A 72,089-nucleotide genomic window follows, 5' to 3' on the forward strand; every position below is an offset into this window, starting at 1 on the left:
TAGCTTTTCATGGTTTCATTTTATAAATCATGTGTTGCAATATAATTTTAAAAGTGATGATGTGTTTTCCATCACTTATTAAAGAAATGATGATGTTTTGGCCTTTTATTAATTGATGGGGTATAGTTTTCTATTATGATGTAAACTTGACCAGAAAGTGTGTGTTATAAACTCTTGGAAAGTATGGGGATGCTTGGGTCATGATTGGTCATGTAATTGAGCATGTAGTTTGCAAATATTGTACTACATGTTTGCAAAGGATGTAGGTGTTAGTTCATCACTTATGGCTTTGAAGAACAAGGGTTAAGGAGAAGGAAGTGTGATCTGTCAGGACACTTAATGTTGTGAAGACAATGTAACATGTCAGTTGTAGAAAAATAAAAGTCCTCGAATCGAAGTGAAACTAGGGCCAGATCGTAGTGCTTGTTGTTCTGATTCCAACGATGTGAATGACACATGAATATGAGTTCGTATGCTCAAGATATTCACATTCAAAGTTATAGTCAAATTAGGCCAAGTGGTAGTCACTAATGAGGCGACAATTTGGCAAAGTACCGATGCACAAAATCTAGCCGCCGGAATGGGTAAATTTGTCGTCTCATTAATTTTGTCAATGGCCCCCAAAAATCGGTTGAATTTTTTTTGGCTAAGGTCTTAAAAAAATATTAAAAATGTGGTGGCAGGTTTCCATCCCCGCCAATGGTCGGTGATATATATTATTAATAAATTGGCGAGGGCCTGTGGCTAACCCAGGACCCCGCCCACAACCCATGGTCGTTACAACAATGGCCACCAAAAATGGAGCCGGTAGGGCTCAAACCCGCATCGGCCAGTTGGTTGGCTTGCCCATTGTGGAAGCTCAACATAACACAAATAAAAACCACCAACAAAAAGAACATCAATGCCATCCCCCAATACTCAACAATCACCACAATTAATGGTGATGATACATACCAACCACACTGTTCAAAATCGTGTCAATTTAAAAAAACAAAACACGTCGAAAAATTAATTAAATGCAAAAACAATTATAATTGGGGAGGCCTGTGGGTTTTACCCCAAGACCTCTGCCCTCCAAGTTTACCCTCTGACAATTACACCAAGTGGCACGGCTTGGTAAAGTTTTCCCAAAATTTTATTTATAAACTCTCATTTCGCCATTCGATAGGGGAAGAAGGAGAGCACCCATGGAACTAGGAGCCAAGGAGGAACTGCGCCTAGGTCGGGCACATTTTTCAAGATGAGAATATTTTGGGGGAATATTCCCTAGAATATTCAATGCAAAATCAGTGAGGAATCTAAGAGATTCCCTAGAGGGAAAAAATTCGTAGTGACTGAATCATTTCAAGTTTATACTCAAATAAACCAGAATTTCACAGGGAACGTGATGACATGGTCTGTTTGCTCATCTAAGTAGCATAATTTTAGAAGTCAGCACTGGGGAATCTTTATAGAAGCTTAAGGAATCTAAAAGATTCCCTTAGAGGTCTATTTTTGACAGAGGCATAATGATGCTGACTTTATAGTGATTTTTCTCATAATTTTGCAAGGAGCATAGTGGTGTGCTAATAATTTTCATCTGAGTAGAATTTTTTTTTCCTTTCTCCAAGAAGGAATCTTTATGGGAATCTTTGAGATTCTCGAGGGTCCATATTTTGATAGTGTCCAAAAGGGGCCAAGTTTATAGTCATTTGACATGATTTCATGCCACAAATTCAATGATGATGTCCATTTCTGCAACTAAGCTTTGCATTTTCAGGCCATCCCTAGAAGTGGAGGTATAATATTTAGTGATTCCATGTCTTCTTTTGATTTTCTAAGATGATGATTTTTTTGTTAAGATCCTTGTTACCATTATGTTGAAGGATACTTGTATGCCACGTGATGTAAGAATTTATTATCTTGTCATGCTAAAGGAGGGCTCATATGAGTGAGGGTTTCTATAGGAGGACGTCTTGAGGAGAGACATGCCATTTTAGTTGAGGGAGCTTGTCCTTATAATAAAGAAGAATATATCATGTACATCATCATCATCTTGCAGCATTTAATGAAGCGACCTCTCCATTCTTGACATCGGGCCCAGAGATGTAACCCAAATTGGGTGAAATCCATTATCAATGTGTTTGTGTTCTTTGATTGATGGCTATCATTATGTTTCCTCTTCCTTAAAACATGCACATGTGGTTTTTCATACTCTTTTACATGCAATTATGCTAATATCATAGAAGTAAAAGATCTTGGTTAATTCTGGTAGCTAAGAGTTCCCAGATCATTTTGGTAACCAAGGAAAATGTTAGATCAGAGAACGAATTAATAGCCTGTCAATGCTCTAGTGATTGCTAGAGTCCCTGCAGTATGAAAGGTAGGGACTAATAAATGACTTGAATATGGTTCTACACAAATCACTTCTTAAGATATTATAATTCCATGAAAATGCAGAATACTTAAGAAGAAATTTAGTTCTTTTTAACACTAAATTCCAAAATTGTTGTACCTAGTCACTAATGATATTAAAGAATAAATTAATATATCTTAAAATCAAGTATTTTTCCTTAACACAAAAATTCTCAGTGAATCATATTCCACTTGAAATTCTTCGATTGTGTACCATAGAATTTATCTCATGTCAAACCAAAACTTGATAGTAATGTTGCACATTGTTGATCTTGAAATCTAATCATTTCCATAAAATATCTCAAATAATAAGTCTGTTGATACATTTGTGTACGCAACCACCAACTCTTTCCCATATTAAAATTCTATCTTATCACGATTTCTACAATATCACAAAAATATAGTATTTCATTTTGTAAGGCCATGGTGAGAACATGGGTGCTCAAAAAAAAAGTCATGGAGATGTTGCTTCTGACCACTTTCATACCCCACATAACACTATGTTTCACCTGAGACCAAGACCACAAAAAAATTTGAACTCTTTACCTTAGGGGTCTTGACACCCTAATATCTTATATTTAAATAAACCTAAATTAGAAGTAATAAAAAAGAAGATCAAAATGAAAATTGGATTCAACCATTTATTTTAAAATACCAAAACAATAAAATATTTCTTTTAAAATTAAAATCTGAAAAAAAGTAAAATATGTGGATCAATCACTCAACTAAGTTTTTTCCATAATCCATATTGTAAGCCTTTCATAGGTCAGCTCAAGGGAAATGGCGTCAAAGCTAAACACCTTATATTATGCCATGACTCACCTAGTGTGAAAGAATTTGGTGCTATGTAACCAAGGGTTCCCATAATACCAATGGAAATGAAGGATTTCTAGTCATGCTTAATTAGAAAAGATAGGCCAATTATCCAAAATGGATCATTACATTATTTTCCATCCATCTCATTACTTTTAAAGTGGAAAAATAGGAGAAATAAGATTGTAAGTGTCTTTTTATAAATGAGACCCAATTTGGATAATTAGTGTTTGAAACTTTCTAGGACCATTTTGATGACTTAAACAAAAATTTTTAGGGGTAAAAATTTCCTACTTCAATGAAGGACCTTGTAACAATGTTCTACATTCAAACACCTTTCCAATAATGCAAGAACCAAATAAATAGGAGTCCACATGGAAACAGTATGCCTCCCACAAATTGGTTGACCACAATGGTATGAGTGGATTCCATGTCAGCCTATATTATTCATGTATATGGGCATATGCATGTGGGTAATTTGAAGACGACTCTACAAAGATCAAATTTATAACTCAAGTTGAGAGTTCAAGGAGTCAAACATAAGTTATAGCTAGATATCAAGTTGTATAATAACCCAACCACTAGGAGGAAAAGGGTTCCATTATCTTTTTTGAATTTTATCCCACAATAGAGAAAAGTAGATGAGACTATAGAGAGAGAGTGAGAAAAAGGGGGTTTGTGTTTGGTAGCAATGCATAGGCTACAAGTCTCAGATAACTCCATAGAAAATGCCTTCTCCTTTGTACTTGCGTTAATTTTATTCCAACAAAAAAGAGAAGAGTAACCTCACCTTCTAGATGGTTTTTCTTATAAGGGTTTCCTAGAGCATATCTTGGTGTTCATTGTGGTTGGTGTGTGGCTATATTTATTTGTTATCTCTTTTCAATGTTTTAGTTGTTGCATGCATAAACAACAAACAGTAATAATAAATCAATAAACTAAAACAATTAACCCTTCCTACTAAAAATTTTAGTTTATTATAATAATTTTTTTGTGATGGATTATCCATTGGAATAGAAACAAAAATTTACAAATCATATTGGTATCAAAATACGATTCTTTATTTATTTTGTGGGAAGTTGCAAGGTATCTAGGAATTTATTTAAGAAGGATGTTATAAAAACCCATCCATAAGTGATGAATCTATTCATGATAACCCTCAAAATCTAGTAGAGAAGAGATTTGTGATGTTGGAAGCACATGTCACATATATAAACCATAATGTGAACATCCTCATGGAATCCATTACTAGTAAGTTTGGGACTATAAAAGAAGATGGAGGTTCCAAATGAGAGGTCATATTGAATGGAGAATCAAGGGATTAGAAAGAAATAGTGAAGGATTCGAAGGAAGAACCCAAAAAAAACTAGCCAAGTTCAAGTGTCATGAACCATTCACAATCCCTCTTCAATATGGAAGCAAAGGTCGACATCAACCCATATCAAGGTCAAATCGATTCTTTCAAATTAAATCACTAGTTGAAATAGTTATAGGTTTACTTTATTATTCACCACATAGATGGGGAAAATAAATTTTCATTTGCTAGATTCAAATTAGAGGATCATGCCATGACTTGTTGGGAAATTCACACATAAACCCTTTAGCTATAGGGATATCCTATATTAAATAGGTCGGAGGAAATTAGAATTCTAATAGCATCCCAAATCCGCCCTATTGATTATGTAGAGGACTAATGGATTTAGTGGAATTAGCTCAGATAGAGATAGGGGTTGTTGGGTGCAATATAGGGCATATTAATGGACAAACATTTAATTTTCAATTCGAGAGTTTGTGAACTTCGAGGTGTAGCACTGGATATTCCAGAGAGAGTCCCCAACAACCTACAAATCAAATTCTAGTCTAACTTGTGCATCAATCTCAACAAATTAAAGTGAATCCCGCACTTCAAATGAAACATGAGAAAGCATAAACACCAATCCTGACAATTGAAACAAACCTCAATCTAACAAAAGACAAACCTACACTATTATCAATTGCAAAATGAAATCCTAATTATTGGCAGACAGAAGGTAAATCCTAACTACTGTTTAATTGAAAACCAATCAATGCCTGAACAACATTAAAAAGGTAGACTGTAAATGCTGAAAGAAATTCAAGATAAATGCACACCATTCTCTATGTAAAGCAGGACTTTAATTTGTACTAATTATGTCTAGTTTTCCTTTGTGTAACAAAATCCTTTAAGAAATTAAGATCTGATTTACTAAAAGCACCATAAATTGTTATTAAATATGTCCACTGTGTAATCATATTGTGTGGACAAGGTCAAAACATAAAAATAATCTCCCTGTCTTTGAATAAACAAATGCCTTGCAAATGATATTGGGGAAGAAAATATCTACTTGTGGGAGCAAAGGAAGAAAGAAAATGATTGCTAGAACCATGACCTTCCAACCTTAAGTATGATATAGTTTTCAACCATCAATAAATGCTCTCAACCATGATTATAAATGATCAATAACAAAAATATGAGACCTTTGTCCCTAATGTACAAGCGAGTATGCATTGAATAATTAAATATGCAACTCCAAACTTGTTTAAAATTCAATTTATCTATACATCGATTTTCAATCCATACATATTTACTCCATATCACAATCATTCAAATTAAAGTGAAATTGAAATATAGGAATAATTCTTGTATTTCTCAGATACGAGGTCACAAGTTCCCATCAGATCTAAACCAATTTTGGAAGGCCAAGAGATTAATATTACATAATCAAAAGTAGTAGAGGCAAAATCTCATAAAAAAAAGCATTTGGAATTTGAACAACTTCGATAGATAGCAATCAAATATCCTGTGTGCCATCATGAAATTAGGAAATAGACGTATCGGTATTTAGCAAAAGGTTCATAACATGAAGGTGTGAAATTAATATCAAGTAACAAAGTCTCAAGAAAGAAAATTCTGACTAGCATAATCAACACAATCCATGGAAGGAAAGATATAGTAATTTGAAAGAAATGACATGTAATCAATAAAGCACGTGCTATAAAAAATCATTATGTTCACAAAAGAAATCTTCCATAGCGTTACTTTCAAAGCATGGCATAGATAAAAAAAGACAGATAAGAAAAATGTTTTGGAAATAAAATCTCCTGATCTTGTCATATGAACATCATTCACATAGTAAATGATAGATTAAATGCACTCACTTGGCAAACCACAATTTTACCCAAATATTAAACAACTTAGAGTGGTGTCGAGATGGTCTAGAGGCCAACCCTGCCAGCTCGCACCCTCTAGTAACGATCTAGTTCACACAAATATTATAAACATGAAATGCTCAACCAAATTAAAGAGAAGCTGACATGAAGTGGTTTGATTAATCTTGAAGGTGCAGTCTTTACATGGTGTAGGAAAAGATCAGACTACAAAAAACAGAGGGAGTGATCCAAAGATTAACTATACTCGTGTAATGTTACATTGGAACCATCTCCTCTCCCCCAGGCTGAAGGCCATCTTTCAGTTTATATGGATATTTACATTAAAAATTGGTCTATTAACAATCCAATCAAATACAAAAGGAACAAATTACAAATCATAATAGTTTTCAATGGATAAAAGTCAGAACTAGTTCTGGTGAAACTAAATTTCAAATAGAGGAGTTGAATCTGGTACATTAGGGACTATTTTGGTAAATGGATCTTCTTTTCTTGGTCTACGACTGGTGGTGAAAACTAAATGCAATGTTGACCAACAATTGTTTCCCAAAATATTCTCAGATTGATATTCAAACTACCAGGTAAGTAATGTCCTCCAAATTTGAATAATTGTAGTAGTTTATGCATTCTTTGACTCTGGTGCAGGAATGTGAGTATAGGAACTTGATGCGTGGTGCAAGAACCAAGAATTCTTATAATAAACTGGAGTAGGAATCCTCATGAGTGCAAGAATCCCAATTGGTACAAGAATCTGATGGATAGTATAAGGAGGTGAGTGGAGGATTAAGGCTTGTTGGCATATGCATAAAAAGGTAATCAAATAAGTTTAAACCTGAAAAAACACAAACTATTATTAATGATGATTGTAATTTTTATATATCGTTAAAACAAGGGAATCATGGAAAATAGTAAATACTTACTTTGTTGTCTCCAAGAATTCACAAAACCACGACAATAGTCATTCAAACTAAACAAAATCATGAGGGATTTCCAAGTAAAATGTGATATAAAGAAAGACAAAACAGAGGCCTGACATCCCCCCATGCTGATCATCTTGCATGTCCTCATGCAAGAAAATAAATTGTTGTATTGTCGCTCCCTTGCAAAAAAATAATATTAAAACATCTATGGATGACCTTTACACCCATAATAGTGTTCCTGCAACTCTATGTAATCAACTTTTTCTTTGCTAGATAGAGGTTGTTCTAAAAAATAGAGTGTCTGTTGGACTCTTTATTTATTAATAATGATTTCAGTAAAGTCTAACACAAGGGATTCCATTGGAATACTAAATAAAATAGCCATCTATTAAAATTTCCACAAGTATCTTAGGGAAAACCTTGACAACATGTTCTAATTTAATATCCTCATTGTAAATATAAGTGACATGATTTGAAAGCCATGGTGTTAAGAATAGATAGAATAATTCCTTCCCACAGTTACCATCTTACCATTATCCAACATATAGTTGAGGCTCCTCTTGCTGGGGAAAAGTGAATCACCTGCACTAAGGGTCCCACCTCCATAAGAAAAAAAAATTATTCCAAAAGATAACTCCAAAGCATAATCTCGGAAGGATCTTAAAGCCATTGTCAGAGAGATATGATAATGAGTTTAGGGAAAGAAAAAAACGACCAAGTAAATCATAGTGTAAAATAAACTTTAATAACAGAGACATGACCCTGCTGCCAGCATGTGTCTATAGCCTCACAGGGATGCCTTTTAACCCAGTGAAATGCATGTGTCCCATCTATTAGATATAGATTCAGAGTTGATTAAAAGAATTTACATTTTTTTAGAAATTAATTGGATGCCATTGTCCTGGCTTGGTAACCATCTAATGATAGTAACATTCACAAGAAATAACAAGAATGAACAAGTTGGCTCGTGATGAGACCTGTTATCTTCCATCTTTTCAAATGAAATCCATTACGTTGGCTTGGTGATCAATAACGGTAATCTCATTCTCATTCGGACCCATGGTCATGGTAGATGCTCGTAAGGAGACCACCTATCCCTCAATTGATATTTTTATGAAAAAAAACTTTGATTATGATTAACCTTAGATAGGTTACTTAATAGGTGGAGAGGAAAATATTCTCCTTAAGAGCACATGATGGCGTGAAAAATATTTAATTATTAATCTTTATTGGTTGTTGCTTTTACCATAAAGACTCATTTTATAGAAAACGTTTTAGATAATGACTGAAACATTCCTTAAGTTGATCATGCTATGGTTCTCATGAGAGATCGTTAGGGTTTTATAGGAGTGGTCCACCATAGGAGGATTTTCATCAATACATTTGAAGAGAAACTTGAAACGGTTTCTTGGATGATAGTTTCTTAGAATGAATAGGCTAGAAATAGGTTTTTACTCTTATGAATGGAAAGTATTAAACATAACTATAACAATACCCATAACTGACCCAATGAATAATATCAGTCAATAATCAAAGTCACTTTATAAAATATGAGGTATTAAAAGTGAATTACTTTTGACAAGTCTTACCAAAAGAGTGCTTAATGATAGAAATTTCAATAGTTGTGCCTTAGGAATTGTGGTTTCAAGAGTGTTGTTGTAAACATTTTATTTGAAATGAAGTTTTTATTCATTGCTCTTATATTTCCCTACCCTAATTTAGAGACAGGAAGATCTCCTTCAAGTGTAGGAGTACTTTCAATGTAGCCATGTGCATAAAAAAATGCTAAATATACTCACACTTAGTTTTAAAGAATAAAATTTAAGAAATACTAGAGTATGAGTAACCAATTTCTTTAATTGATATGTTTCCAAGGGTTGTTGAATGATGAGGGAATAAGTTGTGTTGATGACTGCTTGAAATCGAGACTTAATGGGATCCACATATTTATGATTCTCTAACTAGTACAAATCTTACACAACTTGAGGATAACTCTCTTGGAGGTATGAAGGATATGCTGAAAGACAAAAGAAAAATCCCTCAAGTTTAGGCTCAATTATCTTCTTTTCATATTGACAAGAATAGTTTAGGGAAATTCTATGGTTTTGAACTTCAACAATAGTTTTAGAACATGTTCCAATTATAGATTGGTCCTCTAATGGTCTTAGATCTTCTCAAGGTGAATATTCTATAGTGATAGGCAATGTTTCCAAGCTCACCCCTTCCCCCAACCTCGAAGATATATCATTACACTCAGTAGAGGAGTCAATGGGACGAATAGGTGTTTCAAATTGTTGTGCAACTTGTTGGTTTAGATTAGGGTTTGGGCTATGTTTTAGGCTAGGGTTTGGGTTAAGGTTTGGAATATGATTTTGATTTGGATTAGGATTTAGGTTAGGCTTTGGACTAGGGTTAGGTCTAGGTTTTGGATTAGGGTATGGACTAGGATTAGGGCTAGGGTATGGACTAGGATAAGGGCTAGGGTATGGATTAGGATAAGGGATAGGGTGTGGATTAGGGCTATGGTATGGATTAGGGTAAGGTTGTGCACCTAGATGGGACCATGGAAGAGGTTGACTTGGTAGTGTATTGAGTGGAAATTATGGTTGTTGTTGTTGATTTTGCATGAAATATTTCCCTAGGGAAGGGGCTCCAAACCATTCTTCAAACCATGGGGATATTTGATTCGAGGATGAGGTCTAGGGAGAGGGCCATTATGGCCACGATGTAAGGTATTCAGTTGGAGGAGGATCAAACGTTTTCCATGGGATTATATGATTATAAATCTATTGTGGAACCTACTCAGGATAATAAGCATTAATCCAAATATTAAATGGTGATGGGTTTTGAGTTATACCTAGAAATTGATTTGATTCCTTACTTGATTTCCTAAGTAGCTTTAGTAATCCTAGTAGTGATGGGAAATTTTTTGTTGCATGATCCTCTTCACAAATTATGCAAACCTTCAAGCTACTAAGTGGACCCTTTTCAAGGAAATGTTTCTTTCTACAGTTAGCACAAAAGATCAACAATGGTTCATCATCCTTTTTTTTTTCTTCCTACAATCCATCTAATGTTGAAATCAAATATTTAATAATATTTTTTTTATGTTCAAGAAAAATATTAAATTATGCACTTGTAAGTTATTCGTTAAATGATTTGTATATCTTTGCAGCCACATCAAAATTCCTCATTGGAATATTCCTCAAAATACCATTTTCTTGTTCTCAACAAGCCAGCTGGGATATTCTATTAGTATAAGGTTAATGTATATATATAGGGGCGTTCTTACAGTGCCGGAGAAATGAAAAAACTTCAAATAACCAAGATATGAGGGAAACAAATAAATTCAAAGAACAAAAACTTGCAAGAGAAACTCGATGAAAAGAAAACCAAATTGCAGTAGGTTACCAATGTCAATCCCCTAAGCACCTCCCCTGAAATGGCACCAAAATTTTGGGTGTAATATAGGGCATATTAATGGAACAACATTTAATTATCAATATGAGAGTTTGTGAACTTTGAGGCACAACAATGGAAATTCCACAGAGATCCCCCAATAACCATCAAATCAAATTCTAGTCTAACTTGTGCATCAATCTCAACAAATTAAACTGAATCCTGCACTTCAAAGGAAAAATGAGAAAGAATAAACACCAATCCTGACAGTTTAAAACAAACCTCAATCTAACAAACGACAAACCTACACTATTAGCAATTGCAAAAGGAAATCCCAATTGTTGGCAAACAGAAGGTAAGTCCTAATTATTGTTTAATTAGAAACCAAGAAATGCCTAAACAACATTAAAAAGGCAGACTATAAATGTTGAAAGAAATTCAAGATAAATTCACACCATTCTCCATGTAAAGCGTGACTTCAATTTGTAATAATTATATCTAGTTTTTCGAGTCTGTGTAACAAAATCCTTCAACAAATTATGATCTGATTTACTAAAAGCATCATTAATCATTATTAAATACGTTCACTGTGTAAGCATATTGTATGGACAAGGTCGAAACGGAAAATCACTCTCGCTCTCTTTGAATAAAGAAATTCCTTGCAAATGATATTGTGGAAGAAAATATCTGCTTGTGGGAATAAAGGAAGAAAGAAAATGATTACTAGAACCATGACCTTCCAGCCTTAAGTATGATATAGTTTTCATTCATTAATAAATTCTCACAACCATGATTATACATTATCAATAACAGAAAATGAGACTTATGTCCCTATTGTACAAATGAGTATGCATTGAATAATTAAGCATGCAGCTACAGACTCATTTATAATTTAATTTATCTGTGCATCAATTCTCAATCCTTACATATTTACTCCATATCACAATCATTTAGATTAAAGTGAAATCAAAAGATAGGAATAAGTCTTGTTTTTCTGGAATACGAGGTCACAACTTCCCACCAAATCTAAACCAATTTTGGAAGGCCAAGAGATTAGTATTACAAAATCAAAAATAGTAGAGGCAAAATGTCACAAAACAAAGCCTTTGGAATTCAAACAAGTTTGATCAATAGAAATTTCATACCCTGTGTGCCATCATGCAATTAAGAAATAGACAAATTGATATTTAGCAAAAGGTTCATAACATGAAGGTGTGAAATTAATATCAAGTAATAGAGTCCTAAGAAAACAACATGTTCACCAGCATAATCAACACAATCTGTGGAAGGAAAGATACACTAATTTGAAATAAATGACTTGTAATCAATAAAGAATTTGCTATAAAAATTCATTATGTTCACAAAACAATCTTCCCCAGCATTACGTTCAAAGCATGACATAGATAAAAAAAGACTGATAAGAAAAAAAAATTGGAAAGAAAATCTCCTATCTAGTCATACACACACCATTCACACAGTAAATGATAGATTAAATGCACTCACTCAGAAAACCAAAATTTTACCCTAATATTAAACAACTTAGAGTGGTGTTGAGCTAGTTTGGCAGCCAACCCATCCAGCTTGCACCTTCAGTCAACGATATGGTTCACACAAAGATCATAAACATGAAATGTTCAGCCAAATTAAAAAGAACCTGACATTAAGTGGTTTGATTAATATTAAAGGTGGATTCTTTACATGGTGCAGGCAATGATCAGACTCTAGCAAACAGAGGGAGTGATCCATAGATTGACTATAGTTGTGTAATGTTACACTGGAACCATCTCCTTTCCTCTAGGTTGAAGGCCATATTTTAGTTTATATATATCTTTAGATTACAAATTGGGGCTATTAACAAGTCAATTGAATACAAAAGGAATAAATTACAAATTGTAACAATTTTCCATGGATAAAAGTCAGATCTAGTTCCGGTACAACTAAATTTCAAATAGAGGAGCTAAATCTAGCACGAGGGATTGTTTTGGTAAATGAATCCTATTTTATTGGTCTGCAATTGGTGGTGAAAACTAAGTGTGATGTTGACCAAAAAGTGTTTCCAAAAATATCCTTTAACTGAAATTCAAACTGCGAGGTAAGTAATGTCCTCCAAATTTTAATAATTGTGCATTCTTTGAATCTGGTGTAGGAATGTGAGTACATGAACTTGATGTGTGGTGCAGGAGCTGGGTAATATTATAATAAACTAGTGCAGGAATCCTCATGAGTGAAAGAATCCCAATTGGTACAGGAATTTGATGCATAGTATAAGGAGGTGAGTGCAGGATCAAGGCATGTTGGCATATGCATAAAAAGGTAATCAACTAAGTTTAAACCTGCAAACACACAAACTATTATAATGATTCTTTTAATGTTTAAATCTCGTTAAAACAAGGGAATAATGGAAAATAGTAAATACTTACTTTATTTTCTCTAATAATTCACAAAACCACGACAATAACAATTCAAAATAAACACAAGCATGAGGGATTTCAAGTAAAAGGTGATATAAAGTAAGAAAAAACAAATGCTTGATAGGAGCAAAGTGCATAAGAGTAAACCACAGAATTTAGGAATATGGAAATAATGTTGATAATCTCTCGCAAGAACCTATATGTATTCCTCAAGTATGTAAGGGTTCTACACATTTGCGAAAGAAAGTGATGATTTTCAAACCTAGAATGGTGGATGAGGCTTGTGTGTGGGAACAATATGTGGAAAGCATAAACCAAAATAAATGACAATCAAGTGGTTCAAAGTAGAAGGAACATTGTGAAGCTTCAAAAGAGGAAAAGAATAAGTAGAAAGGGTCAAATGATAAGAAAATGATAGCTGCAACAAAACAATGAAAAATTCCTAGCAACCACTACAACGTTGATTTTCACATAGATGAGAAGGGTTGGAAATTACATATAGACCTCAAATCGAAGAAATATAAGAAGGAAACAAATAAAATTCTCGCAGCCATAAATTCTTGTAATGAAATTGAAAGTAGTTCTGACATGGACGAGAATATCGTTTACATATCAATGCATAAATGGTTGAATTTGAGTATCCTACATCAATAGGAATAGAAGGAGATGACCAAACTCTTCCATGTAGATATAGAGGTCGAGAAAGTGAATAATTATTCTGTGTTCGACTCAAGTTCATAATTAAATCCCATAGTAGCATATCTTCTCAACCAACTTGGATTGGAGGTCCATGATCATCCTAACGCATATCCATTGAAATGGGTTGACAATGATGGAAATATAATGGTGACCAAATAGTGTAAAATCAAGTTTATTATATGTTTTGATTATATTGATGAAATAGGATTCAAAGCAATGCCACTTGGTGTATGTGGAGTCATGTTTGGGATTCCCTACATGCATGGGGGCTTCATCGAGGGAGGAATACCATACCACATGCATTGATATTGGGAGATATATATTGAGTAAAAAACGACATAATATATTGAGCATATAAAAGGGGGTAATGAGTTTTTATATCGACATGTATAAAAAAATGGAGCTCAAATTTAATGAAAAAATACAAAGGGGTATAAAAAAATGTTAATGAAAAAATGGTTACCTACAATATCTAGTGAAAGTAGGGGTTTTTTAAATTGGGAAGGTGTATTGGGTTCGTATTGGTAGGGGTTTAAATAATGTGATTTTTAGTGGTAGTTTCCATTATGTAGTCAAATTAAGGGTATTGTTTAGTATTCCAAAAATGCATGTGATATATCAAAGGTTAATTTAGTGAAGCCCCTGTTCCTACATGTATATAAGGGATGCAATATTCATACAAAGAACTAACTAGTATCACCTTATAAACGATGAAAAATATTTCACCATTAATGTGCACAAGGGGAAGTCAAAGATTGCACTTGTAAGTGCCAATCAATCCATGAAATTGATCAATTTTAGTAAGAAATATGTTTTATTGTGATTAAGATAAAATCAATTTGTATAGGAATCAATGAGAGCAAAGGAATCGCTAGAGGGGTGTCGTAATAAAGAAAGAAAATAATTGGAAGAGTTGCTACAAGCATAGAGGGGAGTGTTCTAAGAGGCCAAAGGGCTACCACCCAAGAGGGAAATGGAGCACAAGAACTAATTGTTAGCATGCTCTCCATTTCCAAATGTTGGGTTGTATAGGAAGTTCATTCTGGAAGCAAACAATGTGAATAAGCAATTATTGGAGTAAGGTATTATTTGACCAAATAATTTTCCATATGGGTCACCCATCATGATTGTTTCAAACAAGTATGGGACACAGTGATTGTGCATTAATTACAAATCATTAAACAATATCACACTCAATAATAGGTATCCCCTCCCAAGATTGATGACCTATTAAGTTACTTACAACTAGAAAAATATTTCATCAAGTTGGAATTAAAATCAAGGTATTACTAACTTCGAGTCAAATAAGAAGATACTTGCAAAACTACCTTCAAAATCAAAAAAGTGTTGTATGAGTGGTTATTCATGCCAATTCATTCTATGCAATGCACCTGCTATGTCTATGAGACTAACGGATGATATATTCTACCCTTATCTAGGTTCATTTGTTACTATTAATTTAGATGATATATTGGTATACAATGCTACCTAGGATGAGCACATATCACACTTGATGCAAATGCTAGAGACATTAAGTAAGCACCAACGACTATAAAATCTCAAGAAATGTGAGTTTGCATAACATACTTTGGTGTATTTAGGCTATGTGATTTGTGGAGGGGATATTAAGATATATCTTGCAAAGATTGATGCCATCATGATTTGGTTGATTCCTAGCAGTGTTTTTAAATTTACGAGCTTTGTTGGAATAAAATAGTACCTAAGAAAACTCATAACTTCATTTTCAACAATAGCCACACCACTCCACGCCATACAACTAGTGGAAACAAGATTTTCTAAAGTTAGGAGTTTTGTTGAGGAAACATAGTACATGAGAAAATTCATAACTTCATTGTCAACAATATCGACACCACTCCATGCCATAATAGATAGTGGCAATAGTTTTTAGTGATGGAATGGTCAGTAGAAGGCATTTGAAGAGATAAAAAGAAAAATAAGTCAAGCACCAATTTTCACATTACCAAACTTGTAGTAGCCCATTGAAGTGGAGAGAGATGCGAGTGGGTATGCCATGGGAGAAGTCTTGATGTAGGGATGAAGGAATATATGTTACCATTTTGACGAATTTCATGGGGCGGTTCTTAAAAACCATACTTATGACAAGGAGCTATATGCCCTCCATACAAGCTATCAAAAAGTGGAAACACTACTATGATGGGTAAAGAGACCATCATTCACGCAAATCATTAGTTTCTACAATACCTACATGATTAGAGTAAGCTACAACAAACCAAGGATTACAAGTGGATAGAGTTATTATAGTAGTTTCATTTAGTTATCAAGTATAAGAAGGAAAACACAAACAAGTTGATCAACATGTTTTAAAGCCCACTTGCATAAAAAATCATAGCTTAAGGAACTTTAATACACATGGATCCTTACATCCATGATGCATACAGAGAGGCATATACATAAAATGAGGACCCGAGGGAGGTGTATCAATAGGTATAGGTCGAGAGTCATTCGGTTTATGGTGACCATGCAATTGACTATCATCTCCAAAATTGTTTACTCTAAGGCTAGAAAAGAAATGTGTTCTTAAAGGTGAGTGACTCTCACTGATTAGAGAGGCTCACGCCTCAAAGGTTGGAAGGAATTTTGTTGGTGGGAAGTTCTAACTTACATAGGTATGTGTAGTAGTCTAGGATGTAAGAATATGTAGCTAGGTTCATTAGAGGATTATACTTTGTTGTAACAACAAGCTTAGTAACAAGAAACATGGTCTCTATCATCCCTTACCTATACTCACTATCCCTTGCAAAATAATTTCCATGGATTTTGTGAGGGGTTTACGAGCTAACAACAACGGCAGGGAAAAATGTAGGGGCTAATATTTGCATGTGGGCTAATTTTCCATGTTTTTTCTTAAAAAATATTCGCCAATTTTCATTTTTTCTAAAAGTGATTCACCCCAATTTTATATTATAAAATTATTTTACCTTAAAAACCAACAAAAAATTATATATACTAATATAAAATCATTAGAAATCTGAATATTTTTATAAAAATATCAACAAACATTTTATAATTTTCATATTAGGGACCAGTAAGAATCACCAAGGTTTCTAAAATATAGAATAAATGTTATGAAACCAACTCAAAAGAAGATAGAAAAGATAGATCAACGCCTTAGAATTTAGCCTCTTCGAGGGGGAAACAACCTCCTTTACATTACATAAATAAACAATTCTTGGATGATGCAAATGAAAAAACCTCCTTTCTATATATAGGAGTCTAAGGAGTCACAATATAACCCAGCTAACCTAACAATAATAGTATAAAGCCACAAAAATAACAATAGAGGGATTCTATGGGGCACAATAATAACAATATGGGGACAGTAGGGGCACAACAATATTAATAAGGGATACAACTACAATAGTAATGGGGTAATCACTAGTATTATAGGGACCTAACATGCCCCTCTCCTTCAAAAAAGTGTTGTCCTTAATGCTTGGGTAGTTCTGGATGCTTTTGTATAAAATTCTCATCCTCCCATGTGGAATCTTCAGCGGATAAGTTCTTCCACTTGATGAGATACTCCAAAATTGATCGATTTCGTAGCTGTTGAGTTCTTGTCACTGTGACTGCTTCCGGTTCCAATATATTTTTTCCTTCCTCATCAAGTTCTGGCAATATTGTTTGAACTGGGAGCTTGTCACCTATAACCTTCTTTATACATGAAACATGGAAAACTGAGTGCACTCAAGAAGCTACAGGAAGCTCTAGTTTGTATGCCATAGTACCAATCTTTTGCAACACCTTGTACGAACCATAATACTTTGGTGATAATTTATTATCCTTCTTAGCTTGCTTCAGGGACATTTGCTTATATGGTTGTAGCTGTAGAAATACCCAATCACCTAGATCAAAACTTCTTTCGCTGCAATGTTGATCTTCCTATTGTTTCATTCTATTCTATGCCAACAAAAGGTTATCCTTTAAGAGTTGGAGGACTTGTTGTTGATGTTTGATGTGATGTTCCACTGCTTGAACCTTAGAATTTTCTCTTAAATATGATGTGATGGATGGTGGCCGATATTCATAAAGTTCCATAAATGGGGTCATTTTTGTTGCTGTATGGAAGGATGTGTTATACCACCATTCAGACAGAGGAAACCATTTGACCCATTGTGTCTGTTTATCAGAGACAAAGCAACAAAGATGTCCTTCCAAACATTTGTTTACTATCTCAGTTTGCCCATCAGATTGAGGATGATAAGATGAGCTATGAGCTAACTGAGTACCAAGACAAGAAAATAATTCTATCCAAAAATTTCCAGTGAAGATGGGATCTCTATCACTTACAATAATCTTTGGATTTCCATGTAGCTTTTGAATTTTTTCCATAAATGCAGTAGAAACTGTACTAGCTTTAAATGGATGCGATAATGCAAAAAAGTGTGCATGCTTGGTAAGTCTGTCAACTACCACCATGATGACACTATTTCCCTCAGACTTGGGTAAAACTGTGATAAAATCCATTGAAACCTCCTCCCAACATTGGCTTGGAATGGATAAAGGTTGTAATAGACCTTGGGTCTTAATTGTTTCAACTTTATTTTGTTGGCAAACCAAACATTCCGCCACAAACTTTTGAATATCCAATTTAAGGCCATCCCAAAAAAATTCCTTCTTAACCCTGTGGTAAGTTTTTAAAAATCCTGAGTACCCTCCTAAGGGAGAAGTTTGCAGTGCCATAAGAATCTTTTGTTTGAGTTGGGAATTCTTACAGAGGTATAAGCGATCTTTGTACCATAACGAATCATTTTTCCAGCTAAATATAGCAGATGTACTGGAATCTTGTTGTAACTTTCGAATAAGTGCCCACACTTCTTCATCATTCTTCCATTCCTCCCTTGCTTCGTTTATCCAATCTGGTTGGATAATAGAAATGGTGCACAACAATGCTTCCACATCCTCATCCTTTCTTGAGAGTGCATCTGCCACCACATTTTGCTTCCCTTTTTTGTAGATGATTTCAAAGTCATAACCCAACATCTTTGTGACCCACTTTTGTTGCTCTTTAGAGGATAATCTTTGTTCTAAAAAGTATTTAATGCTATCATGATCCGTTTTTACCTTGAAGTGTCTTCCCATTAGGTAGGGTCACCATTTCTTAAGTGCATGTAGTATTGCCAACATTTCCTTCTCATAAATATCTTTGTGTAAAAACATTCCCTTGATTGGACGACTTTCAAATGCAATGGGTCTTTCATCTTGCATTAAAACAACACCAATTCCATTTCCTGAAGCATCACATTCCACAATAAAGGTTTTTGTGAAGTCTGGTGTAGCTAAGACCGGTGCTTGGCACATTGCCTCTTTAAGATGTTCGAAGGCCTTTGTTTCTTCTGGAGTCCATGAAAATGCATCTTTCTTCAATAATGTTGTTAGAGGTGCTGCTATTCTCCCATAATTCTTAACAAACTTGAGATAATACCCTATCAACCCGAGAAATCCTCGTAGATGCTTTATGGATGTTTGGATTTTCCATTCCTTAATGGCTTTAATTTTGCTAGGGTCTACCTTAACTCCTCCATGAGATACAATATGACCCAGATATTCCACCTCTTGTACTCCAAAGAAACATTTCGATATTTTTGCATATAATTGTTTCTCCTCCAATAGTTGTAGCACCCTATCAACATGTTCAACATGATCCTTCCAAGACTTGTTGTAGATTAATATATCATCAAAAAATACTAACACAAATTTTCAAAAGAATGGTTTGAAAATGGAATTCATCAAACCTTGAAATGTAGAAGGTGCATTGGTAAGTCCAAAAGGCATGACCAAAAATTCATAATGACCATCATCAGTTCTAAATGCCGTTTTCGGAATGTCTTCAGTCTTCATTCTGATTTGATGATATCCTGAACGAAGATCCAACTTGGTGAAGTAAATTTATCCATGCAATTCATCCAGTAATTCATCAATGACAGGAATGGGTGTCATACGGAAAGAGTTGTTAGTGCGGACACAACCGACCTCCCTAGAAGCCTAAGACTTTCTAGTGACAAACAAGACAAATAAGAGCAATCCTTCACTAAATATGCCTTTACAATATGAGAAATCAAGTGTTTAGATCCTACCTGTAATCCAACGCTGTTGTAGTAGTCCAGCTTCGTTGATCCGGATGAGCTCCTCATTCCCTTCGAAACCTGCATTCACTAACAATCAAACGATTAAATAGCACCTGAATATCACATAAAATAAAACATATTTAACATATAGACCAAGGAGTATATGAAACAACTCATAAATAACAAATTGTTGAGAAGAATGGACTTATTTGTATTAAAAGGTAACAAAAGGAACCATTACAACCTGAGCCTTGGTGTTGTGCAAGTCCCTCCCAGGGTCCACAAGAGTTCTCCTTTACTCTGATCAACTCACCCACTTCCAAATGAAGCAAGCAAAGATGGTAATCTCTCCTCACAAGCTTCTACAAGGAAGTCCTAATTCCAGCAGCATCTACCCTTAGGAATGTTCAGATTTCAACCTCCCCTCCCTTTGGCCCAATGCCTGTATTTATAGTGCTCTAGAGGAAGTTATTCAGGTCCACCATCAATGGGATAAGCCCCTCTTTGGATGGGATAGCTCCCCTCTTGATGGGATAAGTTCCTCTTTGGTAGGGATACATGAAACATCTGGAGGTGCTTCATACACGTCAAACAAGCTTCTAGAAGACTCTAGAAATGACCACAAGTAACTTTTTTAAGATGAAACTCGCACCTTTTGACCTTTACAGGGGTACGCACCCACCCCTTTACATACAGAGCGTACAAGTACGCAGGTATTGTGAACTTGGGTTGCGTACACGTAGGTAAGGCTAAGAGAAACTGTGTACCAGAGATAATTGACTTTAAATGACTTTTCTCTCTTTCTTGAAGTTTGACATGAAGAGCAGAGGCATGAGACTTTGCCAAGGAGGATAGTATGACAGTGGATGGAGCCATACTAACTGCAAATAGTCATGGTGACATTTTTTAGTGTAACAGATTGCCCCCTAAAGTGCGAAGCCTGTGGTAGATTAGGGTTTTATATGATCTAGGAAGGGTGAAGTACTTTATCATTTCAAGGAGTATCTTGTGGAGGGCCCGGTCAGAACCTGCAAATATTCAACACAAAATACCTATATAAAATGATATCATCGCTGAGGTAGGCATTCCCATACTCAGATTGAAAACTTTAACTAACAATCTAACTACTGCTCTGATACAAGAATGATTTTGCAGTACATCACAATCATAGACTTTTGTAGACACGGTATGGACGCAACCATCTGTTTATGGTTAGTCTACTATATAATGAATACAAAACTCCTCGCAGCCTGGATGGCGGAAACTAGATCCAAGGTCTTCATCTCTACTTCCTGAATTGGTATGATTCTATCCATGTGAATAAATGAGTTGATGTCGAACATGGTAGAAACCACTTGATTACCAGTCGATGATGTAAACTGTTAACAAGTGTGAGAGAGACCACCAGTGATGTCAATGGTTCTCAAAGTACCCAGTACAATCCATGAAATGGGAATGAATGGGTTGATGTCGAACACATCACGAAATCCTTTGATCGAAAGTCAATGATGTAAACTATCGTCAAAGGCGAGAAACCTGCCATTGATGCATGTAGACTTCAAGGTACTGAAGATTTCTAAGTCATCTTTCTAGATAATGTGCTGATGTCGATAGAAAGCGACCCGTTGCAGGCAAGCCCACAACACGAAATCATTGTTCAAGTTGAAGAAATGTTGTTGTAAGGACTGACTCAGGGATGGTCAAATGGATGAAAAGTATTTTGCATATGAATGGTTTATTTGCAGAGACCTCTTGAACACATAACGACACGACAGATGGCTTCGTGACGATTGACCCAAAGTTAATACCCAGAAACGGTTGAAGACTTTCAAAGTGGTTTTATCAGCTTTAAGGCAAAGGATTTCCCAACCCAGGTGAATGAAACGTGTCGTGTTCAAGAGCGGTGATAAGGTTCTTCTGTAACAAAGGATAACAAATAGGTTCATTCTTCTCTCTTTTCCCCCACCATTTCTGGCAAGTACCTCTTTATTTTTTACAAGCTTGAGGAGGATAACATATGCTTGATTATAAGCTCATCCTTCGGATGAGTCCAACTTAGTTTAGATTCGGACCCTAAGAAGGAGTGGTCCGTTCCTGTTTGTAATCGAACAGGTCCTTTACTGTGAAATTTTAACGAGTCCAATATAGGAGAAACTCGGCGTTTTTCAATTTTAGAGAGTCTGAAAAAACTAAAGAAGACTCCAAGGTGAACTTTTTCGTAAATTTGTGTTTCCCAAGCCCGACAAAGTATAAAATAATACCTGAGAGAACCGCTTGATCTTGCGACCAAGGAGTACTTTCATGATTAATTCCTTTGACCTGAAAAGTAAAAAGCGATCAGAGGCATGTCGTTTTATTTCCAGTATCGAATTTGAAACGACAAAAATCCGGCAATCTTTTCTTGTTTTTACAGTCAGAAAAGGGCTGTAAGAGGACCGTCTTTTAATTCCATTTTAACGAGTGTAAAAGAAACGCTCGGCAATCTTTTCATGTTTTGGGAGTTAGAAAAGGGCTTAAAATATGACTCTGATGTCTTGGTTCGTGAAAAATGATGATTTTACCCTAAAGTCCTTTTGTCCTGCACAAAAACAACACATTACTCATACTTGTTTAAGATGGGCAAAAATACATTGAAAAACATCCTTTCATGGTGAAAAATAAACAAAATTAGCATTCATTTATCCAAAAAACCTATAAAAAGACTTTTTACCATGTCATTTTTACCATTTTACTGTTGAGGGTGAGAAAAGGGCTTTTGACAAGAAACTTCCCGTGGACTTTGCGGAGAATCCGACCGTCGGAATCGAGCGTCGTCTCTTTCAGGTATTTCACAACATCCTCCTCTTCAATTTCATCCGTTTAGAATTCCATTTTAAGTTTTAGTTTGATTTTTTGGATGGTTTGGGGTTTTAGGGTCCGTTTTTCGGGGGACGCAGGTGCCCCATGGGTGACCTGCGTACCCCGACATTTTCGTATATGGGAAAATGGTCGGAGTACGCAGCCCACCTTCAGAACAGCTGCGTCCCCACGCTCTGTTTTCTGAACGCGGGGTGCGTACTCCGCGCAAAGCGGATTTTCAAAACCCAAACTCAAAACCTAACCATCAAAATTTGATTTAATGAATTCTAATCAATGTTTTTTGGTGTGTAGATTGCCCACCATGCTAGATTGGCGTGAAAGAGAACATGAAGATGTCGATTTGGCCGCAATAGGTCATCAACCTTCCATTGATGCTTTAAAGGCATGCGGTCTCTACAAGTATTGGGCCATACCTGGCATGAGGGCCCAGGTGCCATTTTTAGAGTGGCTGGTTGAAAGGTGGAATATTTAGGATCAATGTTTCTACATCGGAGAACACCAGCTCGAGATAGAGCCCTCCGACATATATTTTCTTACTGGCTTGCCTAACAGGGGCGAGCAACTGTCTCTATTCGGAACTAGGCCGGGTGGCCAATCCCTTGCTAGTCTCCGGCTAGAGTGGTGCAACAATCAAAACCAGGAGAAGGGGATAGAAATCAAATACATATCCCGACCTGAACTTATGGTAATTGCCTTTACAGTTACCAGACTTTGCGGTGCTGCCGCTTTGCACATAGCCACTGGTTCCCAAATGCGGATGGCTATAGATTGCTTCCGAGGCACCATTTTCAACTGGTGCGATGCTGTGTTGGCCAATATGAAGGGCCAACTGACTAGGGCAAAGAACGGACAATTGAAGACCTTTGGATATGGGCCTTTAGTTGTGAGCTTTGCCCTAGAGAGAGTTCCAATGCTAATCCCTCAGCATCTTACTGTTCCAGTTGGGCCTCCTCGGGAGCCTAAGTTGACGCGATGGGTTTCGGTAATGGCTCGACATCCTGATGAGGGAGCGGGAGTTGTCCAATTTCCTACGGGTTACTTTCACTGGTTGGAGAGCCAGGTCTTTGCGATTCAAGATTTTCCTTATGCCGGAGTAGATTTTCGCAATGATCCGGACATGGTTCTTCCACAGGGAGAACAATGGGACGACAGAGGTACTTCATTTTTCACAAGTTTTTAAATTATCTGCTTTTTTTGTTTTTATATATCGTCTCAAAACTGACAACAATTTTTTTTCAAAATGTAGATGTAGGCCCACGGCGTCCGGCCAATCTCCGGGCTTTTGAGAGATGAGTACCAGTTGCACCAGCACCAACCCCACAGGATGTGGCCGCAGAGACCTTAGTCGAGCTGGAACAGGACCTAGAGCGTCTCACGGCGGGCATACCAGAGACGACTATAGACGATATTCCTATCCGACTTCAGCGCTATGTGGTCGCAGTCCCAGGACCTTTCAGGAGGTTCCTATGTAGGGTAGCGCGGGCAGTGGTCTCATATAAAGAGCACCACCAGTGATTGGCTAGTCACTTTTTGTAGACACATATGACATTTTTGGTTTTTTTTACTTATCATTTTTGTCGATCATAAGGTGTTTTTCAACCTATGATCGAAGACGATGTATATTTTTTGACACACTCCTATTTATATATATCATTATTACCGGCTTATTTTGTTAAACATGTGTGATGAAATGTTTATAAATTTGCATTTATGATTGTTACAAATGTCTATTTAACATTCGAGACACCATTGCATCTGCTAATGTATTTAAAGACCTTGGAATATGCTGATATTCAATGTAATCAAATTCACGTTCCAAGAGACACACCCTCAAAAACAATCTTAATAACACTAGATTTCTAATGGCATAGACTCTATTAAGCTGTAATACAACGAGTTCAGAATCTAACCTCACTATCAAACTCCGAATCCCAAATGAAATAGATTCAGATAATAATTCAATCACTGCACTGTATTCTGCAATGTTGTTTGTTGTTTGACCGAGGCTCACCCCATGCATAGAAACTAACTCGTCAGAGGGCGAATAGATAACCCAAGCTGCAGAAGAGATATTCTGTGTACTACGACAAGCACCATCAGCAAATCCAATGTATGTTTGGAGAGGCGTCGACATCTGCAATATCAAGAGTAAAACCAAGATAAGCCAGAATAACGACGAAAAACACACTCTCTAAGCTAAGCACACTGTCTAAACTAACAAAACACACCAGCTAGAAAGAAAAATTAACCTAACTAAACTAACTGAATCTCCATACCCACCATTTAAGCATAATACCTCTTTAGGTAAAGTCCGTTTCTGGGCTTACCCAAAGAGTCCCCATCAAAATCTACCAGCTCATAGGCCCCTTTTGCTAGCTTTCGCTTGACAATGTAGGGCCCATGCCACATGGGAACGAATTTTCCAGCACCTAATTTATCGTTAGCTTGATCATATAATAGCACTAGGTCTCCTTCCGAAAAATTACGAGGGGTCACGTTACGATCATACTGAGCTTTCATCCTTTTTGCGTGAGTCTCGATTGCCAAAGCAGCATCACGTCGAGTTTCATCTAATTTAGCTAAGTATAACAGACGCTTCTCCTCTTCGGAAGTAGCTGGGAGTAATTCGATAGCCATTTGAAGTGATGGGATTTTGCATTCAATGGGCAACACTGCTTCCAAACCATAAACTAGTTGGAAAGGAGTGAACCATGTTGATGTTTTCACTGAGGTTCGGTATGCCCAAAGCACTGAAAATAACATGTTATGCCAATTCGACTGATGAATACCAATGATTCGTCGGATCATGATAACTAGAACTTTGTTGATGGATTCAACCAAACCGTTTGCTTGAGGATAATAAGGAGTAGAACTATCATGGCGTAAACCAAGCTGGCTTGTAAGTTCTGTCATCATAATGTTTCGAAAATGGCGCCCATGGTCAGTGATTATCGCTTGTGGGACATCAAACCTAGCAATAATATGATTGAATACGAAAATTGCTGCTGTCTTGCCATCTGCCTCGAATGTAGGCATCGCCTCGGCCCACTTAGTAAAATAATCAACCGCAAGGATGATATACGCATGCCCCCCGGCCGAGTGAGGGTTACATGTAATAAAATCGATACCCCATTTAGCAAAAGGACCAACGACAATTATAGGGTGGAGAGGAGCAGGTGGTGCGCGCATCTTGCGATCAAACACTTGACAGTTGTGGCATTTTCGGACCGCAATGATACAATCTTTAAACATGGACGGCCAGAAATAGCCAGCACGCAACACCTTCTGAGCTGTGGCATACCCAGACATATGACTGCCACATGCTCCAGAATGACAATCATTCAGAACCCTTTCTGTCTCTTCATGAGTTAAGCAACGACGAAAAACCAAGTCCGCCCCACGATGATAAAGAGTATCTCCAATAATTTTGTACTGTTGGGACTGGAATCGAATTTTCCGACGTTCCGACTTTGAAGCTTCGGGCCGAAAGGATTGGGTTTGGAGATAGACGATTATATCCCCATACCACGGATCTAAAGTGCTGATGAGAAATAGAGATTCGTCCGTAATGGGTTCCTCTGCCACAGTTTCCGTGTCAGCACGCGGGAAGTCACACATTAATTCCGCAAAAACTAAGGATTTCTTAGACTTAGATTTTTCGAAATCCAAATCGAACTCCTGCAGGATAACAATCCATTTGGAGTACTTGCCCCCTAGCAATTGTTTAGTCAAAATATAGATCATAGGGTTGCAATCCGAAATCACTGTAGTTTTACGGAGAAGAATGTAATGACGAAAACGCTGGACAGCCTGAACAGCTGCCAGGGCCAATTTCTCCACATGCGAATATTTTAGCTCAGTGGGATTTAACGTCCTACTAAGATAATATATCACATGTTCCGTTACGAATTCGTCTTCCTAAACTAAGACCATTCCAATGGTGGAGTGGGAGGCGGCGAGGTACAAAAAGTAGTCCTGGTTGTAGTTGGGAGGATGCAGCAACGGTGCATGGGTCAACGCGTGCTTAAGTGCATCAAAAGATTTCTGAGCTATCTCATCCCAAGAGAATTGAGCGTTTTGTTTCAACAACCGGGTGAAACCCTTTGTAACCTCGGCGTAGTTAGGAATGAATCGACGTACAAAGTTTGCTTTCCCATGCAAACTTTGGAGTTGGCGCAAACTTGAAGGAGGAGGCAATTTGATGATAGCTTCGACCTTTGAGGGATCGACGCGGATGCCGGCTTTTGAAACGACAAATCCTAGCAATCGTCCCACTTTTATGTAGAAGACACGTTTGTGTGGGTTCAAACGAATTCGATAATGCCGACACCTCATAAAGATAGCGCGTAAGTGAACAAGGTGATTAGCTCGATGTAAAGAATGAGCAGGCAAATCATCGAGATACGGTTGCACAATGTGTTTGATGTCATGAAACGCGTAAGACATTACCCGTTGGAAAGTGGCTCCGGCATTCTTAAGTCCAAAAGGTAATTTGCAATAAGCAAATGTCCCCAAGGACAAATGAAAGCCGTTTTTGGTTGGTCGGCAGGTAGAATATTTATTTGGTTGTAACCGGAAAAACCGTCCATAAAGGAAAATATTTCACTGCCGGCACAATCATCAATTGTTTGATCGATATAGGGCGTAGGATAGTTGTCTTTTGGACAAGCATGATTTATATCCCTATAGTCGATGCATATTCTTATTGTTCATTGTTTCTTGTTAACCGGAACAATATTCGATACGCAATCCGTTAACGGGATTGGATAAATGAAACCTGCTTTCAACATCTTCTCGACTTCTGCTTTAATCGCAGCCGCTTTCCTAGGGTGTATCTGACGCAGACGTTGCTGAACGGGTTTAGCGTCCGGGTAGGTCTTGATTTCATGAACAACAATGGAGGGATCAATTCCTGGCATTTCCTCATAGGACCAGGCAAACACGTCGCGGAATTCTTGAAATAGGACCTTGTATGTTTGAATTTCGTCATCTGTACATGAGGCACCTATATGAATGTTTTCAATAACTCCGGTTTTAACTGAAATGTCAATGGCAATAGTTTGGGAAATGTTTCCCAAATTCAACTCTGAATCAGGATGTTTCATGGGATTCTGAGCGTCCTTGACATATTCAGCTGTAAAAATTGATGAAAAATCATTTTCAAAGTCATCACCCTCAGGTAAAAACGAAGATCTATGATGAAGATCTTCCCATGGTAGATCGTCTACACTTAGGATTTCGCGAAGTTGTTCGTCAGATGACACAACTTCAGGAAACGTTATCCGTTCTGAGGTCGATGTGAAAAGTGATTCCTCACGGACCACATTCATTTGGTCGGATTGGGTTGAACTTGAGTCGGAAAAAGACTGCACGACCTCATAAGCAATTTCATATGGACTCAAAGGCATTGCATTACCGAATGAGTCTATCTCAGATTCAGATGGGACAATCCAAGGATCATAATAGATAATAGTTTCTGAAGTAATCATATGAATGGTTGTGAATGAAGGGTCTTCATTGATTGGAGGGAAAGGAATAGTTCCCAGTAAACCGGAATCTTTAACTAATCCTACACCAACATCCTTGTAAGGGATAGTCGTTTTACCGACATGCTGGATACTCTCTGAAGAGGCTGGGTCGGATGAAAAGTAAGCCAGTTGGTCTATCGTCACGATTTTACCATTGTGTGGAAACTTTATAACTCTGAAGACCGATGACACGACCGCTATCATAGCGTAAGACCAACTTCGACCCAAAAGAAGGTTGTAGTCCAGAGGGGCATCAACCACCTCCACATCCAGACTAACGGTCTTTCCTTCAACCCCTATAGGAAAATCCTGTAGAATGCCAAACGGATGGAACCCACAGCCATCAAAGGCCTTAAGAATCGTCGGGGATTGGTTCAGTGAAGGAGAACCAAGCGATCTCCAACACTGAATCGACATAATACACGTAGAAGCTCCTTCATCAATTACAGTGTGATGAATAGGCCTGTTTTTGACTATCACTGGAATCTGGAAAGCCATCTGATGAGGGAGACGTGGTGTACTATTTTCTAGATCAAAGATTATCAGGTTCGGGTCCTGAACATCAACAGCTCCTATAGCCGACAAAAGTAATTTTCTCTGTGCTGGGCATGATTGCAGCACTTCTAAAGCCGACATTGCTGAGGGTGAAACAGCTAAATCCTCAACAATGTTGTAATTCTGGGCCGCTCTCGCATGTGGATTGAAAGCAGACCTTCGAAGTACACCCTTGGCGGGCGGTTTTATTACTAAGTCAGGGTTAGGTTTCTCGATCTGTAGTGGATCGGAACCGGGAGCTGAGGTTGATGGATTTGAACGAGAAGATTCTGCTTCTTTCGATCCATCAACAGGACTTTTACTACCATAATCTTGTGATCGAGTCACAATCCGTACATGAGACATCATCAATATGGGTTCTTCACTAGCACTCGAGGAAGAACCTATCATTTTACTCTCCTGCTTTGGAAATGGATCTTTCAAAACAGCAGGAGTTGGGGAACCTTTAACGATTTTCACAACCTCCACCTGATGAGGGCAATCTCTTGTGAAATGATCTTCTTCACAAATTAAACAAGGAAAGCGAGGTTTGCACTTTTCGTCGTTAGATTCCAACTTCTCTTTTTTCTCCTTTGGAGCCTTGTCTGCTTTATCCTTCTTCTTGCCTTTCTTCTTACCACCGTTTTTTGATTTAGCCATAGATGACTCTACAGCGTGAATGTCGGCGGTAATTTCAGGAGAAGATTCTCCTGTCGGGGAGTCTGGTAAGGTTATTATTGGAGAAGAATTCTTTGAGGATTTCTTCTTACTTTTAGTATTCACCGTACCAATCATGCCATCAGCAGCATGAGACCCCGAAGGAGTAGCAGCGATTTGATTCGACTTAGGAAGATCCAGAATCTTCTCGTCCAACGTACCCGACTGAGTGTAAACTAAGTCAAGGTACTGAGCTTGAGCAATGACTTGCTCCTCAGTAACTACTCCGGCCTTAGCTACATCTTCAGTAATCTTCGGTAATAATGATTTTACAAACCATTCAGCTAAGATTTGGTCCGGAATAAAAACTTTCACTAATCGCCGTCGACGTCTCCATTCATGAATATGATCGGAAATATAAGTGGAGGTCGACTGTTTTAATGAAGTTAATAGCTCCGTGCCGTTATCGTATCTGACCGGCAACTGAAAATGAGTTAGGAACGAGGTAGCCAACTGACTAAAATTGTAAAAAGAGGCCCGTGGTAACTCAATGTACCACTTGGCCGCGAGACCAATGAGCGTACGCTGGAAAAGACGTAAGCGGATCGAATCATCCGAGATGGAATTTGAAGCACACCAGAGGTGGTAAGTCATCACGTGATTGGACGGATCCTCTCCAGACTTACCTTCGAACTTGGGTATATCACTGGGAAACTTATTTGGCATTGGCGGCCAGAACGGAAGATATTGTATTGGATCGTTCGTTAGGCGCGTCAAGTCTGGTAAATCCAAAGTTGCGATAAACGGTAATTGCCGATTAGGATCCCTAAAACTTTGGGTCACAAGACCAGTCCCAGGAGGAGGATATCCAGGATAACTTGGAACAGGAATCGCATTCGGGATATTATATCCTCCTGGAAAACCAGGATTAGCCGGACCATACTGGGGTTGTTGAGGTTGTTGATAAGTGTACCCAGGATACGGTTGATATTGGTAAATTGGTTGTTGGACAGCAGGACCGAATTGGTATTGTCCCTGGTACTGTTGATAGGTAAATTGAGGTTGACTTGTTACAACATTACTTAAACCAGGCTGCCCTACAGGCATCTGGACCGTGGTTTGAATCGTAGATCCGGACAACGGTAAAGATGTCTGAGGAGTGGTTGCAGAAACAGTAGAAACCGAAGCTGTCGATACTCCAGAAGTAAGTGAGGTAGATGTTGCGGTAGTTGCAGCAGTCGTTTGAGATGGATTACTAGGTGCAATTGGGGGCTGAGTAACTACCGAAGTTACAGAAGTTTGAATATTTGACTGGACAGGTTGCGGTTGCTGGGGTGAACCAGAAACTACGGGTTGTCCAGTTTGAGGTAACAACTGTATACTTGGCTGCAACACCTGTTGACCTTGTGATGGATCCCACACTATCATTCTGGGGTATTGACCCGTAACAAGTTGAGGATACTGAGATCCATAACCGGATTGAGGATAGGATTGATAACTGAAAGGCACAGTTCCCATACCTTGAACATATGACTGACCTTGAGGTGGTTGATAACCTTGACTCGAGTATTGACCTTGAGGTTGATAACCTTGGGTAAATACTGATACTGGGGTTGACCTTGACCTTGAGGTTGATACCCTTGAGGTTGATACCCTTGAGGTAAATACTGATACTAAGGTTGACCTTGGGGTACATATTGAGGCTGGGGTTGACCTTGAGGCATGTATTGTACTATGGGTACATACTGTCCTTGAGGTTGCCCCCCAGACGCAATTTGTGTACCTTGAGGTTGCCCCCCATGCGTTAATTGAGGTTGCCCCCCAGGCGGTAATTGGCCACCTTGAGGTTGAGAACTGGGAACTGAACCTGACATCATGTAAATGTCCCCTACACCCAATGGTTTATTACCATTGTTTCCATCTAATAACCCATGATCAATGGGTTGAGGAGATGCCCCCGCAAAGGTACCAGAAAGTGACTGATACCCAGAGGGAATAGAAGGACCGCCGTACAAGAAAGATTCAGGAGATTGAGTGAACATGGACGACTGACCAGACATATTTACAGGAGTATAAATAACTCCAGGTGGAAAAGGAGTACGAGGTGGAGAAAAACTTATCCTTGAGTTGTTTAAACAATTGGTTAACGAAAGGTACCAAGTAGTACTTCTAGGAGGACTGTAAAAGATAGATTCATGCTCCCTTAGATCAATAGTAGGTTGATCTTCAAGGATAGATACGCCTAATTCTTCCTCTGTAGCAAGTTCTTCAATAGCTATCAAACTAGTGGGAAGATTTTCGGTGATGACTCTTTCTACCCTAGGTGAATCTGGAGCACTAGAAGTTGGAGTAACAGGTTCAGATACTTCAGGTTCTTCGCCTATATCACTAGTAGATGAAAAACTACCAGCAAGCTCGGAAACTGCAACTGCTTCAGGATTATAACCTGTTTCTAGACCTTGGTAATCTGGATGGACTACCAATGACGATTCTCCTTCTTCAGGTGAACCTACTTTACTGCCACTAGGAGTTACAAGGACCTTTAAACCTTCGTAATGACTTGGGACGTCTTGAGGAGGTTCACCCCGAAGTCTACAGGATTTCCTCAACAATTCGGCCACAGAAACAACCTCAGGAGACTTGCCCCGAAGTCGACGGGACTGTCTCGGTAATTCCGCCACAGTTAAAAACTTTTAACTATTGCACACGCAAACAAAGTAAAATCTCAAAGCAAACTACCTAAAGTCTCTAAAGAACCAAACAAATTTGAATCACACACCTAAAGAATCTAGGGCGTCAAACCAAGCACAAGCAGTAGCCTTTCGGACCAAAAACGCTAGTTGGAGATGAAACCCAACATCACCGGATTCAGTACAGAAGTGGCAGGTGGAACAGTTACCCCGGGAACCTGCTTAATGAATAGACCGGCACAAGTTCCTCCGCTTAACCGTCTCGAGTGAAGTGAACCCCCCGGAAAATCCAAGTGAGTCTAGCCGACGTCTGCTCCAGGTACAGTGGGATCTTCCCTCCACCGTCACCTCGGTAGAATCCTAAAGATAATGGTCACTAAGGTTACCAACAACAACAAATGCACCTGGGGGAACAGTCTACACTCCGACAGCACGCAAGGGCAGAGTATCAAGCTCAATCCCCTTGCTGGCTCCTTGACAATAATCCAAGGTTTACCGACAAGTGAACCCTGGCTCCTCGACAATGGTTAATCTGAGGTTTACTGTTTGTAATACGTGCGTGTCTGGTGTCGTTCCCAATGAGGGAGGATTGATCCCCTCACTGGTTGGGACACGAGCTCGTGCTTTTCCTTTAAGAGGAGCTTTCCTAGAGTACAGATGAAAAAATTGGATTTATTCTATCACAAGATAAGCTACTTGTTTGGTTTTGTTGTCTTGGAGAGTTAATTACTCTCCTACTCCAAGACACTAGCCTGATCTAAATTGGTGTTTCAGAGCCCTAGTAAATAAAAGTTACTAAGTTGATTTTACTTTAAGCGTTAATTTTATGGTTTTTCTTAAAGACAAAAAGGTAGTGGAGATGAAACTGGTGGTGTGTAGACTCGACTCACAACCACTGCAAAGATGCACCTAAGATGATTTACACTACTTTTCTTTTTCAATGAATCTCCTAACTAAGAGAGTTGGAAAATGCAAATTTTATAGAAAACAACTTTCTTAGTAAAGACAATCAAAGAAACAATCTCTTTATCTTTTCAAAACACACAACTCATGACCACTAATTACTTCACGAAATTTTCTTTTTCTCCCAGAAGACTACAAATGCTACCAAAGCAAACTTTTTCCAAAAGAATTTTTTGTGTTTTTCTATATTAATAAAGCATGTAAAAACTATTTATCAAATGAAATTTAACAAATCTAAGACAATCAAATCAAATTCACTCAAAAGCAAATTAAAAGGAAATTTACCTAAAAGCAAAAAATAATGAGGACAAAAGCCTACAAGGATAATTCCTGGATGTTTTACTCAGTCAAAATGCAACTAAGGATCAGTTCATGCAGAATCATAAACTAATCAAAAAACAAAATCGAAATCTTTTTGTTCTTTTTTCTCAAGAATGAAATTCAAGGCTTTAACAAACAAACTTTTCGAGATTCGCAAAGAGAAGACACAAAGGTAGGTCTCTCACAAGGGTGACTTCTATGACAGGCCCGACTCCTAAGAGGACTGATCAAAACCAAGGAGATCCAAAGTTCGACAACCTCTAACGCCAAAGTCACTACAGGACTAGTTAAAAATCAAACCCTAAGGCAAAATCCCTATGAATTCCATCAAAACCCTCGATACTAACGGGACAAGTTCAGGTGAAGATCTTTGACAGTAAACTAATGGATCTGGGCAGTAAAAACAAATTAAAAACAAAATATAAAGAGCAAAAAGAGGAAACATGAAATTTTCTCAAATTTGACAGGGGTACGCAGGTGATCTGTTGACACAGGCGCGGTTACGCCCTGTGCACAAAGACGCAGTGCGTACAAGTACGCACTGTGCCTAACTCAGAAGCTGCGTACTGCTGGCAAAGCTAAGAAAAATAAAAATCTAATTTGACTCTAAGCTAACCTACCCAAATACACAGTTAGACAGCCAAAAATAAGAAAATAAGCGATTTTTCTCAGACCAAAATATCAAATAAAAAAGAACTCAAATACATTCATGGATTCCCCAGTGGAGTCGCCATTTTGTCATACGGAAAGAGTCGTTAGTGCGGACACAACCAACCTCCCTAGAAGCCTAAGACTTTCTAGTGACAAACAAGACAAATAAGAGCAATCCTTCACTAAATATGCCTTTACAATATGAGAAATCAAGTGTTTAGATCCTACCTGTAATCCAACGCTGTTGTAGTAGTCCAGCTTCGTTGATCCGGATGAGCTCCTCCTTCCCTTCGAAACCTGCATTCACTAACAATCAAACGATTAAATAGCACCTGAATATCACATAAAATAAAACATATTTAACATATAGACCAAGGAGTGTATGAAACAACTCATAAATAACAAATTGTTGAGAAGAATGGAATTATTTGTATTAAAAGGTAACAAAAGGAACCATTACAAACTGAGCCTTGGTGTTGTGCAAGTCCCTCCCAGGGTCCACAAGAGTTCTCCTTTACTCTGATCAGCTCACCCACTTCCAAATGAAACAAGCAAAGATGGTAATTGTTGTGGGGAAAAGTATCCGACTCGGATGACCCTATCCCTACTCTAAGGGTGACAGTCCTTAGCAACAACTGAAAGTAAAGCTTTGATATTTTCCTTTATGAAAGTACAGAGAAGGAAGAAAAGATTGACCAACCGGTGTCTTTCGCTTTTGTCGATCCTGTCCTCTCTCTTTGTCTCTTGTTCCCAGCTCCTTGCTCCCTTTGCCGGCCCAGCTACACGCAGATCCTGCAGAAACAAGAGAGGGAAACTATAAGAAACATGTACTCATAACTGATGCATGGATTAGAGTGAATCAGATATACAAGTAAATACAATACATCAATGCAATACAAGTATATAGGAGAACATTCAAAGCTTTATTGATAGAAGTAAAAGGGTTCTGAGAAGGTTACAACCATCAATGGCTCCAATCCAGCAGCACCTCCCCAGCAGCAAGAAATCTCCTCTTCACCTCTATAAAAGCAATCACCCAATAGCTCTAACTGTAAACCAACAACACTTCCTTGCTTTGCACAAAATTCCAGCCCCCTTAGACCTCATAGAAGAGCTCTATATATAGGGAAGAAGAAGAGAGGATGAGTCAGCTTGAGACTGACATAAAGCTGCCTTGTGTCCTCTCCCTCTTCAGTTAATCTTCATTTCTTGAGTCCACTTGGAGATCCTTGCTTACACATGGAGATCAAGTACCTCTTACTCATCACAGGGCGAATCTCTTGAACCAAGTGTCAGTTTGGAAGCTTCCTGGGCAATTGACACCTTGCAGAATGACTGTGCCACTTGGCCAATCTCGCCCAGCGCAGGTAGCCTTCATTGGAGTTGACTTTCAGCGCAGGTACAAGGAGGAGCAGTTGACATTCAGCGCAGTTGCTCAGTGGGGCAGCTGACATGATCCAAAAATAGCCTGTTTTTGAGTGTTTTCAGGTGGAGAACTGATTGGAAGTGCTGTGGTTTACTGACCTTATTCCTCTAAGGGTAAGAACAACATGTTTAGGGACTGAGGATCCCTATAATTATTGACATTTCATGCTCCATGTCGCGAGGCACAAAAATGTCTATAACAGTTGCCCCCTAAAGTATGAGGCCGTTTATCGGGTGAAATGCTTTATCTAGAGGGTCCAAAGTTCATTCCAGTGCTGAGGAGGCGCCCTGTAATACAATACAATACAATACATTATTTTTAATTCTGTTTTCATGATCTAGCTGAGGCGGGCATTCCCATGCTCAGATTTATAAATACATTTTGGTACATATAACAGACGATCGTCTGATGGTAGATTGATAATTTTCTGCTGAAATTATCATCCTTTGAATAGGATGATCATCTGCTGCAATGATGTACATGACAAATGCTTTTATATATCCTGAATATATATCGCAGCCCGGATGGATGAAACTAGATCCGGGGTCTTCAAACTCGTTCGATCTTCACTCTAAGTACAAGTCGATCCATGTGAGAATTTCGCTGAAGTCGAACATGGAAAGACATCGCTTGATTACCGGTCAATGATGAAAACCGTTAACAAGCGCGAGAGGAATCACTGATAATGATAATGACCCTCAAGGTACTGCAGTACAATTCACGTGGCGTGAATAAAGGACTCGGCGTCGAACGCCACGCAAAATCTTCTGGTCGAAGGTCATTGATGTATACCTGTCGCCGGAACTGAGAAACTTGCCATTGAGGCATGCAAGCTTCAAAGTACTGATGGGGTTGTTCCTAGATCAACTTCTTGGATAATGAGCTGAAGTCGACAAGAAGCGATCCGTCAAGGGAGGGCCTTAATGAATCCCACATCAATGACACGGAACGGAGCTAATGATTTTAGTGGAGGTGAAAACAAACTGTGACATATGATTCAGGGTGGTGATCATGAATGGATGAAGGATAATGTATGGCAGTGGATGGGACGCGGTTGACACTTTCAGAATGACCCCTCTTGAACATATAATGACACTGATGCAATGGATCGGTAGCATTACCCCAAATGTGGATGGTTTGGCGAGGACCATGGTGATGAGACCAGTGAATGAAACAACCCAACCCGATGTGGTACGGAGGAAAAGTGTCATGTTCAAGAGCGACTTGCTACCATTAAACTTTGATGTTCTCCCAATTTTTCCCCAGTCATTTCTGACCAGTACCTCTTTATTTTTGTCAAGCTTGAGGAGGATAACATATGCTTGTTCTATAACCTGCCCTTCGGGCAAGCCCATCGCTATGTTTTAACGAGCCTAACGATAGGGAAACTCGTTCTCGTCTAAAGACAAGTTTGTCGCTATTTAATCATTTTAACGAGTCTAACGACAAGGAAAACTCGGTCCTTTTCATTTTTAGAGAGTCTGAAAAGGTACAGAAAGTTAACTCCATAATTCCTTTTTCGTCAGCTAATCCCTTAAGTCCGAAAAAGTATAAAACAATACAGAAGGGATGAATTTTCGATTGCTTTAACGAGCCGAACAAAACAAGCGCTCGATCTTTTTGTGCAATAATCCCTCAGGTCCAAAAAGATTAAAATCTAGAGGAGGGATAGCGTTCCGGTCGTTTAACAAGCTGGAAGGCCAAAACTCGGCAAACTTTTCATATTTTACGAGTCAGTGAAAAGAGCTTAAAGAAGACTCGTCTTTTGAGGAACGAGTGATAAACAGGGATAGCAGCAGATTCCAGGTACAGGTTGGAATTTCCCAATCACGGCAGTGTCACAAGGATGGCTAGGTGAAATCACTCTTCGCAGCTGTTTCTCAAAAGAGGTAAACACACAAATGGAGGTGAATGATCGACCAAATGAACAGTGGAGGTGACGGTGCACAAACACGACCAAGGCTTTTATGGCTGATGAATTTACGATCTGAAAAGGTTATTTACCGGTTCATTTTTTCTGAATGAGCTTGAACTCTAAAGGAAATCCTGCTCATAATCTACGTTTATTTTTTAGCGAGCATGAACTATGTGCTAAAACTGCTCGATTATGCCCCCAGCATAATGATAATGCAGATGAGGCCCATGCCCCCTAAATAATAAGGGGACATTTCATTTTTTAAAGAGGTTGACATCGCAAAGAACTATCCTCTTTTACTCCTTATTTCATTTTTTAAACGAGGTTGACTTGAGAAAGGAACTATCCTCGAATTTTCAGATCCGCTAGAAACAGAAGGTCTCATATTCCATTATGGTCATTTCCGCCAGATTACTTGAAGGCGGCAATGCGGAAGTACCCATTAAAGTAGGGTCTTTTAGGAAAATGACTCCGATATTTTGGAGAGAGTGATTGCTTCCTTGGATCATAGGGATGCTTCCCGTAGTAAATGGTGGCACAACTTTTGTCGAAGTTGTCGTCGAACTGTTTGGTTGATCGTCTCCTTTACCGTTCGACGACTGTGGATTCCCGCAGTTTTTGCACTTTGTCGAAATCAAAGCATCATTTTGCTGTTCAGAGGTCGACACCATTAGTACCTGGCACCGGGAAGTATCTCCACTTTCAATCAGATTTTGACTTGGATTGGGAAACGGATCAGTCAATACAGCCGGGGCTTGTGAATTCTTTAAGAATCTTTTAAACTCGGCTTTATATGGACAATCTCTTGTCCAATGATCCTCATCACATATCTGACACCCAAAAGGTGGTTTCCCTTTCCCAGGAGAGTTTGAAGAATTTTTCTTAGGGGATGATCCACCTTGTTTATTCTTCCTCCCTTTGTTTTGATTCTTCTTGCTTCCTGGTTGATTGGAGTTTTTGCCTTTATCCGTAGATACAACATTTACCTCCGAAGCAAGAATTTCTTGATTTGCTTTTTGATTCGAAGTCTTACGGGCTTTCTTATTTGAATCCCTTGTCGACTTAGCGTTTGCAGTTCCAATCACGCCATCACCGGCATGAGAGTCACTATTCGATCCGGGAGGAGGAGGGATTGAAAATTCCGGTCTGGGGGCGTCAGGTATCTTATCATAGAGCGTGCCCGACTGAGTATATACTAAGTCCAGATATTGAGCACGAGCAATAACCTGCTCCTCTGTTACGACGCCTCCCTTGGCCACATCTTCTGTTATAGCAGGAAGAAGCGACTTTATAAACCATTCAGCTAATAGCTGATCTGGAACATAGGTCTTTACCATTCTGCGACGATGACGCCACTCATGTATATGATTTGATATATGTGTGGCCGTTGTCTGCTTGAAATTGGTCAAGATCTCTGTTCCAGTTTCGTACCTTATAGGTAACTGAAAGTGTGTTAAGAAAGTCGTGGCTAGGGAACTAAAATTGTCGAAAGAGGCTCTAGGTAATTCGATATACCATTTAGCCGCCGGACCAGTCAATGTCCTCTGGAAAAGGCGAAGCCTTATCGAATCATCATTCCAGGTATTCGACGAACACCACAGATGGAATGTCATCACATGATTCGACGGGTCTTCGCCAGGATTTCCATTGAATTTAGGAATGTCCGAAGGAAGTTTGTGAGGAATCGCTGGCCACCAATGGGCATAGGCGATTGGATCGTTCGTCAATCGATGTAAATCTGGTAATTCTAGGGTCGCCACGAATGGCAACTGCTGATTCAGGTTTGGCGAGGCGTACCCAGGATACGATGGAATCGCCTGAGCAGTAGGCCTTTGCATACCAGCATAATGCAACTGATGTTGATATGACTGATACGGCTGGTGGGCTTGGCCACTGTAAAGTGGTTGATTTAACCCGTTCTGAATATAGGGTTGCCCACTATTCGCAAAGATCTGTTGCTCAGATCCCTGGTACACTTGTTGAAACTGAGGTTGTTGGTATTGCACCATCCATGGTTGTGAAGCCATGTTTTGCTGTGCGACACTAACCGACGGACCAAGATGCGGGGTTATGGTTCCCGTTTGTATCTGTGTCGTCCCGGCAGTTGGCGATTGTGGTTGTGTTGCAGGGTCAATGGGCTGTTGCATTACAACTTGGGGTTGACATACAACAGGCATCGATTGAACTTGCGACACGGTTACAATTGCTGGCGTCGTCGGGATACTAGACATAGGTACACACTGTTGCATGGAATATACAACTCTTGGTTGTTGGGGTAACATAGGTACCCAACCACTCGTCGTTACTTCAGTCAAACCTGAATGTTGTTGAAAACTGCCGTATGGGTATCCCCCCGGAAGGGGAAGTGAAAGGGCATATTGCCCCCCATATGGTAACAATCCGGAACTCAAGGGTATAGTTTGCCTTTGAGGATTGGATGGCCCAAACTGATTCCCGAAGGGATCAATTTGTCTAGTTTCAACATAAGAATTACCGGGTATTATACCGGAAGAACAAACTGGAACAGACCAAGTTGTCGTAATAGTCCCTGGGTGGACTCCTTCTAGCTGATGAGAGCTAGTCGGGACAGCTGGTATGCCGGCAAACATCGTTGGATTGACAGCAGGAGCTTCTGCTGTCGCTGTGTCATTTGGCACAGTCTTAGATGTCGACGGTTGTTCAGACATTTTAAGTCTATCCAATAAACTGCCTACCGATTCTTCAGGAACTTCCAGTGGCGATGGACAAACTTCTGATGCAGAAGGAAAAAGAGTGGCGCCTACTCCAAAATGAGTTGGAGTATTTGCTTGCTGGTCCTCTACGATTTCCTCTATTGCAATCAGACCAGGAGGAAGAGGAAGACCGTCAGGTCCGTAAAATATTTCTGGTGCCGAAGAAGGAGTTGCTTCAACAGCGACAGTTGTTTGAGCAACAAGACTCTGTGGACCGGTTCCAGATGGAACTGGTTCAGTTATGCAAGTACTTGTCCTCAGACTAGGATCAGTACAACTGTCCTTCTGTTGCTGTTGAACTTCTTCAATAGAGGTAGGGATTCCAGAAATATCAGGAGTGACCAGAATCTCATATGTTGTCAGAACTGTTGTTCTAACTTTAATGGGAGATTTTGACCCGGTCCAGCAAGTTCGCTTCATCCGTACTACTCTCGGTTCCGGAGACAAAGACGGTTGACTCGCGAGTCTCCCCGAACGACGGAGTTTTAATTGACTTTCTTCCACGGTTGCGGATTACTTGATCAACTAAAATACAAAAAGGGGAATTATGTTTCCGTATTGAATGAATTTTATTAGACGCTTTTAGACACAACTTTGCTTTTTCATGTTTTAAGAGTCGAGAAAAAGCTAAAGATGACTCTAGTCGCCTTCGATGTATTAACGAGCCCGAAGTGACAAATGCTCGGCTGGACCTTTTCAGTTATAGAGTTTGAAAAGGGCCAAAAGAAACTGCTCTGGAGATCTAGGCAGAGGGTGTGCCAAACCTTTCGCGAAACCACAAAATACGTTTTACGGTACGGGTGGTCGATCTTCGTGAATGCTGTGTTCACTGCATCGCGATCAGTAGGGCGGCCGACACGGCTTCCTAAGGATAAAGGATAAATGCCTATAGGGGTCTCCCAATATACGCGACGGTACGCGGGAGCACAAGTCCGTATTAGTGCTATCGTCCCTCAGGAGGAATCACCCACCTTCGTAGAGATCGACAGTCACTACGTTTAACGACGCCGGAACACGTCTCTACCTAGACCTCTATTGTGAGCGTTATGTTACAATGCGTTTTTAGATTCATTCAATATATTTTAAGTTGATCTTGTTTAGCAGTTTGTCTTTCAGGATCACCACGAGATGTATTGGTACAAATTCCTAAATGCAGCTAAAATGATAAGCAAGCTTTACAATCTTTTTAGCTTTGAAAATCCTAACTACTGAGGGGAGAGAAAAACATTATCTTTCCACACAGAGCACAAAGCACAAACTAATGCACTTTCTCCTAGATAAATCACGCAAACTTATCAAAAAATGCAAATGCAAGATGCATGTATTTCTTTTCTTTTCCCTTAATGTTGATGTAGACAAAAAGGAAACTGTCGTATAATTTTCGAATTCAATTTGAAGCGTAAACAAACAAGTTTTGTCTAAAATCAAAAGACGCCTTACAGGTACTTGTTTTGACACTAAAAATATATGAATTCAAACCATAAGATGAAAAACAAACAAACTCAAACAGCCATGAACAGTAATAAAACTAGCTCTTAAGATCACAAAGACACTTTTACAGTTCAGGATCTAAGAGGTCACAGCTATACTGGTTCGCTTTTCACAATGGGAAACTATAACTGAAACAAGAAATACTAAAAGAACAATCACAGTTTCATCACACGACTGAGGCGGAATAATGTCAAGGAAAGTTGGTTTACAGCAAGTACAATGACAAGCAATCAGCAGCAAAAAATCAGTGAAAACAGGGCTAAGACACAGTGGGAAACCTCAGGAAGACATAGCCTAACTGGATCAGCACAGGCTCTGGTCTGTCAGATTGACTCTCAGCGCAGTTCCCGAAGGGAGTACCTGCGCTGAAATGCAGACTGCCTATGGACAGCCTGCACTGAGACACGAGAGTTGCGTTTACAAGGATTTCCAGGTCATAAAAAGCTCAAAAATGCACTGTTTTTGCTGAAATAAAAAGCTATAGGTCAAGTACAGGCTAAGGGATGATCAAGAGGATGAAAAGCTATCACAAAGAGTACAATAGTCTTTTGTAGATCAGCTCTTCAAATCATGAATCTGCTCAGTAAATGAGCAAGAGTAACAACCCCTCTACTTCGCTTTTGATATAGTCAAAAGCTTTTCGATTTGGTACTCTTTTCTTCAAGAAATGAATAGCAAAGATACTACAAACACCAACAAGATGCTAGGCTCCCCAGAGGAGTCGCCAGTTTGTTGTGGGGAAAAGTATCCGACTCGGATGACCCTATCCCTACTCTAAGGGTGACAGTCCTTAGCAACAACTGAAAGTAAAGCTTTGATATTTTCCTTTATGAAAGTACAGAGAAGGAAGAAAAGATTGACCAACCGGTGTCTTTCACTTTTGTCGATCCTGTCCTCTCTCTTTGTCTCTTGTTCCCAGCTCCTTGCTCCCTTTGCCGGCCCAGCTACACACAGATCCTGCACAAACAAGAGAGGGAAACTACAAGAAACATGTACTCATAACTGATGCATGGATTAGAGTGAATCAGATATACAAGTAAATACAATACATCAATGCAATACAAGTATATAGGAGAACATTCAAAGCTTTATTGATAGAAGTAAAAGGGTTCTGAGAAGGTTACAACCATCAATGGCTCCAATCCAGCAGCACCTCCCCAGCAGCAATAAATCTCCTCTTCACCTCTATAAAAGCAATCACCCAATAGCTCTAACTGTAAACCAACAGCACTTCCTTGCTTTGCACAAAATTCCAGCCCCCTTAGACCTCATAGAAGAGCTCTATATATAGGGAAGAAGAAGAGAGGATGAGTCAGCTTGAGACTGACATAAAGCTGCCTTGTGTCCTCTCCCTCTTCAGTTAATCTTTAGTTCTTGAGTCCACTTGGAGATCCTTGCTTACACATGGAGATCAAGTACCTCTTACTCATCACAGGGCGAATCTCTTGAACCAAGTGTCAGTTTGGAAGCTTCCTGGGCAATTGACACCTTGCAGAATGACTGTGCCACTTGGCCAATCTCGCCCAGCGTAGGTAGCCTTCATTGGAGTTTACTTTCAGCGCAGGTGAAAGGAGGAGTAGTTGACAGTCAGCGCAGTTTCTCAGTGGGGCAGCTGACATGATCCAAAAATAGCCTGTTTTTGAGTGTTTTCAGGTGGAGAACTGATTGGAAGTGCTGTGGTTTGCTGACCTTGTTCCTCTAAGGGTAAGAACAACATGTTTAGGGACTGAGGATCCCTGTAATTATTGACATTTCATGCTCCATGTCACGAGGCACAAAAATTTCTATAATAGTAATCTCTCCTCACAAGCTTCTACAAGGAAGTCCTAATTCCAGCAGCATCTACCCTTAAGAATGTTCAGCTTTCAACCTCCCCTCCCTTTAGCCCAATGCCTATATTTATAGTGCTCTAGAGGAAGTTATTCAGGTCCATCATCAATGGGATAAGCCCCTCTTTGGATGGGATAGCTCCCCTCTTGATGGGATAAGTTCCTCTTTGGTAGGGATACATGAACCATCTGGAGGCGCTTCATACACGTCAAACAAGCTTCTAGAAGACTCTAGAAATGACCACAAGTAACTTTTTTAAGATGAAACTCGCTCCTTTTGACCTTTACAGGGGTACACACCCACCCCTTTATATACAGAGCGTACAAGTACGCAGGTATTGTGAACTTGGGTTGCGTACACACAGGTAAGGCTAAGAGAAACTGCGTACCAGAGATAATTGACTTTAAATGACTTTTCTCTCTTTCTTGAAGTTTGACATGAAGAGCAGAGGCATGAGACTTTGCCAAGGAGGATAGTATGACAGTGGATGGAGCCATACTAACTGCAAATAGTCATGGTGAGATTTTTTAGTGTAACAATGGGAAACTTATCTTTAATAGTGAGCTTGTAGAGCTCCCTATAATCTAGACACATGCGCCATGATCCATCCTTCTTGTGCACCAATACTACTGGAGCAGAGAAAGAACTTTGACTAGGTTGAATTATACCAGCCTCTAGCATTTCTGCAACCATACGTTCAATTTCACTCTTTTGGGCATAGGGATATCTATATGGCCTGATGTTTGGAGGAACACTTCCTAGAATTAGATGAATAGCATGATCATGATCACGAATATGTGGGAGACCTTTGGAAGTCTCAAATATCTTGGAATGATTGTCCAGGACGTTTTGGATATCTGGAGAAATATATGATTCCGATGTGGAAACATCTACCAAACATAATTGTGCAATTACACCTCTTTGTTCCTTTTTTAGAAGCTTTATCATACCGTTAGAGTTGATTATCTTTCCCGATTTCCCTGAAATACCCCTTAATTCAACTTGCTTTCCTTCCGCATAAAATTTCATGAAAAGTTCTTGAAAATTAAAAGATATTGTACCCAAGGATTGTAGCCATTGGACTCCTAGTACAACATCAGCTCCTCCCATTGGAATGGAAAGAATTGGTCTAGTCAATACATATTCTCCCATGGTTAGCTTGATATTATGGCACTTTCCAGAGCAATTTATCCTTCCTCCATTTGCAACCATCACTTGACACTCTGGTGTTGGATATAGGAAGCAATTCAATTCTTTTGCTACCTTACAATGAATAAAATTGTGGGTACTTCTTGAATCAATCAACACTATTATCTTTTTCTTCTTGATTTGTCCTTCTATATTGATGGTTTTAGGAGTGGTAATTCCAGCCAATGCATTACAATATATGGTTGGATTCATTTCTTCTTTATCTAGGCTTTGTTCCTGGAGTATATCCTCTTATTTTGACCTTTCTTGCTCCTTTTCTTCTTCCTCTTCATAATCTATGTAGAATAATTTCTTCTCAGCACACTTATGACCTTTAGTGTATTTTCTATCACAACTGTAACAAAGCCTTTTTGATATTTTTTCTTCCAATTGTTTTGGTGTCAATCTTACAGGTTGTGGAAGACTAGGGGCAACAACACTTCCATCTTTATAGTTGTGAGTGGTATGCTTCCTAGTTGCCATAATTTTTCCTTCCATTTTTCTTGCTAACCTGAATTCCTTCTCTAATGAATCAGGTTCCCAAAGGGGAACATCATGTTGGATATTATCTTTTAAAGTCCCTTTGAACACATCAATCCTATGCTCCTCTGGAATATTTTTTACCCTTATGTTCACTTTTTGGAACTCGTCAATGTGCTCCATTATTGAACCCTTTTGTTTGAGACTTATGAATTGGCTAAAAAAAGTGTTGCTTTTTGTATCCTCATAATGTGCTATCAATTCTTCTGTAAAAATTGCTCAAGTGATAATTTTTTTACCAGAGCAAAGCCATTGATACCATACAAACTGATTTGGTTCCAAATGTAAAGTTGCAATACGTACCTTTTGTGTGTTTTGCACATTATTGAGATTGAAAAATTGCTCCATTTGTAATATCCATGTTGCGGGATCCTTGCCATCAAACTTCCTCATATCGATTTTTGGAATATTGTGGGTCTTCGATCCAACATTAGAGTCTATGAAATCATGATTAATATTTCTTTTGTTCTCATCATGAGTTTCCTTTACTACCCTTTCACCATTAGTAAGCATTTCTTGTAGAAGCTTTGTCAAATATGTCTTCAAATTCGTCTTCAAATATTCCATGCTTGTCTTTAAACAATCCATCTTAGCTTCTACGCCTTTCTCTAAACCATCCATCTTAGCTTCTACATTTTTCTTTAAACCATCCATCTTAGATTCTGTTGCTTTTTGTGCAAGTGACACTTGTTGCACTTGGTCTCGTAATTTTGATATATAATGTTGCATTTCTTCCTCTTCTTCATGAGTCATGCTAGAGCTTTCAGGTTGCTTACTAGGTGTTTGCATTTTCTTTCCTCGGGGAATCAATTACCGATAATAATGCTTTACTATGTCCTTTGAATTCCTTCAAACTAATTTTTCAAACCAAGCTTATGCAAAAATTTAAAAAAAAACTACAAACCTTTTTTCACTTTGTAGGAGCTTGATATTGAATCTGATGTATCTCTGTAATTTCAGATCATCTAGTTCTGAAATTGTGACCTGCAGTAGCCTTCTGCATCCTCTTTCCAATGCCACCAGTCTGATCCAAATTGGATTCTCCAAGGAAGAGTTATGCCAAATCTCCCACAGTGACTTGATTATAGACTAGTTCAGTAGAGCGAAATTGTACAACATACCACGAGTCACTGTTTTGACCTGTGGCTCTAAAAAATATCTACAAGAAACTACAGTCCGTTATCTTTCTATAAATTTTTACGAAATTTCAATTTGATGCTCAGAGAGAAAGTTATGATGATTTTCCCCAGGTCACTTGTTTGGAATGTAATTGAGGAGTCTGCACAAAGACCAACTTCCTCAGATCATATATCCACAAATATAGTGCGAAAATCTCTGAAATTTAGACCCAAGGTTCACTACGATTTCTTCTCAAATGGGTTTTTTTTTAACTTCTGAAACGTCGCAAAAAAAAAAGTTATAACAAAAATGCCACGATGACCTATTTGGAGCAGCAAAACCCTAGAATCCAAAGCTCTGATACCAAATGTTATGAAACCAGCTCACAAGAAGATAGAAAAGATAGATCAACACCTTAGAATTTAGCCTCTTCGAGGGGGAAACCTTCTTTACATTACATAAATGAACAATTCTTGGATGATACAAATGACAAAACCTCCTTTCTATATATAGGAGTCTAAGGAGTCACAATATAACCCAGCCGACCTAACAATAATAATATAAAGCCACAAAAATAACAATAGAGGGATTCTATGGGGCACAATAATAACAATGTGGGGACAATAGGGGCACAACAATATTAATAAGGGATACAACTACAATAGTAATGGGGTAATCACTAGTATTATAGGGACCTAACAATAAACTTCCATCCTTAATATTTTCCGTGAATAAGGGACATGACTACCTATTAGTGGTAGTTGAAAAGTTTAGAAATATGTGTGTTCTCATGCCCTATAAAAAGACCATCAGGGAAAAAGAATTAGTAAAGTTGTTCTTTGAACAGGTCTAATGCATTTGGGGATACCAAGGAGCATAATTTTAGACAAGGATAGTAGATTTATCGGTGCAGTTTGGACTACGTTGTGGGACAATATGGGAAAACAATGAAAAATATGGGAAAACAGAAGTAGCCAAACGAACTTTGGTACACACTTCAATGGGTTGCAATCAAAATCATATGAAGGATTGGGATGAAAAATCTAGTTTGTATACATCACTCTTGCAACAGAGAAATCCAAACTTCAACTAGTAAGCCACCATTTGAGACTTGTTTTGAATATTTTCCACCTTATTCATTGGATGTAATATATGCAAAATAAGGAGGAGTGAGGGAGAATCTCATGATGGAATCTTTAATAGCAAGAAAAATTATTGAGAAGAATAAGTAGATCCAATAACGAGTATAAGAGGTGTTGAGAATTTCAAAGAAAAATATAGAGCCATGCATGATCAACACATGACAAAGGCCTCATTTAGAGTTAGAGATAAAGTATGGACATCTTGTGCAGATGAAATAATAGCTAACATTTAAAAATGCAACAAAAGTGCATTATAAACCTCCACATAATTCACAACAACAATTCTCTCTAGGAAAATGAGGAACCATGGCTACACTTTTGGACCAAAACCACCAAACAACCCAAACTACATATTTTTTATAATTTGAAGGAAAAGGACCAAACCTTGGACATACAACAATAGACATGATTCCAAACCCAACAACCTTTTATGCCAAAACAACACCACCCAACACATTATACAACTCAAACACCAATTTCTAAATCTCAAACACCTAAAAAAGTAAACAAAATGTGAAATTTCACTAGGGCATCCATAATAGAATACATAAAACAAAGAATGTCTCACCACATCTTGGCATGCAAATATCAAAGAAAGACCTTAACATGAGTAGAACCAATCAAGAAAACCCATGTTGGAAAAAAACATAAAAGAACACAACCATGTCATTAAACATGGTTTAAAGCACCATTACACATGACCAAAGCCAAACTCGAAAATGGATAAATGTCACACAATGTCTAGTGTGTTTTCCTCCCTTGTAAACATGTTGCCAAATTTTTTACACTCCAACCTCAATGGTTCTCAACTTATGATCGATATTCATTTGGTTTGAATTTTAGATTCGTGTGAGTCTCATATTGAAGGGAGGGATCTAAAATGCATGTGAGTCACAATAAAGATATATGTGTGTCATGAATGTCAAGGTAGGAAGTTAAGGGAAGTATGTTTTGAAAGGGAAAACACATACACGATTAGAAAAAAGAAAAAATTGAGTCAAACAACTTGAGCATAATAAGTTCAAGAAGATAGATAAGGTCAAGATCACCTTCAATTCCAAACATTAGTTCTTGGTAAATGAGATCAATTACTTGGTCAATGAGATTGATTCTCAAATTCATAGGTAAGAGTAGATAAGATAGGTAATATAAGTGAGACAATACCAATAGATAAGAGTAGATTATATAATATCGATAGGTAAGATTAAGTAAGATGGAATAAAATCCTAGAGGAGAATATATCTTGCCCTTTAGTCCTCATATATTTTGAAAAAAATAATTAAATCATGTACAATTAGGAGAAACATTATAACATAGTCACTATGTTTTCTTATTGTGATGACACATAAAACCCATAACACTCATGTCCACCATAACCCAACTAGAATTGGGCCACAAAAAATAGAGGAAATACCCAAACAACATATAAAGCTCACTACCAACAATTAGCCTCTAAGTCAAACTAAAAAAGCACTTGTAGAAATATATTCAAAATTCCCAACTACATGCATGTTTTGATAAAAAGAAAAGAGTTAAAAGAATATCTTAAATCCATTCAAACTATGAATTATCACCATTGTTCAAGTAGAAAAACCAACATACCAAAACATCATCTAAGACAATCTAAATTTTGAAGACCAAAGAACAAATTTGAAACAACCAAAACCATGCATGAAAGTCAAGTTCCCACTAGAACAATGAGAATAGTAAGCTACCTTGAAAGAACAAAACACAAGAAAAAACCCCAACAACACCCACCAATAAAAACACCAAGAGTAGCACCTCCAACCTAGAAATGAAAAAGAAACCATTGATTTTTAGACCATGAAAAAACACAAACTAGCACCCATAAAAATACTCAACGTACGTTCCTTACAAGAAAAGCTCCACCATGAGTAGAACACTGCATAGTTTTGAAATATGGAAACAAGAATATTCCAATTTAATTTGTCCTTTAATTAAGTTGTGAATTAAAATCGAATTTAGTGTTGCAGCAACATGGAAATAATTAATTAATTAATTTTAAATTAATTAGTTGGAGAAATTCAAGTTAGAAGTCTTTCTGAAGTCATGCAAGAGTTATCCCTTAAATGAAGGAGATAAGATTGAGTTATATTTGAGTTTTAATTAGTTAACTCAGTTTACTGAGTTAAGTCCAGTTAAATTAGTTCAAAACTGTTTGAGGAATTAATAGTGAGTTACTAGTCAGTTGATACATTAATGCACTCAACTAGTGCTACTCCAGTTAACTGAAGATTCCCTCATCAGAAACTCATGCATGTCTATTTCGAGAAAGACCCAGTTGATATTAATGTTCAAGGACAATGTACTATCAGTTGCATGTCTTTTCTCATGGAGAAAACTCATGCATGCAGTCAAGGATTCATCCTTTAGGATTGCGCAGTTTTGAAGACCTTTTTTTCCACTTGGTAATAAGCTAATCATCCACAAGGAACAACGCAAGGAAATAGGATCTTGGAGGGTAGAGAGGAAGGCTGGAGAGAAGCCAAGATTTCCTATGAGCATCTGTGAGGATTGTACTGAGAGCTGGCTAGCTGTGAGAGCTAAGGTTTTGTATAATTCCTATGTATTTCCACCATGTATGATAATACAATAGTGTGGGGTTTTTATCTAAGGCTTTCCCGAAAGTATTTTCATGTGTATTGTGCCATTAGTTCTTCTTCTTCTAGTTATATTTTTCAGTGCGATCTTTAAGCTTCCGCAAATTGATAGTAGAAGTAGGTTATAGTATTCTACTTTGATTTATATTGCATTATCAGGTTAACCTATCACAGATTTTCTACATGGTATCGGAGCTGTGAACAGTATACTGAGAAGTAGATTCGAAGTTTGAAGTTGGAGGTTGCAAGTTAAAATCAAATTCATATCATACTTCAAGGTTGGCCAATGGTGTTCTATGGCTTGAGAGTTGATTATGCCTTGGAAGGTAGCTCGAATTACATAGCATGGAAAGATAGAATGGAGATTGTATTAGAAGACAAGGGCTTGAAGGAATTCATTGATCAAGAAATCCCAAAGCTAGCTTCAACTAATGCACAAGAGTTGGTTGAGTGGAACAAGTGTGTGGTGAAGGTGAGTTGGATCATCCTTGAGGGAGTTCGAGACCATATTGTCTCAGTTCTCCATGGGAAGGATACTCCATTTCCAATGTGGAAGACATTGAAGGACCTCTACCAGAACAATAGCGACCAGAGGAAATTGGCTCTCAAGGATAATCTTCAAATAATTAAGATGGAGAAGGGCGATACTATTTCCACATATCTGGACAAGCTCACCACCTACAGAGATGAGCTTGGCAATGTGGGAATAACTACTGCCGATGATGATATGGTGAGCCTCGCTCTCCTTGGCCTTCCAAAGAGTTGGAATAGCTACCAAGACTCTGTGAATGGAAGGGAGAAACTACTGGATTGGGAACAACTGTGGTTAGATCTTATGCAGGAGGAGATTAGGAAGAGCACACGAGATGGTCCTTCATCCAAGAATGATGATGAAGAAAATTTGGCCTTAGCAAGTAAGGCAAGGAAAGGGAAGGGGAAGGCTTCCCATTTCAAATAAAATTTTTCTCATGGAGGGAAAAAGGTTGACATGTTTAAAGTAAGATGCTTTAATTGTCACAAGATGGGACATTATGCGACTAATTGCCCATTGAATAAGTCCAAGAAGGGATCCTCGAAAGGATCAGAAAGTGAGGCATTAGCCTCTCAGTTGGAAATGAACTTTACCCTCATTGCATGCATGGTTTCATCAATGATGGGTTGTGTCTGGTATCTTGACAATGGAGCCTCATTCCACATGACCGGTGATAAAAATTCACAAGGACAAACACCATGAGAAACACTTCTACCAAAAAAATGAAGAGTAAATATTTGTTTCGAAGATTTTATGAAGGGTTGAATGCTAACTAAAATGACATAAAAAAAAACTAGTGCAAAACAACCAAATTTCATATGCATCTTCAACATACATTTCCAACATAAAGAGATCCACTATTGGCAAAATCTTGAGACAAAACCATCACCAATACAATGCTAAACATCAAGTACACCCACCATGAAAAATACCACAAGTAAAACCTCCTCTAGAGAGACCAAACATTTTGAATATGATGGATTGAATGATAATCAAAAGAAAATAAAAAATCAACACAAGACATATTAGAAACCACAAGCATCCTCTACGTGCAATCCCCACACAAAGAACTCCACTATGCACAAAACTCAAAGATAAAAACACTACCAATACAATGTTAACCCTCAAGTACAATGAATTAAATTGCTCCACGCCATGAGAATAAAATGACAAAATTATCCCTCCAGAAACCCACATGAACCCATCATTACATCTTGGGATGCAAATCCCAATGCAAGATGTTAATGCAAGAAGAACCATCACGATCATCAAGGAAGAATCATGGATTTTCAGTTGTTGATGTTGGAAATAATACTGAGAGGGGGGGGTGAATCAGTATTATCAGATCAATCAAACTTTTTCAATGCTCAGAAACATATATGCTACTTCAGTTAAGTGAACCAGCGTGTACACGCTACTGTGACTAAGTAAAACAGCGTATAAGAAGAAAACTCACAATTTAGTTAGCTTATTCTTCAGTTAAGTGCATCAGGACATTATTCACCACATTAACAGTAAACATGTGCAGTATAACAGAACAGATCAAAAGCCACACACATGAACACCAAGATATAAGGTGGAAACCCAATGTGGGTGAAAACCACCTGCTGCAAGTTGTCTCTATCTTTCTTTAATATGAAACTTCAGTTTACAATATTTTGTACTGGTGCATCCTTATACCAGTACGCAGGCTACAACCTGCAGAAGGCTACAACCTTCTCTCGTTCTCCAAACTTCCTTGGAAGGGAGCTCCAACCCCCTTTGCTCTTGTACTAGCCAAGATACTAGTACGTAGGTGCTGACCTACAACCTTCTTTCTTTCAGGTATCACTTTTCATACATTTTCAGACTTGGATATTCCTGAAGCACAACATTACAATCTGAAGACCACAATTCATTCAATTTCCACAACAGATCATTGAAGCATAAAACAACCAAACTTTGAATCACTGAATTACTGAACCCTGTCAATCACCAGTTACCAGAACACAGAGCAGACTACAGAACTCTGCAATAACAGTCAGACCCCACTGTAAACCCAAAATCAAGCTTCAAAAGATATACGCTACTTCAATGAGCAAAACCCGCGTATACACGCGCTTTTACCGAAGCCAACCTGCGTACAGATCTAAAAATAAACTTTCTCAATTTGCAGCTGTACCAGACATTAGTTAGACCCAGAACATAGTATTGCGACAATATGCAGATCTAGAAGTATGCATAATCAACCATATCATGATAGTGCATTTCAAACCATTAGATCCCGATCTATCCTTAGATCTAGTCTTCCATCAACCGATGTGATCTCTCCTTGGCTTAGATCAAGCAATCCAGAACCTGCATATCAGATCTCTCTCTCTCTTAGATATTCAAGCCTTGTCCAAAGATGATATTGCCTAATGATCTTCTTCTCCTTATATAGTCTTAGGCCTAGCTCAATACCAAGAGCCAAAACCATAGTAACACAATACCATCAACTTCAAAACTAGGGATCGACACGCCCGTCGAGACACAATGGTCCGAAATCATAGGCACAACTTCCAAGGACTAACCACCATGGACCAAAGACACTTTTCCACATACATGCGCTTTTTCTGAATCCAACTAGCGTGTATACGCGACTTGGGCTTAACGAACTTGCGTATATGAACTTCCTTGGCATGCTGTACTAAGATCTGTCTTCTGATTAAGTTGCCATCACCTGTACCAACCTCTGAGCACCTGTACCATCCTCTGAGTGAGTTGCCATCAAGGACAACACTTGAATCATAATGCCAACAATCTCCCCCTTTGGACTTGATGGCAACCACCACACCAAGTCACTCTCCCCCTTTGACATCAAGGGCAAAGGGCTGTGCTCCCCCTGAGGACATGCTGATACCTCTGCTTGGCTGTGCTGACTTGTGCTCCCCCTGACAGTAGGCCAGATCTGCAAAAGATGTTCTTCAACAAGAACCAAGACTTATACACCATAAGGGACCTTCCTATCACCAAAAGACTCAATACATACATCCATACTCCCTACCAAGAGGGGACATATCAGAAACAACCAATTATATTACAGCATTCATCCCAGGCATAGTGGGGAAACCAACATAGGCCGTTACATGACCTTGACATCATAAAAGAGATATGACAAGAGAGATACATGACATAGAGACAACAGATCTAGACCAAGACTTAGGAAAGGCACCAGCAGCATCTGATAAACATCTTGTTAGATCAGCAACTGGGATTTCTTTCTGAGCTCCTTCTCCTGAAACCAACAACCAAAACATCTGAATGCCAACAATGCTTTATGAGACTTTTAAGCTGCTCCCCCTGAACCTGTGCCTGTTGCACTCCCTGAAACTGTGCCTGAAGAATTCTGACATTCCCATTGCTGTTCAGAACTTCAGAGTTTTCCCTTGCTGTTCAGAACTTCATATACGCGATTTCTCCTGTATAAAACAGCGTATGTACGCGGATATTCTTTCTGCAACAAGCGTTCAACATACACGCGACTTACCCAGCAGGAATCCGCGTATATACGCGCATATCCCTTCTGTAACCTGCGTATACCAACTTTTCTGTAGAACAAACAAACTTCAACAACAGGATGAAGCATCAACTACTCCCAGCTTTTGTCTGAGATATTCAAAAATTTCCCTGGGCAGTGGCTTTGTGAGAATATCAGCAACTTGCTCCTTAGAAGGAACATACTCCAACTTGACCTTCTGCTCAAGCACTTGTTCCCGAAGAAAATGGTACTTGATTGGTATGTGCTTGGTCTTTGAGTGCATGACTGGATTTTTTGAAATGCTGATTGCACTTGTATTATCACATAAGATAGAGACAGGTGGAGTGCAAGTGATTTGAAAGTCCTGCAAGGTCTGCATCATCCAAAGAAGTTGTGTGCAACAAGATGCTGCAGCCACATATTCTGCTTCAGCTGTAGATAAGGCAATCGAACTTTGTTTCTTGCTGAACCAAGATACTAATCTGGAACCCATGAAGAAAGCACCTCCACTTGTGCTTTTCCTATCATCCACACTTCCAGCCCAATCTGCATCTGTGTAAGCATGAAGAGTGAGATCTGTATTTCTAGGATACCATAAGCCATAGTTTTGGGTCCCTTGAAGATATTTGAAGATTCTTTTGACTGCCTGAAGATGAGTTTCCTTTGGGTTGGCTTGAAATCTTCCAACCATTCCTACTGCATGTGTAATATCTGGTCGAGTACCTGTCAAATAAAGCAAACTCCCAATCATGGATCTATAAGTGGGTTGGTGAACTGCTGCTGATTCATCATTTGCACTGAGGCTGCATCCTGTAACCATGGGTGTACATACTGGCTTTGACTCTTCCATGCCATACTTCTTCAAGATCTGCTTGAGGTATTTGGTTTGAGACAAGAAGATACCTCCTTCATTTTGTTGGATTTGCAATCCAAGAAAATATGTCAATTCTCCAAGAAGTGACATTTCGAATTCTTTCTGCATAACCAAGGCAAAGTTTTGACTCATAGTCTCTTCATTGCTGCCAAAAATAATATCATCTACATAAACAACAAGAATTAGCAATTTGTTATTTTCAACTTTTATATAGAGATTGCTATCTGCTGATCCTTTTGAAAAGCCTTGTTGGTGAAGATATTTGTCCAACCGATAGTACCAAGCCCTTGGAGCTTGTTTGAGCCCATAGAGTGCCTTTTTCAATCTGCATACAAGGTTTGGATCATTCCCAAGAATGAAACCATCTGGCTGCTCAATATATACTTCTTCTTCTAAGTCTCCATTCAGGAAGGCTGATTTCACGTCCATTTGAAATACCTTGAAGTTTTGAAAGCTTGAGAGAGCAAGGAACATTCGGATGGCCTCTAGTCTTGCCACAGGAGCAAAGGTCTCTTCAAAATCTATTCCTTCTTGCTGTGCATACCCTTTACAAACAAGTCTGGCCTTGTTTCTAATTACTTCTCCATTTTCATTTAATTTATTCTTGAAGACCCATTTTGTTCCTATTACATTCTTATCTTTTGGTCTAGGAACTAATTCCCAAGTGTTGTTCTTTTCGATTTGCTCAAGTTCTTCATCCATTGCTTTGACCCAACATTCATCTTTGCATGCTTCTTTCACATTTTGTGGTTCAATGGAGGAGAGTAGAGCCAAGTAGCTTGAAGCTTCTGCAAGTGTCCTTCTTGTTTGTACTCCTGCTTCTTTCTGCCCCACAATCTGAGTTTCTGGATGATTCTTTTGGACATATCTGGATGGAGTCTTCTCTTCTATTCTTGTCTGCTCCTCTGGTTCTTCTTGAGATTCTTCTTCTTCTTGAGGTTCTTCTTCTTCATCATTTCGCCTTTGAGAGTAACCTTCATCTTCTTCATGATGAACTTGCCTAGGAATATATCCCTTCTCATCAACCACTATATCAATACTGTCAACAATTCTGCCAAGTCTTTTATTGTAGCACTTGTATGCTTTGCTATGTGGAGAATAACCAAGAAGAATGCCCTCATCTGCTCTAGGTTCAAGTTTGCCAAGTTGCTCATCAGTATTCTTAATATAACATTTGCTCCCAAAGATTTTGAAATGCTTCACGGAAGGAGTTTTACCACTCCAAAGCTCATGAGGTGTTTGAGTGCTGTTTACTCGGACATTTGTTTTGTTAAGAATGATAACAGCAGCATGTGCAGCTTCACCCCAGAAGGTTGCAGGAGTACCTGATTCATCGAGCATAGCACGAGCCATTTGTTGGATAGTTCTGTTCATTCTTTCCACAACCCCATTTTGCTGAGGAGTTCTAGCTGTAGAGAATTCTCTTCTTATCCCATGTTCATCGCAGAAATCGAAAAATTCATTTGATGTGAACTCCCCACCTCTGTCAGATCTGAGGCACTTAATTTTGTGTCCTGATTCATTTTCAGCCAATGCTTTGAAGGATTTGAATTTTTCGAATGCTTCATCTTTGTGCTTCATAAGCCCTAACCAAACAAACCTTGAGAAATCATCAATGAATAATATCAGATATTCTTCTCCTCGAGGTGTCCTTTTCCTAAATGGACCACATACATCTGTATGGACTAGCTCAAGAGGCAAGCTAGCTGATCCTTCCTTCTCTGGAAAGTTAGTTCTGGTTTGCTTTCCAAACTGACAAGATTTGCATATGGTGTTGTCTGGAATTTTGATATCTGGAAGATCGCGAACTGCCTGATATTTGCATGCTTTCCTTATTTGTGAGAAGCTTAGATGTCCCAACCTTCGATGCCATAACCAGTGCTCTTCATCCTTGCTAAGATAGCATTGTTGTTGTCCTTCTTCAAATATGTACAGATTATTTGGAGTTCTTTTGCCTTTGAGAACTGTTTTACCTGTATCAAGATCACGAACAAGACATCCATTCGATCTGAAAATAACCTCGGTTTTTTGATCACACATCTGGCTGACACTTAGAAGATTATGCTTCAATCCATCAACATACAAAACATTTCCAGCCTTGACCTTTTCTTTCAAAGGAGCAATACCTTTTCCTTTTATAGTTGCAGGAGTATCATTTCCAAAAGAAACTTTCTTTCCTTTTCTAAAGTAGAATAAGATTCAAGTTTTTCTTTATCACCTGTCATATGTTTCGAACATCCACTGTCAATGTACCATAGATTTTCCTGTCCTTCTGCATAAAAAGCTATCCCACATCTTTCTGTCTGAGGTTCCTTTATTCTCCATTTTTTGGTGCTCGTGGCTTGTTCCTTTTTCTCCTGAAACCTGCTCCTGCATTCAGATTCTTTATGACCAAAATTATTGCAAATAGAACATTCAACTTCATTTTCAAGAACCGAAAAGTTGTTATAGGTCCTCTTTGTAATCCCTGTCATACTTCTTTGTTTTTGAGCTTCCCTAGTCATGATTGTTTTATATGCAACACATTGAGCTGCTTTGTGACCAAAGTTATGGCAAGAAAAGCATTGTCCATTGAAGAAGCTTCTGCGGTTATTGAATCTACCAGCCAACTGATTGTAATTTCTATTTTCATCTATTCTTGTGCCAAACTGAGAAGATTTTACCTGTGGTTGGTTGTAGCTTTTGTTCACCCTTAAGAAGGATTGTCCCTGATAGTTTCTGTTTGTAATTCGTCCCTGCTTTACCTGATTATCTTCATTGTTCTTCTGCTCATTTCTTCTTGCTGCATCAAGATAACTTTTTGAGGTGGATGCTTGAGAGGTTTCTCCATTATAGCCCAAACCTGTCTTGTTTAGAGGAGACCGCTGCACATTGATAATCTCATCCAAAGTTTCAGATCCTTTGACAAACTTAAGATTAATAGCTTTTGTTTTCTCAATTTCTTTTCTGAGACCAACAATTTCACCTTCTAGTTTTTCAAGATGTTTTTCCTTTTCATCAATTTGAAATTGCAAAGTATCAATGATCACACTCTTTTCTTCTATGCATCTCTTGAGTCTAGTAATTTCATTATAGAGATTATCCACATCTACAGCATCCTCATAATCATCATCTTCAAATGCCATTAACAGCTTATATTTATTACCTTGTTCATCTTCATCACTGTTTGATAAGCCATCACTATCTTCATGGGTGTAGTAGCTTTTCTTATTTGCACTTTGTTTCTTGTTCCATCTAGCAGGTTCTTTTCCTTTATCCTTATAAGGACATTTTGCAGCATAATGACCTACTCTTCCACAAGCAAAGCATTTGAAAGGTAGCTTACCTCTGAACCTTCCAGCACCCCTTTGAAGATTTCTGACAAAATTTGATTCTTCTTCCTCTTCTTCTGGAACATGGCTTGCTTCATAGTAATCTTCTTTTCCTGATGCCTTAAAAGCAGCTTCCCTTCTGTCTGATGGACCTCCCTTTCTCATTTCATAAGCAGTTAGAATTCCATGTAGCTGAGACATAGTGAGAACTTTGAGATTTTCCTTTTCTTCTATTGCAGATACTTTAGATTCAAACTTGGGGGATAATGATCTTAGAATCTTTGAAACTACTATAGTCTCTTTTATTTCTTCACCCAAATTTTTCATACAATTAACAATCTCATCTACCCGAAGAAAATAATTAGCCACACTTTCATCATTATACATCTTGAGAGTCTCATATTGAATCCTGAGAGTTTGAAGTTTAGCTTCCTTTACCTGTTCATCTCCTTCATAGCTAGTGATCATTTTGTCCCATATCTCTTTTGCTGATTTGAAGTGCATGACCTTCATGAATTCTGTTTGGGATATACTTCCTAATAGAGTACTGACTGCTTTTGCATTTGTTTCATATGTCTTTTTCTCAGCTGGATCTGTAGGAGTAGCTGAAGGAAAAGCATAGCCTGTTTCTACAATGTTCCAAACTTCTGTACCAAGAGATTGAAGATATGCAGTAACTCTTACCTTCCAATAATTGAAATTTGTTCCATCAAAAACCGGTGGCCTGATTGATGCTTCTTTCTCGTAGTTGCTCATGATGAATGATCTACCTTCAAGCGATCAAGCTTCTCTGAAGGACCTGCTCTGATACCAATTGTTGGAAATAATACTGAGAGGGGGGGTGAATCAGTATTATCAGATCAATCAAACTTTTTCAATGCTCAGAAACATATACGCTACTTCAGTTAAGTGAACCAGCGTGTACACGCTACTGTGACTAAGTAAAACAGCGTATAAGAAGAAAACTCACAATTTAGTTAGCTTATTCTTCAGTTAAGTGCATCAGGACATTATTCACCACATTAACAGTAAACATGTGCAGTATAACAGAACAGATCAAAAGCCACACACATGAACACCAAGATATAAGGTGGAAACCCAATGTGGGTGAAAACCACCTGCTGCAAGTTGTCTCTATCTTTCTTTAATATGAAACTTCAGTTTACAATCTTTTGTACTGGTGCAGCCTTATACCAGTACGCAGGCTACAACCTGCAGAAGGCTACAACCTTCTCTCGTTCTCCAAACTTCCTTGGAAGGGAGCTCCAACCCCCTTTGCTCTTGTACTAGCCAAGATACTAGTACGTAGGTGCTGACCTACAATCTTCTTTCTTTCAGGTATCACTTTTCATACATTTTCAGACTTGGATATTCCTGAAGCACAACATTACAATCTGAAGACCACAATTCATTCAATTTCCACAACAGATCATTGAAGCATAAAACAACCAAACTTTGAATCACTGAACCACTGAACCCTGTCAATCACCAGTTACCAGAACACAGAGCAGACTACAGAACTCTGCAATAACAGTCAGACCCCACTGTAAACCCAAAATCAAGCTTCAAAAGATATACGCTACTTCAATGAGCAAAACCCGCATATACACGCGCTTTTACCGAAGCCAACCTGCGTACAGATCTAAAAATAAACTTTCTCAATTTGCAGCTGTACCAGACATTAGTTAGACCCAGAACATAGTATTGCGACAATATGCAGATCTAGAAGTATGCATAATCAACCATATCATGATAGTGCATTTCAAACCATTAGATCCCGATCTATCCTTAGATCTAGTCTTCCATCAACCGATGTGATCTCTCCTTGGCTTAGATCAAGCAATCCAGAACCTGCATATCAGATCTCTCTCTCTCTTAGATATTCAAGCCTTGTCCAAAAGATGATCTTGCCTAATGACCTTCTTCTCCTTATATAGTCTTAGGCCTAGCTCAATACCAAGAGCCAAAACCATAGTAACACAATACCATCAACTTCAAAACTAGGGATCGACACGCCCGTCGAGACACAATGGTCCGAAATCATAGGTACAACTTCCAAGGACTAACCACCATGGACCAAAGACACTTTTCCACATACACGCGCTTTTTCTGAATCCAACTAGCGTGTATACGCGACTTGGGCTTAACGAACTTGCGTATATGAACTTCCTTGGCATGCTGTACTAAGATCTGTCTTCTGATTAAGTTGCCATCACCTGTACCAACCTCTGAGCACCTGTACCATCCTCTGAGTGAGTTGCCATCAAGGACAACACTTGAATCATAATGCCAACAGTTGAGACTACATCTAGGCTAATTTGGGTTTTTGGGGTCACTGAATGCATTTTTATAATTCCAACAATGGAAAATTGTAATTCCAACAAATCTTCTATAGTTGGATTTTGGTGAGATTGCTAGAAAATGTGCAAATGATAGAGCATTTGCACTCATTCAATGAGCATAGTCTAAATTCTCTACACTTTGCTCTTTTCTGGACATATTTTCTAATCAAATTTACTTGAAGTTTGATTAGAATTGTTGAAATTGTATACTTGAGTTGTTGATTTTCTATAATTTAAGTGGCTCTATAGATTTTTTAAAATATTACATCTATTTTTATATTTAAGAATACAATTTTAACAACATGAAATTATAATCTCAAAATTGTTTTTATCACTAAAGTCTAATGAAAAAAGACTAATATATAAACATTTAAACTCAACTTATTAAAAAATTATATATTCAAAAGCTCCCACCATTGGAAGAAAACCAATCTTACCCTTTAAATTTTGAAATATTATTTATATAAATTTCAATAAATTTATTAAGTATTGAATTCCAAATAAAATTTACAACTTTCTTTGGTCTCACAATATCACAATGAATTTGCTAATTTAAACCTACTTTGCATCCTTAATTACTTTATGCAGCAAGTGCTCTATATGTTATTGTTTAATGAGTGACTAAATTACAAACCATGACCCACTAAATTTGTGTTTTATATGCTCTATATGTTATTGTTTAATGAGTGACTAAATTCCTAACCACGACCCACTAAATTTGTGTTTTATATGTTATTGTTTAATGAGTGACTAAATTCCTAACCCTGACCCACTAAATTTGTGCTCTATATGTTATTGTTTAATGAGTGACTAAATTCCTAACCTCGACCCACTAAATTTGTGCTCTATATGTTATTATTTTAATGAGTGACGTGTGTATATCATGTAAATTCCTAACCATGAACCATTGAATTTGTGGGTTTTTATTTTTTGAAATAAATCCATAGAAGTCTAATCAATGAGGTTATTATTTTTCTAAAATAGATCCATAAAATTCTAATTGATTTTGTGAATTTCGTTTTCTTCTAAAACCTTATTTAGAAATTCATCCTAATTTTGAGGTTGTAATGAAACTATCACTAAATTGTGATATTGAAACCATGATTTATAAATTAAATCATGATACGGAACCCATAATGCATAGATTTAAAATTCTTCCTAATTTTCAGACATAATGAAATCATGAGTTCGAAACCATGATTTATTGTTGAATTGCAAGTGGATTCATGTTTAAAAATTAACATATTTTGTTTGCTATTCTCTTGAATCCTCCATCTTAAATGCCTTAATGTTTGTAGTATACTTAATTTTCTGAATTTATGGAACTATTCCAAGTCGGTTGGGATAGAGACACCCAAGTCCATCTGGGTGCATTGCAAAATCATGATTTTCAAAACCCGATGAGATTTTATCAAATTCCGAAAGAATTTCTTCACTTCTCTGTTGCCCAAGCCCAACTCATCATGCCAATTTATATGACTCTTCAACCTTCTTCTCTAACTTTTCTTATAGGCAATGAAAGTGAATTCATATGCAACACTACATGGATAAAGTTTTGAGAAGAATCTTTGGCAAAAATCACATAGAGATAATTTTGTTGACGCGTTTCGAACCAACCAGTGTGGTTCATCGTCAGGACAAGTTGAATGAGCAAATCTTGCAATGCATTATAAATAGATTGGGCATAATATCTAGGTAACGGCTAGAATCATGACAGCTCGATTTGACCAGGAAACGGCTAGTTAGAATCATGACAACTTAATTATGGATAAAGTTGTTATTTCCATGCTTCTCAACCTTTTTATATTGTTTGTAGATTTGGATGATGCGACTGTCGCTACTTTCAATTCGTCAAGGGAGTTGCCATATTACACTCATGGTAGAACTAGTAATCCCCATTATTTATCCAAAAACATGTTGAATGGAAATACTCCCATATCTTTACAGAATTGTACATTGTTAGATGGCATCAAGGTGCTGGAGAACAAACTTAGTGGACACCTAGGCATAGTGTTTCCAATTTCTTTGGAGGTTGTTTCTGATCATTCTAACAGTTTTTCTAGGAATCTTCCTTCATATTTTGCCAATTACATTGCACTTCAAGTACTAGATTTGAGGAGGGAGAAATAAATTGATAGGAAAACTTCCCAAATATTATGCATTTTTTCAATCATTACGAGTTCTAACTGTTGGTTATAATAAGCTTCAAGGTAGTATTTTTGATTGTATCACAAATCTCTTTAAACTACGAGTGTTGGATTTATCCAATAATAAATTTATAGGTAGAATACCCTTTAATTTAGGGAGACTCCAAGGATTTCAAATACCAAGGTCTTCCTAGTTTAGTGATAATACATTATATATTGATGTCAAGTTATCATTAAAGGCTTTGAGTATTCTCAGACTAACATATGTGTTAGAGACAAATATTATGTGGACTTGTCCAATAATAATTTCACTGGAGAAATACCCCAAAGATGGGAAATTTAAGTGACTTGTGGTTGTTGAATATATTTAGAAATCACTTGGAAGGGAAAATGCCTGCCTCTCTCAGTGAGATATCTACTTTGGAGTAGTTTGACTTGGCTAAAAATAATTTGAGTGGAGGGATTCCTTAAGAACTCTCTAAATTAACCAAGCTGGCATATCTAGATGTGTCATTTAACAGTCTTTGTGGGTGAATCCCAGAAGGAACACAATTGTACACTTTTATTGTGCCTTCATTCCAAATGAACAAGTGCTTATGTGGTTATCCTTTACAAGCATGCAATAAAGCCACCCCAAAAAAATGAGATGGACTCTATGCAAATGTTATTGAAGATCAAGGATGGTTGAATAGTGTGGATGAACATATCTCATTAATTTCATTAGGGTTAGGAGTAGGAATTGTCTTTGGTGGAGTTGTAAAATTTATAATTATGTGGGATAAAGCATGGAATTGGATGGTACCTCCATAGATAAAACCATTTTATGGAGTGTATCAATTTCCTAAATAACTTATCTTTTATCCAACCATAATACTATTCTCATAAAATATGTACTAAAAACTAAAATAATATCAATATTTTCATGAATAAAATATGATTGGTTTTTATAATTTTTATTTTTATTTTTCATTACCACTTAATTATGATTTCTTTTTACAATTTCTAGTCTTTTACTTCCTAGTTTACACATATTTCACACTATTTTCAATAGTGTTGTTAGGTCCCTATACTACTAGTATAGCCCCTTATTGTTATTAGTGCAACCCCCTTATTATAGTGTTGTGCCCATGTAGTCCCCATGTTGTTATTATTGTGCCCCATAGAAGCCCACTATTGTTATTGTTGTGGCCTTACATTATTATTGCTATGTTGGCTCTAATTACATTATGACCCCTTAGACTTCTATATATAGAAATGAGGCCTTGTCATTTGTATCATCCAAGACTTGTTCATTTTTGTAATGTAAAGGAGGCTTCCCCCTTGAAGTAGCTGATTTCTAAGGCATTGATCTATCTTTTCTATCATTTTGTGAGATGGTTTCATAACATTTGGTATCAGAGCTTTGGATTCTAATGTTTCGCTTCTCCAAACAAGTCATTGTGGAATTTTCCCTATAACGTTTTTGCTACGAAGTTTCAGAAGCTAAAAAAAAAACCCATTTGAGTTGAAATCGTGCTGAAGCTCAGGTCCGAATTTTAGATCTTGTATCGCTATATTTTCGGAGATATGATCCAAGGAAGTTACGGTTTTTTCAGGCTCCTGAGTTACCTCCCAAACAGGTGAACTGGGGAAAATAGTCATAACTTTCTCTCTGAGTATCAGATTGAAATTTCATAAGAAGATACAGAAATAGGACGGAATGTACTTTTTGGTGTATTGTTTTTAGGTCTGAAGTTTGAAACAGTAACACATGGAACTTCGTACAAGTTCGTTCTACTGAAAAAGTATATAAGCAAGTCATCTTGGGAGATTGCCATAACTCTTTCTTGGAGAATCCAATTTCGATTAGACTAGTGGCATTGGAAAGAGGACGAAGAGGGCTACTACAAGTCACAATTCCAGACCTTGGAGATATGAAATTATAGAGTTACAGCTGTTTCAAGATCAAGCTCCTAAAATCAAGAAAATGCAATAAGAGGAAGTTTGATGGCAAGGATCCAATAAATTGGATACTACATATGGAGCAATATTTTGATCTACATGATGTACAAATGTTACAAAAGGTACATATTGCATCTTTATATTTAGAATCGAATCAATATTTATGGTATAAAGGGCTTTGTTCTCATAAACCACTTGTCACTTGGTCAACTTTCACGGAGGAAATGATAGTACATTATGATGATACAAAGGGCAACACCTTCTTTAGCCAATTAATAAATCTTAAACAAAAGGGTTCAATGGAAAAGGACATTAAGGACTTCCAAAAATTGAATATAAGGGTAAATGATATTCCACATAAGCAAAGGATTGATGTCTTCATAGGGACTTTAAAGGATAACATTCAACATGAGGTTCATCTTTGGGAACTTGATTCATTGGAGAAGGCACTCAAGTTGGCAATAAAAATTGAAAGCGGAATTATGGAACCAAGGAATCCTACCACTCACAACTATAAATATGGAAGTGTTTTTTCTCCTATCCTTCCACAACCTACAAGGTTTATGCCACAACAATTGGAAGAAAAAAGATAAAAATGGCTTTACTTACATTTTTGATAGCAAATACACTAAATGTCATAAGTGTTCTGATAAGAAATTATTTTACTTAGATTATGGAAAGGAGGAAGAAAAAGATCAAGAAACATCAAAATAAGAGGATATACACCAGGAACCAACCCCAAAGAAAGAATAAATGAATCCGATCATATCTTGTAAAGCATTGGCGAGAATTACCACTCCTCAAACTCTCAAGTTAGAAGGACATATCAAGAAGAGAAAGGTTCAAGAAGTGAAAGATCACATAAATGAATCTGACCATATATTGTAATGCATTGGAAGGAATTACCAGTCCTCAAACTATCAAGATAGAAGGACATATCAAGAAGAAAAAGGTAATAGTGTTGATTTATTTGGGCAATACCCATAATTTTATTCATTGTAGTATAGGGAAGGAATTGAATTGCTTCCTATATCAAGCAGCAGAGTGTCAAGTGATGGTTGCAAATAGAAGAACGATAAATTTCTCTAGAAAGTACCATAATATCAAGCTATTGATGGGGGAATATGTTTTGAATAGTCCAATGCTTTCCATTCCAATGGGTGGCATTGATGTTGTACTAGGAGTCCAATGGCTACAATCTTTGGGGAAACAGGGAAAGGTAATCAGCTCTAACTGCATGACAAAGATTCCAAAGGAAGAAGAACGTGGCGTAATTTCACATTTATGTTCGCTAGAGGTTCCCACGTTGAAATCATCTATTTCCCCAGATCTCCAAAAATTCTTGGACAATCATTCCAAGGTATTTGAGACTCCTAAAGGCCTCCCATATATTTGTGATCATGGTCATGCTATTCATTTTCCAGGAATTTTTCCTCCAAACATCAGGCCTTACAAATATCCCTTTGCACAAAAGAGTGAAATTGAACATATGGTTGCAGAAATGATAGAGGCTGGTATAATTCAACCTAGTCAAAGTTATTTCACTGCTTCAGTAGTATTGGTGCACAAGAAAGATGGATCATGGTGCATGTGTATGGATTATAGAGAGCTCAACAAGCTCACTATTAAAGATAAATTTCCCATTCCTCTCATTGATGAATTATTTGATGAATTGCATGGAGAAATTTACTTCAGTAAGTTGGACCTTCATGCAGGATATCATCAAATTAGAATGAAGACTGAAGACATTATGAAAACAACATTTAGAACTCATGAGGGTCATTATGAATTTTTGGTTGGCCTTACCAATGCACCTTCTACATTCCAAGGTTTGATGAATTCCATTTTCAAAACCTTCCTAAAAAATTTATGTTAGTATTTTTTTATGATATACTAATCTACAACAAGTCTTGGAAGGATCATGTTCAATGTGTTGATAGAGTGCTCAGACTATTGGACGAGAAGCAATTGTATGCAAAAGCCTCCAAATGTTTCTTTGGAATACAAGAGGTGGAATACTTGGGTCATATTGTATCTCATGAAGGTGTTAAGGTAGACCCTCAACAACAACAAGTTCTCCAACGCTTAAAGGACAACCTCACTTTGGCACAGAATCGAATGAAACAACAGGTTGATTAACATCGCAACAAAAGAAGTTTTGATATAGGCGACTGGGTATTTTAACGAATACAACCATACAAACAAATGTCCCTCACGCAAGACAAGAAGGATAATAAATTCTCACCAAAGTACTATGGTCCTTACAAGGCGCTGCAAAAGATTGGTACTATGGCATACAAATTGGAGCTTCCTGCATCTTCCCAAGTGCCCCCAGTTTTCCATGTTTCATTGTTAAATAAGTTTATAAGTGACAAGCTCCCATTTCAAACAATATTGTTGGAACTTGACGAGGAAGGAAAAATCATATTGGAACCTAAAGCAGTCACAAAAACAAGAATCTGACAACTATGAAATTGATCAATTTCAAAGTATCTCATCAAGTGGAAGAACTTACCCCCTGAAGATTCCACATGGGAGGACAAGAATTTTATATAGAAGCATCCAGAACTACTCAAGTGTTAAGGACAACATTTTTTGAAGGAGAGGGGCATGTTAGGTCCCTATACTACTAGTGTAACCCCTTATTGTTATTAGTGCAACCCCCTTATTATATTGTTGTGCCCATGTAGTCCCCATATTGTTATTAATGTGCCCCATAGAAGCCCACTATTGTTATTGTTGTGCCCTTACATTATTATTGTTATGTCAGCTCTGATTACATTATGACCCCTTATACTCCTATATATATAAAGGAGGTATTGTCATTTGTATCATCCAAGAATTGTTCATTTGTGTAATGTGAAGGAGGTTGTCCCCTCGAAGAGGCTGATTTCTAAGGCATTGATCTATCTTTTCTATCTTTTTGTGAGTTGGTTTCATAACAAGTGAGCACAATGAAGTGACATATGGCTTCTATGTTTGGGTTTTTTCATAGATTTTGAAAGAAACATTCTCGATTGAGAATCTTTATGAAAAATTAACCCTTTTTTTATCATTTTTATCTAGTTTCAAATGTCTTTCATAGGGTATTTGATTAATCTATTTTAATTTAATTTGTAAATTATTTTTACTTATTGAGTGAAATTGATGATTCTTTGTATTTATATTTTAATTTGGGTAAAAAATTAGATGATTATTGCAATCTTAAAATTTAGTGTATTGAGAAAAATAATTTTGAAAATAATAGACCAAGATAATCAAGTCATCTAGTCAAGTTGGAATATCTCTCTTTATTCATTAATCTTATGAGTTGAAGCATTAAGATTCTCTGAGAGGATGCACATTTCTATAAGTATTGGAAATTTATTTTAACAATCGTGTTGGTCATACCCTTTCAACTCTATGAAATTATACTTAGCCATTAAGTATTGTTTTTTTCATAAACAAGTCAAGTGGAAGAAGTCTACTTGAATTGGACTCGCTATAGAACTTACATTCCTTTATCTATATTCAACAACATGTTGGGATAAAATTCCTCTATCTCTAGGAAAGTTTTCTTCTCTTTTTACAATCTCTTGCTTTAAATAAGCTAATTGGTAATATCCTTGCAGTCATTACCAAATTAGGCAAGTTGACCCTTCTAACTTTTTATTCTAACATGTTAAAAAGAAACATACTTGAGGTAATTCGCATTTAATCAAGTTGGAGCCTTTATTTTCATACCAATAATCTAAAGGGTATCAACAAATATGTGTATCTAAGACTATTAAGTTTTTTTGTCAACAAGTTGCATGCAAATATACCCAAGTATTGTTAAGACCTGGATATCGATTTATTACATTTCTATTATTGTATTATTGTCATCCTTATTAGTTAACTAGGATTTTCAATGGTCAACTAGACTCTTAAATTGTAATTGTATCATTTTTCTACTATATATACTAAGGAGACTTTGTTTAAGAGATAATCTCATCCTGCATATTTTCTATATTATGAATGGAGGTTGCCTCCCAAAGAGGCTTCTCATTGATTGTCCTCCCATTCTCAAGGACGAAGTTTCTTCTCTTTACATTTTTATACTATTTGGGTGTTTAATGCATGATATTGAACTCATTCAAAGAAATATGCCTCTAGAGAACTCATCCATGACACCTAAATAATGTGAAGGCTTAGTGAACTAGGTATCCCAGTTGAGGAACCCATTTAATGGGATGTGTAACATTGTGATGAAAATGTTTACTAGGCATATTCATAAGAAATCCATAAAAGAGAAACTAAATGTAAAATGGAAATGTTGATGGATCAAAATATGGAAAAGTTGATGGATTAAAACATGGAAGTTAAAGATAAAATGAATAAGTTGATGGATCAAAATATATGATCATAGAAAAATGCATGGAACCCATTTTCCTACATACCCTAGATAAGAGGTTCCCTAAAAGTCATATTATTACTTAAAGAAATCATGAAAATAAGGAGAACGTAATTGTTGAACACTAGTCACGTATGGGGATCATTTTAACACATTTGGAGGAAATAAACATTGAGTCATAAAATTATGGTCGTTCATCACTCCCAAATTTAAAAAAGGTAACTCTTGCCATGAGGGCTTCACTAGGGGAGAAATACCATACCACATGCATTCATATTGGGGGATATATAATGAGGAAAGAGTGAAATAATATATTGAGCATATAATAGGGAGTAAATGGATTTTTTATTGGCAAGTATAAAAAATAGAGCTCAAAGGTAATGAAAAAAATATAAAGGGGTATAAAAAATGTTAATGAAAAAATGGATATCTTCAATATCTAGTGAAATTTAAAATTGGGAAGGTTTATTATTTTCATATTGGTAAGGGGGTTAAATAATGTGATTTTTAGAGGTATTTTCCAATATGTAGTCAAATTAAGAATATTTTTTAGTATGCCATGAATGCACATGATATGTTAGAGGTTCATTGAGTGAAGCCCCCATATTGACTCTTGCATCCTTGTATCCAGAACCTAATCAATTAGTTTGATACTAATGCCTTTGTGAATGAAAAAAGGATTATATTGTCTCTTGGTCCATTTTTAGGAATGAATTCATAACAGTTTATGAGGATATTAAGGGCAACACATTTCTTTAGTAAATTGATAAATCTCTAACAAAGAGGTCTAATAAAAAACACACTCATCAACTTTAAAACCTAAGTTTCCAATTAAAGAACATCGCAGAGCATATTTTTTAGATCTCTTTACAAGCACATTAAAGGAGAGCACACAATATAAGGTGCATTTCTTGGAACCTAAATCCATAGAACATTCTTTTAATCCAGTATGGAAAATTTAAAGAAAAAATATAGCTATTAGAAGGATGTTCACTGACAATATATAGAGAACCATGTTCCCTCTCCTAGCATAAGTTGACCTAAAAGCATGACACTTCAACAAATGGATGAATGAAGAGAAAAAAGACTATGGTTCAATTGTGATGAAATGTACAATAAAGTACATAAGTGTGGTGAGATGATATTATCCTACATGGATTGTGAGGAGGAATAAGATCAATAATTGGAATTATTTCAAGATGTAGTATTAGGAGGCACTCCTCCAAGCATAACTTGTTATTTATTGGTTGGCATCAACATTTCTTAAACTCTCTACATAGAATAGTATATCACAATAAAAATTTAAGAATGTTGATTACTTTTGGTAGTACCCATAACTTCATTTATTTCAAGTTAGCCAAAATTCTCAATTGCTTTATATATATAGCACTAGAGTTTCAAGTAACAATTACAAATGGAGGTATCATACATTGTTGAAGGGCGTGCATTAGTATTAAGATCACCATGGGGGGTATTTACTAGATATTACAATATTTTCAATTCAAATGGGTGGTGTTGATGTTGAATTAGAGGTCCATCGGTTAAATTCATTAAAAATAATGGGTCTTAATTATGAGAAAATTTGCATGAGATTTTCCTCAGAAAGTTGGGAAATGACAAAATCAAAGGTAAGCATTTGAAACTCTCTACAATGATAATATATAATGACATGAAAAAAGTGCTAAAAAAAGGGAAACCATAGTGTAATTGCACAAATGTGCTCACTATGTGTTCAAATAGCTAGATCCTCTATTCCCATGGATCTTCACAAAGTTATTAACAATCATTCTGTTGACAGTGCTGGAAATCTTCCAACATACAAGGGGTCTCCCCGATGTGAAGTCCCAATTAGACCTCACACCATTTGGACTAGGGGCCCCATTCGGAGTATCGAATCAACCACCATAACTTAAGGTTTTCCTTGGTTGCAGGGAATATTATAAGAGAGTATGCACATAACCTTTAAAATTAGCAAGTAAGTTGACATTGCGAAACACAATTTGCAATGTGTAAACAAAGACTTTCACGAAGGGAGAGTAAAGAGTGAGTCTCTCAAAGGAAACTAATAGTACTAACCTAAGAGAGGAACATAAGAGCAAGGAAAGATTCATTATTTATCTAGAGAAATAGTTCACATAGACACAATGATCATTAAATAAAATAAAACACACATTCAGTAAGATAAGCACCAAAACCAATGAAGTAGTTCAATTTCTTTAGTACATATGAACATAACATATATCAAAAAAATATGAAGAACAATATTATAACATTCATGATACATGGATGAAAGTGTGTTGGCTCAATAAGCTTCTGATTATTAAGTGAAAGATCCAAGTACATAGTTACAATGATGAGCCACTAGCTCTCGTATTGGAACATTAAGTCGTTCTTGCTTCTCCAAGGAATGATCTTCTCTCCTATGTCAAGTTGAAGAAGCCAAGGATAACTTAAAAAATATAAGGCTCCAAAAATCCCTTTACTTGAGTTATGAGGGTCTATTTATAACAAGAGTAATGACCTTTCATATCCTCATGACTCTTGAGCTACCCTCATGACTTTTAGACTCCTAAATTACCTTTAAAATTCTATATGATTCTTTGGTCCACATGTGACTTTTCATATTCCATATGTGACTCTTGGACTTCAATATCACATTTTTTCATTTTCCCTTTCATGATATATAATTACGTTCCACATGATGTGGCCATACATATTGATACATGAAATTTTGATGACATTTGTACAAGCCATGATTTAGCATTGATGACATGGAGCTTAATGATTATAAGGCAATGCCAAGTTTCTTTCCTTGCTACTATTTCTTGCATTCATGATAGATATGATTTGTGCTTCATCTTCATCTTCACCCTCCAAAAGATCTTGGATCAATGTTAGAACCTTCTGAGTCATCATGAAAGGTCCTTCTTCTGTC

Source organism: Pinus tabuliformis, chromosome 2_2 (assembly GCF_031772625.1).
Source record: "Pinus tabuliformis cultivar Carrire ecotype Pingquan chromosome 2_2, CPIR1, whole genome shotgun sequence".
NCBI lineage: Eukaryota > Viridiplantae > Streptophyta > Pinopsida > Pinales > Pinaceae > Pinus > Pinus tabuliformis.